The following is a 68,848-nucleotide window of genomic DNA, read 5'->3' as shown; positions in this document are numbered from 1 at the left end:
GTGAGTTGATATATAAAATGTGTACACAGTGCTTGGCAAATAATGAACATTTAATATACAATAGTCATTAATATTGCTATACTATAATTACTATAAGATTTACTCTAAAAATAATTATTATTAAAATGTGGTTGTTATAGTCTGAGGTGCGAAGCTGTCCTCCAGAGGCCAGTGGAGGTGATGAAAAGAAGGGAAACCCTCTATCTCTCTTTGAACACTCCAGATGGGAGATTGCAAAGGTGATGGGGATAGGAGAAGATGAGATGTAGGCTCTGATGGGGTCTTTCTTGGTTCCACAGTTCTTTGGCCTCCTTGAAGAGAATTACCCGGAGACCCTGAAGTTCATGCTCATTGTGAAAGGTGTGGCAAGTGACTTCACTTTTTTGTACCTCTGTTTCCTCATTTGAGCCCTGGGGACAACAAAAGTGCCTTCTTTCCTGGGTAGTAGTGAGGCAGGTTGGTTGCTTGGCTTCATAAAAATCACTTAGAGTGCTTGGAACAAAGTAAGTGCTCCATAAATAGCGATTTCTATGGTTGGCCTTACTGCAAGAAGAGGCAGTTCCAACACTAGCTCTTCTAGGAATCCTCCCTCTTTTCTCCCACCCACATTGATCTCTCCATTCCCAAACTGCTTGTGGTACTGGCATCTGGAACATTCAAGTCTGGCCTCTCCTGTCTGCTGTCTTCTGGAGGCCTCTAGTTGTCTTATGTGTGTTCATCCTGGTTTTTTTCCTGAGTTGTCTGCTCCTTGAAGGCAGGGCCTCTGATTTTCCACTTCTGTTGTATCTTTTGTAGGCCTGGGACCATGTGGATGTTCAATAGGTATTTGTGTTGTTGTTTGAGTGGATTGGTAGATGGAAGAGTGTGTGGATATTTGATGGTTGGCTGGTTAATTGGTTGATTTGTTGATTAGCTGCTTAGTTGATTGTCTAGTTTACTGGCAAGTTGGTTGGCTGTCTAGTTGAATGACTGGTGTTTGGTTGGATAGTTGGTTGGTTGGTTGGTTGGTTGATTGGGTGACTGGTTGGTTTGTTGTATAGTTGTTAGTTTGGTCGACTGAGTGATCAGCTGGCATTTTTGGTTGAGTAGGTAGGTGAGAAGCTAGTTGGCAGATTGGTTGGTTGGCTGACTGGTTTGTTGTTTGGCTAGATCTTCTGCTGGCTGCAGAAGGTAATTGGCTGGGTGGTTAGCTGGTTGCTTAACAGGCTGATGGGTTTTCTGGTTGGCTGATTTGATAATTGGTTGTTTGACTATTTGGTAGGTTGGCTGACTGGTTGGTGGTTGACTGGTGGGCTGAATAGAAGATAAGTTGATTGACCATTCTGTTGGTTTGTTGATAGATTGGATGAATGATTGGGTGGTTGGTTGGTTGCTTGCTTGTTGGCTGGTTGACCAGTTGGTGAATGGTTTGTCAGGTGCAGGGCATTTTCCAATTGACTCCTCCATATGATTGGCTATGAATGTTATGGAGAGAATGACCCAATGGAATTATTTTCTCCTCCATTATCTCTGCTTATATCTCTCCAGCCACCAAACTGTTCCCTGTGGGCTACAACCTCATGAAGCCCTTCCTGAGTGAAGACACTCGCAGAAAAATTATAGTATTGGGAAGTAAGTAATTCCAGTTCTGTCCCCTGAGCTCTGTGCCACTTAGACTCAGAAATGTGTCCTCAAAAGTGAAGCGAAATGTATTTTACACGACAAAGTCTTTCCAGTTACCTCTGCTTCATTCCCTGTCTTTGGTGACTAAGGCCTTCACACCTTCTTCTTTATCAGTTTCAGTTTGGTTGATAGTCAATCAACCAATGAGCCTATGAGCCTCATTTTCCTTTCAACACTCAACACCTCAGTGTTTCTAAAGCCAATTTGGGCTGGGGAGGATGAGGAAGAACAGTAGAAGAGAAGATGTGATTCAGAGAAGGAAAGGTCAATAAATGCCACTTATGTGCTGTATGGTCCCCCACAAGGTCCTTGACCTCATAAGGCTTTAAAGTCTCCTTGAGAAGGGAACCTGGGTGACTCAGTAGGTTAAGCATCCAGCTTTGGCTCAGGTCATGATCTCATGATTCATGGGTTCGAGCCCCACGTCAGGCTCTGTGCTGACAGCTCAGAGCCTGGAGCCTGCTTTGGATTCTGTCTCCCTCCCTCTCTACCCCCCTCTCTACCCCTCCCCCATTCACGTTCTGTCTCTCTCAAAAATAAACATTTTAAAAAAATAAAGTCTTCTTGAGACAATTAGATAATTCTTATCTTCATTACTCATGACTGGAAGACCCTCAAAAATGTGCCAACCCATCACCTAGGAGGAAACATGTTTCCATAGCAACATAATGCTGAAAGACACTTCCTGCAGTCTGAGGCCTGGGAAGCTGAGGAATTGGCCCTGGAAGCCTAATCCTTGTAGGGTTTCTCCCCAAGCTCAGGTCCCCCTGGTGGGAATGAGGGGCTGACAAGTCCCCTCCATGTCTGGTAACAACTCTTCAACCCCTCTGCCCACAGGCAACTGGAAGGACGGTTTGCTGAAACTAATCAGTCCCGAGGAACTGCCTGTTCAGTTTGGGGGGACTCTGACTGACCCAGATGGGAACCCCAAATGTTTAACTAAGGTATAAAGAGCCCCAGACAGGGGAGGGGAAAGGAATAGAGCTGAGTTCCTTTCTCACCCAATCATTCATTCCACAAATGTCTATGGAGAAACCCCTGTGAGCCAGGTATTGAGCTAGACAGTCCCAGCCCTACCATCACCGGGCTCTCAGAAGCTGTATAGGCAAACAAGAAATGAGGAAAATTTGACTCAGAGGGATGAACTGGAAGGGGAAGTTTCCAGAAGAGGCCTTGACCCTGTAGGGTCAGGGAAGGTTCCCCAGGGGGTGGGAGAGGACGGGGTGAGCAGGATACTTCCAGAAGATGTTGAAAGCATCTCAAGCAGATGAAACAGCGCAAACAATGCAATGGCCAAAAGAGAGAAGCAAGCCCATTTTGTCCTGTGTCTGCAGATTAACTATGGTGGGGAGATCCCCAAGTCCATGTATGTGCGGGACCAAGTGAAGACTCAGTATGAGCACTCAGTGCAGATCAACCGTGGCTCCTCACACCAGGTGGAATATGAGATTCTGTTCCCAGGCTGTGTCCTCAGGTAAGCGCCAGGCCACCAACCCATCCCTGGCTGTGTCTTAGACCCTCAAGTTCCCATCAGACTGAGCAGGAACTTGTCCTCCTCCCGCTCATCCAGGTGGCAGTTCTCATCTGATGGTGCAGACATTGGTTTTGGTGTTTTCCTGAAGACCAAGATGGGGGAGCGACAGAGGGCTGGGGAGATGACAGAAGTGCTGCCCAGCCAGCGCTACAATGCCCACATGGTGCCTGAGGATGGGAGCCTCACCTGCTCAGAAGCTGGTGTATGTAAGTCTACACTGGCTGGGCCCCAGCTCTGGAAGGCCACCTGTCTCACAGTTTAGAGGGAGAAAAAGAGGGTCAGTGACCAACCCCTTCCCCAGGAACATACAGCCTAGGTTAGTGCTATTCATTCACACAGTTGTTCATTCAGGCCCCACTGTCAAGCATTTGCCACACACCAAGAGCCAGAGACACATAGGCCTTGCAGGGAATGAGAGCACTCAGGACACAGGCAGAGAATAGGGCAGATGCAACATTTTGCAGGAGGAAACTGGGGCTCTGAGAAGTAAATCAACTTGTCCAGAGCCACAGAGCTGAGTGTGATGCCAGGGTCCCACCTCAGCTTCATGGTAGCTGCATTACACTGGGCAAAATCTTACCAATCCAGACCCTTAGCTTGCTCATCTGTGAAGCAGAGGTTACAAACCCTGCCTTTTGGGGTGGTTGTGAGGAAGTAGAGGGTGTACACAGGCCTTAGCCAGCATCTCACTTTATCCAAGGAGGCTGAGAGGCCTTTGACATTCTCAACTGCCCACCCCACACCTCTATCATGCGATGTCCAGGTGTAGAGACAATAGGATGCAATGGCCATTGTTCTCATTGTCGGTTGGAGCAACTAAAGCCAGCCTGGGCACATGCCAAGAGGAGGTCAGTGTCTGTTTACAGACATGGCTCCCATGGGAAAGGGACAGGAGTAGTGAGAACTTGCTCCAGCTTAGCAAACACAGCAATTAGGAACAGAGCCTGTCATCCCTCTGGTGGCCAGGGCAGAGACATGGGGAGTATGAAGCCAGATCTAACTGCCCATCTGTCCATTTGTTCCCCCAGATGTCCTGCGCTTTGACAACACTTATAGCTTTGTCCACGCCAAGAAGGTCAGCTTCACAGTGGAGGTGCTGCTCCCAGACGAGGGCATGCAGAAGTATGACAAGGAGCTCACCCCTGTCTAGGCAGCCCCCCCACTTCTCAGAGACCCCTGACCCTCTCCTTTGTCTATCTATATACTATCCCTTCAGAAATTGATCATTACTCCTCTTGACACTGAGACTAGTGAGTAGAGAAAAAGCTGCCTTGGGGAAGACTTATATGCTGTGGTTAGATCAGGAAAGGTATGAGAGGCACAGTTTTGGAGGATGCCAAGATTGCATAGGGGAAGAAGCGAGGCAAACGCAAGAGGTGAATGTCACTGAAACCCAAGAAATAGGAAATGAATCCTTAGCTTTTGTCCTCACTTCTTCTAAGGCATTTGTGCGTGTGTTTGAATTTCTTCCCTATCATCTATGAGCCACGTGGGTTACAGGTACATCTAAATTCTTTTTACTTCTACTCCATATACAGTAGATGCTCAGTGTATACTTGTGAAGTTGAATTAAGGTAATGAGCAAGTAATTCATGGGTATGCCTGACAAGAAGGAATCTTACCCGGAGCAGGTTTCAGCACCTCGGACAGAGACAGGGCTGTGGAAGCAGGGGACTCTCCTGCAGGACCCAGGTGATGTAGCCCCCAGGTTTCTGGGAGTGGCTGCCCCCTCAGGTAGGTAGGAGATGCCTGCATAAGGCTTTGTCTGACTCAGCACACAGCTTTCCCAACCCATCACTCTGACCCTTACCCTTTTCCCTTGGAATTCACAGCTTATATTTTAAACAATTAAAGAAATTTTACTGGAAACAAAGGAAGTCCTATCTGGTTCTAGCTGCTGCCTGGCACTAAAAATTTTAAAATCACAGCTATCATCTGGTAAGTGATGTCTTGCATATCACACATGGTGCCAAGTGCTTAATGAATTTAGCCCATTTCACACTCAAACCTTCCCTGGGACCACTTATCATGGCCATCTTATGGATAGAAAACTAAGGCTTAGAGAGGTGAAGTCACTCCCAACGTCATACATCTCTTAAGTGGCAGATTCAAGATCCAGGGTTTTTGTTGTTGTTGTTGTTGTTGTTGTTGTTTATTTATTCCGAAGACATTGCTCTTAATTGTCCCTTAATACCACTTCCTAAGAGCCTACTTACACAAAGAAGGAGAGAAGGAATGATTTGTTTGTCCTAGAGCTTCCATTAGATGTGTCCTTAGTTGACACCCAGGACAAAATATGTGTTATGCCCATTGGGAAGCTGAGGCAATAGAGACCCACCATTACTCAACTGCATAATGTTTGTTCAAGGAAACTCATGGGAAAATGGGCCAGCTTCTAAACTTTATGTTTCTAAACCTTATGCTTCTAAACCTAGCATGCTGTCCACTGTTCACATGACCTCTGAGAAGCATGACCCTCTGACACCCACTATGGCCCTGGGTGACTGAGGGAGAAGTAGGGTCTCCCCGATGTTCCTACTCCAAGTCAGGGACACGGAGACACTGGCTTGAGCCCTACATCCTGACACAACCCTTGCCAGGAGGAAACAAATTACACAGAGAACATGGTTGGGTGGGAACCAAAGGGCTAACTGGTCCTTGGGAATGGGTTGCCCAGGACCAAGGCTGCTGGAGTGAGCCAGAGTGGGAGGCCTGACTCTGAAACCAATCAAGCAAACGTTCAGCAGCAGCTAGCACTTTCCATCGGTGCTTACAGGTACAGGATTTTATCTCCACTTTATAGATGGGAAACTGAGCTCCCAAAAGGCACTGGCCTTGTTTCCTTTGGCCCATGCATAGCAGAAATAGCACTGAAGTTAAGGCTACCCTCCCCACCTGCTCACTCCCACCAAATTCATGTTACTACAGCAACATGCCAGAATAAGACTGCCAACTCTCAGAGGTGGGGAGGGTGAGGGAGGGAGAAAGAGAGGAAAAGGAAGAGAGGGTTGTCAGATTTATGGGGGGAAATGCAATATTTGGGACATACTTAAAATTTATTGTTTATCTGAAATTAAAACTTAATGGGACATCCTGTATTTTATCTGGCCACCCTACAAATGAGGGAGAGGGGAGGGTGAAGCAAGGGAGAAAGGGAAGAGAAGGATGGGCTCACTGTCTTGGAAGACTGTAGTAGCATCAGCAATGTGGGTCAAGGGGTCCTTGGGAGAGGTTGGCTCAGGCATCAGTGGCGCATGGTAGATGGACATGGCACTCTCACCCTTGCCCCCAAGGGAAAGGATCCCACATTGCAGAGGGGTCAGAAAGAGGATAAGGGGGTGGACCTTTGCACCCTCGAAGCTGAGGCAGCCATAAGCACCACTGGATGCCCTCATTTGCCCCACCTCCTCTACTGCTGCTCAGGGATATCACTTTGAGCAGAAGGGTACTTGCTACCAAAAGACAGGGCAGCACAGGGAGCCCAGGCCACGGCTGGAGCTGAGAACCAAAAAGTGTCCCTCAGCATCTGCTGACACCCAGCCATGGCAAATCAGCTCCCACCTCATTTCCACCACCAGTGGAGAAATAGCCCTCCCCAGCTCCCAGCCTCACTCAGGGGCCATTTAGCTCCAGTTCTGAATGTCCAGGAGGTGGTGTAGGGGGAGGGGAAAAGACCCTACTTCGTTACCTTGGCTGACGGACACCCCATTACAGCAGTGGTCGGCAAGCAGTACAGGGGCAGAAAGACTGAGCATGTAGGCATGCTCCCTACAGTGTGTGAAGGTCAATTACCTTTCAGTTCCAAAGGCCCAGAACTGACTGGGAAGGAAAGGCCTCAGCTTCCCTTGGTAGCTACGGGCTGTTTCCCATAAGAGGGATCAAATTTGGCAGTCTGGGACACTTACCATGCAGGCCCAGGCCAGGGCAACCCACAGGCAGAGAACAAGTCAAATGGTGCCAAACAGGCACCTTCCTCAGGAAGCCACCACTGCAGTGGCCTCTCCAGAGAGCCCACTTTCACATCATGCAGTTAAGAGGTCCGATTCGTCCCCCAACACACGGTGCTAACATGCACAAGTGCCAGCCAGAGAGAGTTAACCCAAGACCAGAGCACTAGAGAAATAGAAAATTTTATTGTGTGTCAAGAGTGGTTTAGTTGTCTTCTGAAGGGCCTGCTGCCTCCAAGCTTTCCTTGATGGCAGACTGGGACACCATATCAATCTCTTCCTCAGAAGAGGGTCTCTCCATTGCTTCAGCCAGCCACTGGTTTCAACTCCTGGCATCTTGGGTCGGCCAGCATGCTCCCTAGGCAGCCAAGGGGAGAGTGCAGCGCAAAGGCCTGGACTAACTTCTTCAGGGCCAGTAGGAATAGGATCAGTAGCAGAGTGACACAGCTGAAGGCCAGCACCACTGCCACCAAGTGCTTCAGTGCCTTTCAAGAGGCTGGGAAGGATGGGGCCAGAGAGTGGCTCAGGACTGCCTGGAGGTTAGGGCAGGCCACACAAGACAGCTGGGGCAGACCTTGAGCCCAGAGTTATTCAAAGGAGAAAAAGAAAAACCAGGAACATGTGGGGAAAAACAGGATGTGGCTTGGGATAAGATAGGGCAGGGAGATCAGGACCAAGAGCAAGTGTCCACGAACCTGGATGGTGGAACCAGACCTTTTGGGGCCTAGGCTGCCTCCCAGCCCTGCACCTACTTTTAAACCATGACATCAGCAGCTTCTTGATTGTCAGTGGCCCCACGACTACCATATGGGTGTTCCCTTCGCCTGGAACTCTGTGGAGGGGAAGCTGTTAGCCCTGGCATCTTCCTCCCCTCCCAGCCCTTGGCAGAGACTCGGAGCCAGGTAACTCCTAAGCAGGTGTGTGTTCAACTACTAAATGGGGGCAGGGGGCAAAGGACAGTGAGCTGTCACTTAACAGGGTTTAAGAGAAAATACCTAAAAAGCACAAATATCCATCCACAAGGGACCGAATAAATTCTAATACCTCCATTCCACGGTTCGTACGGTCATAAATGTAAAAGAGATATCTGACCTACAGAGCTGTCTGCAGAGTATCATAGAATACTGGAATACAGAATAAAAACTGGACTATTATATTAATGTGTATATACAACAAAAGCTGTCTGGATATGGTTACACTAAGATGCTAGTTAACAATGGTCTGAGTTGTAGGTTTAGATCTTTTTGAAGTCTCTAAATTGTCTTGGATGGTTACATACTTATTATATTTGTTTGGTAAAGGAGGGCAGGGTAATGTTATTAGTGTACATATCATGAGGTCCTGGCACCAAGCAGGGTTGCCCTCACCAGAGCAAGCTTCCTCCTCAAGGCACCCACATGGGTTACCCAACAGCCCACAGCCCATCCCACCCAAGCTACAATTTCTTCCTGGCCCCTGCCCCCTGACTCACCACCTTGCTACCTTCCCAGCCCAGGGGTTGTGCCCATGGCAGATTCAGTAACATCCATCTGCCCACACAAGCCGAAGGCCCCCAATAGCCCCTCTAACCTGGTCCCGCTCTGCCTTACCACGGCGCCGGCCTATTTTTGGGTGGGAACAGCCAAAGTCACAGCAGTCACACACAGAGCTCTCCCACTTATCTGCCAGTTGTCAGCTGCCAGTGGTCCAGACAGAAAGACACACTCAGTCAGGAGGGTAAGAGGGGGACAATCTACCCCATGTCCGATTCCAGCATGGCAGTATTAGCTGGGTGACAGCAGGCCATCACTTGGCCTCCCTGGGCCTTCCTCTCCGTGGTTTGCCTATACTAGGGAGAGGCCACCTATATTTCCAGGGTAAGGATTTCCACTGGTCCAGATGAAGCATCCCAGTACAGGGCCAGGTGAGGCCTTTCAACCTCTCTCCATTGGCCAGCTTCCAGGACTTAAGGCCCACACATCATGGCAGCAAACATGCTCATTTTAGAAATGGGGGTCCTGGAGACCCAAAATAGTGAAAGGGCTTGTCCAGCGTCCCACAGCTTGAAACAAAGAACACTCACCTGTATGAGGAAGTGTTATAAAAACAGGATTTCCGACCAGACTCAAAGGGTCTTGTCCAACTCCAGGTGCTCAGTCAGCAAGTGATATACACCTGGAAGGATGGATTAAGGAAGAATCTGGGACCCCAACACCCACTTAGAGGCTCCTCCTGGGCACCCATGGCCCCTGACAGCCACCCACGTGTAGAACCATGTTATACCTTATTTATCTCCCTGAGCTGGGCACTGCAGGGAGGAAGTCAGGCCAGTCTGTGGAAGGCACAGCCCTAGTGTATTACAGGTCCTTAGAGGGAAAGAAAATTCTTATTTTCCCTTATCTATGAGTATTTTCTCACTGCAGCCCTGGTTTCGAACAGGGCCCTGGTTAAGCTACCACTTGGTCAGACACTGGGTTCTATGTAGCTGTTAACTTTCATAAGAGAATACAAAAATGTTCTCCTATGCAGAGAAATGTGCTTAATGTTGAGAGTGGGGGCCAGACACAAATTCTGTAATGGCACATAGAATCCTATTTTATAGGGGCTGCTGGATGGCTCAGTTGGTTAAGTGTCCGACTCTTGGTTTCGGCTCAGGTCACGATCTCACAGTTCGTGAGTTTGAGCCCCGTCAGGCTCAGTGTAGACATTGCAGAGCCTGCTTGGGATTCTCTCTCTCTCTCTCTCTCTCTCTCTCTCTCTGCACACCCCCCATTCACATGCACTCTCACATGCTCTCTCAAAATAAATAAACATTAAAAAAAGAATCCTATTTTACAAAACACTAACTTAGCATATATACAAATATTAGTGATTCTCAGGATTTCAGGATTTTCATTTCCTGTTCTATGCATGAGTTAACAAGTAATATCGAGAAAAGAAAGAAAGCGAAGAGTCAAGTGTCAAGTATGGCTCTTTATAAATAGACATACACTTAGGAAATTCCAGTGCCATCTTGGGACAACCATCAAGCAGTGACGGTTGTCTGCTGCACATCTGTACTTCCCATGATGACAGTATCTTAGGAAGATACAAAGGAAGGAAGCTCCAAGTAGCCCCAGACTTTCAGCATCCAGAAGGACAGAAGCCATGGTTACCCAGGTTCTCTCACTCATAATCACATTTATCAAGATCTCTCTGGGGTGAGTGGTAATTCCCAACACCCACGCCCAACATGCAATCCTTGAGCCAGGCCTGATCCCAAACTTGATCCCACACATGGAAATGTGAGACCCTGAGGGACTCACCTTATGGTCAGAGCTGCAGCCAAAACCAGTGCTGTGGGTGCTATCCCAACTCTGGATCCCTATGCCACTGCCATTCTCAGGGGTTAGGGTTGCCAGATAAAATTCAGAGGACCCAGTTAAATCTTTCAAAATTTAGTATAAATCAGTCTCGTGCAATATTTGGGACATATTTATACTAAAAAATTCATTATTTGAAATTCAAGCTTAACTGGATATCCTATATTTTTATTTGTAGACCCTATCAGGGGATCCAGCACTCCCTTTCTGGGCTGACCTCCAGCTCTGCCCAAAATAGCTCTGGGAAAGGAAGCAAAGTAACAGGAAGAGAGTCCCCAACACCTCCAGCTGGGCCTGAGGCATGGTCCTCACCTCATTCTCTTCCACATCATTGTTGAGCATGAAGGTCTCCACGCGGAACTATAGTGTCTCATTAGCCTGCCTGGACCAAGGGCCAGACCTGGGGCCTATTGAGAGGAACCTGGGGGACAGCCAAGGGGACCACAGGGATCTTCAACTCAGAGACTGGCTGGAACAAGTTTCCCGTGAATCCACAGAGAGGCTCATACTATGGGACTTTCTTGCTCCTTAAAGCCTCATTAAAGAATGTCCACCCCATTACCAGAGTTCAAGGACAGTTGTGTTTAGCCTGAGCAAAGGGCAGATGTTACAAAATCAGCTACAAGTGACAAGACCCTAAGGCCTCTATAGTCACTCAACAGCTTGCATCCTGGCTGGCAAGAACAGCCCATCCTTTGCCAAACTCACAGCCCAGGTGGCAGGTTCAGACCCAGACAAGTTCAGATCAGACACAAAAAAAGGCTGGTCACCAATGACCAAGTACAAGATAGACCCCTCTACATTATCACACCAATGGCCCAGCTCAGCAAGACATCAGGGTAGGGATAAACCCCTGCCCTCCCTCTTACTCCCTCTGTAGCCTCTTAGACCCTCAGTTGAAGACAAGGGTGTATATTCTCTGGGAGTGGTTCAGGTAATGGCTCTGAGAGCCCACACACTCATCCACGTAGAATTTCATGGCCTAGTTTGACACAAGCTGGATGTAGGCTTCAAGAGTCAGCCATGAGCCTTCTACATGGGGAGGTGGCAAGGCATCTGGGGGAAGAGAGGGAAGAGGGTTATTCCTGGTAAGTAGTCATGGCCACCTCCTAACAAGTATATACTGCATGCCTGTTAGGTCACAACCATAATTCCATTTATTCCTGAATGGTCCTAGAAGTGTTTGCTAGACCCATTTTACAGGTGGGATGATGGAGGCTCAGAGAGACGGTTGAACCTCAGTTCTCCTCCCCCAGTCTCATCTACCAAATGGGTATGCACCTGTTCCACCAAGGGCAGAAGACTGAGGCCAGGCACAAGATGGTATAGGTAGACCACACTCTGACCTCTCCCTTAGGCAATCCTCGGGGGTCCACACTCCATCCCCTGCCACTCATATACACAACAGCCCGAGACTCACCATGCAGTACCTGGAGAGTCACCTGCTGGGGCTTTGAGATACAGGGGGAAGGCTCCTGGAAGGGGTTCTTCAGAGGGCCATGCCGGGTCAATGACAGGCCACCTGCAACAGAACTGTTCACCTCCTGCCCAAGGAGTGGCTTAGGCGGAGTGGTTGCAGAGAAAGAGGCACCACAAATCAAGGGGGTTTGGTGGGTCCCCACAGCCAGACTGAAGGGCAAGCCCTGGGCAAGTTACCCCAGGGGAGGTAATGGGGGTGGGAAGGCCAAAGAGAAGCTGCTCAAATGAGCTTGACCAGCACTGAGTATCATCATAGCTGCCATTTGGGGCAATTTCACACATACTTGGTGAACTGCACAACCACTTCTATTTTTCAGATGTGGACACTGAGGCAGGAAGTCCTGCTGCCATCTGCCCATGGGTGTTACATGCAGCTTCTCAGCTGCAGAACTCAGATTCAAACTCCCAAGCAAGGTCTCTTCCAGAAATATATTTAATTCAAAAATTTTTTATTTTCTTATAGTTTATTTGCTCTTGATAGAGGGAGAGACACAGAGAAAGAGAGCAGGGGAGGGGCAGAGAGAGAGGGAGACACAGAATCCAAAGCAGGCTCCAGGCTCTGAGCTGTCAGCACAGAGCCCAACATGGGGCTCGAACTCATGAATTGTGAAATCATGACCTGAGCTAAAGTTGGATGTTCAACTGACTGAGCCACCCAGGTGCCCCAGAAATATTTTTTTAAATGTTTATTTACTTTGAGTGAGAGAGAGAGAATGTGTGAGCAGGGGAGAGGCAGAGAGAGAGGGAGAGAGAGAGAGAATTCCAAGCAGGCTCCTAGCTGTCAGCACAGAGCCCAATGTAGGGCTCGAACTCCTAAACTGTGAGATCATGACCTGGTCCAAAATCAAGAGTCAGACACTTAACCAACTGAGCCACCCAGGCGCCCCTCTTCCAGAAATATTTAAAGGTTGGAGTTCTCATATGGCAAGACTCCAAGGATACCAAATGGCATTAAAATAAAACCTGAGTTTGGGAGCCTGGGTGGCTCAGTTGGTTAAGCGTCCGACTTCAGCTCAGGTCATGATCTCATGGTTTGTGGATTTGAGCCCTGTGTCCGGGGTCTGTGATGACAGCTTGGAGCCTAGAGCCTGGAGCCTGCTTCAGATTCTGTGTCTCCTTCTCTCTACCCCTCCCCCACTTGTGCTCTCTCTCTCTCTTTCAAAAATAAAAACTTTTTTTTCAAAAATTAAAAAAAAAAAATGAAAGCTGAGTTTACCTTTCCCTATTTCTTCTCGTCTGTGTGAGCAATGGTGTAAAAGCACACTCATCCCTGCATAACCCCAATTAATTCTTTTTACCATTTGGGCTCCTGACCACCTTGCCACCCTGTCTGAAGAAGGATTATCTCATCCCAGAGGGCAATGGCAGACCAAAGACCAGAAAGGAGTTTTAGGCTTTTTGGGCGTTCATTTGTTTTTTTTAAGATACGAATGTAAGGCATCTGTTTAGCGTTTGCTAGGTGTTTACTGCATGACAAGCTCTGCCTTAGAAGCCAGGGGTGCATAACTGGGGGGGCCTCTGCCCTCCAAGTTTGCCTGGCTGGGGACCCCGAGCCTCAAGAAGCAGGACTGCCTGGACTCCAGAAGGATCCTGCTCAGCATAGGACAAGGCTGAAAGACTCCCAAGAAGCAGGGTGAAGGTCAGGGAAGAAGAATGGGTGACCCAGGGTTCTAGTGTCATTAGCTCTCGGTGGGGGAAGCAGCAAGGAACTCCAGGGGGTGGAGGCGTTAGGAGGTGAGGCCAAGTGTTGAAAGGCAACCAGCACAGCCACTCACAGGCCATCAGGAAAGAAGTCCCCTCCTCCAGGTATCCCCAGGATGCCAAGTCTGCTCCTGCTGCTCCTCAAGTTATCCTCAAGGGGGCTCACCAGGTGCACTGCTGATAGGGGGAGGCTCAGCTCAGGGATGGGGGGGAAGGACCCCCACCCAGCACTCCAGGTCCCAAGGGATCCCCATTGCCCAGAACTTACCCAGCTGCAGCAAGACCAGAGCAACCTGCAGAAGGCCCCTGGGGGTGGTGATAATGAAAAGAAACACTGCTGCCCCCCCTCCACAAGCCCCCTTAAAATGGTCCAGAGGAGGCTGGGGAGGGAACAAGCCTCCTCTGGAGCCCACAGGTGAGCCTAGGGCATGGCTGAGCTGGGCACAGGCCAAATACTTCCACACTCCCCCATCTGCCTGCAGTGCCTCCTGATTTTAGAAAAGATACCAACGTCCTCCTTACTCATGAGGATTTAGTGAGGTCTGTAAGAGTTAATGCTGATGGAAGGCTTACCGCACAGTGGGCTTCATGTTCTCATCTGTAGGATGAGAACCTACTGCACTGGCTCTGGTGGAGGTTGTATAACACTGTGCTTAGTACAGTGCCTGGCACACAGTAAGTGCTCCATCCATGTTTGCTCTCAGTCTTTCATAACTCTTGTCCAAGGGGAGGGAGGGGCATGATGATGGAGGGGGCTGCACAGCAAGATGATGCTGTCTGGAGAAAAAGTCGAGAAGCGTTCATGGGGCAGGTACCATCAGAGCTGGGGCCGGCAACAGAAGAACATGGAAGTGGAGAGGGCACAGCCTGGGTGAAGGCACAGAGGCTAACGCACAGGGCACATCCAGGGAACGGTGAGGAGTCAGCAGAGGCAGGAACGAAGGTGCAGGGGTGAGTCGTGATGAGAGATGAGGCTGTCAAGGCCTCAAGGCTCTGAATGCCACGCTGAGGTGTTTGGACTGGATCGTGGAGGCTGCCTGGAGTCATTCGAGGTATAGAACAGAAGGCCCTTGGGGAGATTCAGTCACCAGCACGATCAGCTCAGAAGAATGTTCCTTTATGCATTGGGCATTTAAGAAGTTCCCAAGATCTTAGTTCGTACAAATAAGACCACAACGATCACCTTCAGCTGCACATCTTTGGACAATCATCCAATTATTTCCTCTGAATAAATTCTTAGGGAGTGGAATCCTTGAAGCATATAACTGGCATAATTTATATCTGGATTAGTCATCAGATGGAATGATTCAATCAATTGCCCTTGAAGTAGAGGTCTCTTGACACACTAATAATGGACAGTGTTTGTGGAGCTCTCTCTGTGAGCCCTGCTCTGGCTGAATGCTTTGTGAGCCATTTCTCCTGTAATCCTGGCAGCAGTTTTAGGAGCTCATTATAGAAGATTGTATGGTGAGGAAACCGAGGCTCAGAGAGGTTAGGTAACTTGCCCATGGTCACACAGCCTGTGAATCAGCTCTGCCCTTGCTGTGTAGAGAACCATGAGTTGGAAGACAATAGGAACAGAATCAGAATTGGGCTGGGGGGAGAGAGGTTAGGGGAGGAGGGAGAGAGGGAAGTTGGAAGAGCTGGAGAGAATGTTGAGTTACGTGGGAGGGCAGGTAAGGGTGGGGGACAGACTGTGTGAGCTTAGGCTAGTGACTCCAACTCCAAGAAACACAGACCTATGATGTGGTTGTAAAGAGTAAATGAGCCACATGGCAGGAAGTGCTTAGCACAGGACTTGGTGCAGGCCCCCAGGGGTTCACTAACATGCTGTTCTCAAAAACCCCGGAGGCAGGGGCGCCTGGGTGGCGCAGTCGGTTAAGCGTCCGACTTCAGCCAGGTCACGATCTCGAGGTCCGTGAGTTCGAGCCCCGCGTCGGGCTCTGGGTTGATGGCTCGGAGCCTGGAGCCTGTTTCCGATTCTGTGTCTCCCTCTCTCTCTGCCCCTCCCCCGTTCATGCTCTGTCTCTCTCTGTCCCAAAAATAAATAAAAAACGTTAAAAAAAAAAAAAAAAAAAACCCGGAGGCAGTTTGAAACAGCCAACAAAGCATGTTTGGTGGTGCTGCCTCTTTGTGGTGATACTGAGCATTGCATGAAGTGGCCACGGGGAGACCCAACTCCCAGAATGCTCTCGGACAAAGGCCTGGGGGGCATTGGGAAAAGACAAGCCTCCCTGCTGGTGAATTCCAAAAGGGGCCTGCCCCTCCTTTCAGGCAATGGAGGAAGTATTGGGCTGGAGGGAGCCCAGAGGAAGCTACCAAGCCAGTACTAGGGGGTCAGAGGGTACTTTAAGGGGGAAGGAATTGAGTAGGCTGTAGTCAGGGGGAGGGAGGGTGGGCCTACAGTGTGAGGTGGGGTAAAGGTTGGAAGGGAGTGTCCAGTAGGAGGGAACACTGTATGAGAAAGCCCAGTCAAGACAAATGTCAGATCTAAGAAACCAAAAAGGACAGAATGGCTGAAATGAAGATTTAGGGGAAGGGGCAAGGGTGGGGTCATCCATACCATTTAGGGATCTAAGTAAGAGTCCCCACAAGGAGACTGGACTCTGTTCTGACCATTTTAAGAATGTTGGCTAGATAGAAAAGCCAGGGGCGGGGGGGTGGGGAGATAAGCCAGAGGCTGCTGCCCTCATCCAAGCCTGGAGGGGACAGATAGGACACGTGGTGGTAGAGGATTGGGGGCAGAAACTATATGAGTGAATGGGAACACCCAGGGAAGAGCGAGAAGGGCCTGAGCCAGAGCATCAGGTGCTGGGGTAGCAGCCGGAGGAAAGCTGGAGTGAAGGCAAGGTTTGCAGGAGGAGCAAGGGTTGCAGCCGAGGCCACCTTCCCTTCTCCCCACCTGGCTTTTTTGGGAGAAGAAGCAGACCAGGGATGAGTCTTACCTATGACCTTACAGGCTGTGAGGCCTCTGCCAGGTCACTTGCCCTCTCTGATCCTAGATGTGGGTCTATACAGGGGGATGATGGTGCTATGACCCACCTCCTGGGTTGGCAGGAGGGCCAGAGCAGTAGTGTGCTGGTAAATGTTTAATTTACTGGCTCCCCAGGCAAGAGGACCCTGATTTGTTGATCTTCGTGGTATAAACAGTGCCATCATGGAGCACCTGGGTGGCTCAGTCAGTTAAGCATCCAACTTCAGCTCAGGTCATGATCTCATGGTTTGTGAGTTTGAGCCCTGCATCAGGCTTTGTGCTGATAGTTCGGAGCCTGAAGACGGCTTCAGATTCTGTGTCTCCTTCCCTGTTCGTGCTCTCTCTCAAAAATAAATAAACATTAAAAAAAAAAAATTTAATAGTCCCATTGTGACCTATTTCAAGCTACCCAAGAGAAGTTACTGAACACAGAGTTGTAGAAGCAACATGCAATAATTCTAATAGAGTATAGCCACCAAACAGATAACAAGAAATATAAATAACCCCAGGGCGTAGATAATAGTAAAGTCTAGTAAAATCACCAAGAGGCAACACATTTTGAGTGTTACTACCTGTTCTTTTTTGGTTGAGTGTGTGTGTGTGTGTGTGTGTGTGTGTGTGTGTGTTTGAGCTATAATTGACATTATATTAGTTTCGGGTGTAGATGATTTGCAATTTAGATATATTGCAAAATGATTACAATCGTCTAGTGAACATCCATTACCACACATAGCTACAAATTTTTCTTCGTGATGATAACTTTTCAGTACTTTGTTTTTAATATAACACATTTTTGTAAAGTTTTACTTATTTAAGTAATCTCTACACCCTACATGGGGCTTGAATTCATGACCCCAAGATCAAGAGCTGCGCTGAGCCAACCAGGTGCCCCAATATATCACATTTATTTATTTATTTATTTATTTGGGGGGAGAAAATCAAGGGCACAAGTAATCAAGGGCAAAGAGAGAGAGAGAGAGAGAGAGAGAGAGAGAGGGAGAGAGAGAGAGAGGGAGAAGCGGGGCTCATGTTCACCTGAACAGGGTTCAAGCTCACCCGATGAGGGGTTTGTGCTCACCTGAAGCAGGGCTTGAACTCATGAACCATGTGATCCTGACCTGAGCCAAAGTTAGATACTTAACCAGCTGAGCCACCCACATGCCCCAATATAATGCATTTAAATCTAAGTTTATATCCTTCTTTCTTTCACCTTATTTAATTTTTTTTTCCACCTCTTCCCTAATTTCTTGGCTTGGGCCTTCCCATTGGAACTGGGCGGGTCCAGAAGCACAGCAGTGGCCTCTTGCCACTCTGCAGTGGCCAGACCCGGGCCAGAGACTCTTCCGGTTATTACAGCAACCAGGCCCTTGACGCTCTGACACACTGCAGGCATCTTGCACCAGCCTCTTCCCCTCATTTAATTTTTAATAATGGCTCTGTTTAAAATGATTCCTAAAAAGGTAACAATATCAGCTCTGGCCCCTATGAACAGCACTAGCACACCACTCACTGGCCCACAGCAAGAGGATGTGCAAAGTAAGCCTCCAGATGGGCCCGGGTCTCAGGCATCCAGGAGAGGCCCAACCTCTGCCTAGGGGGGCTGCTAGGCAAATATTAGAGGAGACAAGGAGAAGCACCCTAGTCCCAGTGTCCCCAGGTAGGCCACAGGTTTGCCCACCACCCCACCACTCCTGCCCAGGTTCACATTTGGCAGGCACAAGACCTGCTTATTCCCAGGGGTATCGCCTCACAGAAGACCCAACACTAGCTCCTGCTTTGGGGGGCCTCATTTCCCCAACCTGCCTCAGGAAAATCATTAAGTGGTAGAGTCATTGGTGAACATCTCTTTATTGGAAAACTTCAGTAGGGGTCGGGGGCTCCTTAGACCCCGCTGCTTAGGTCTGCAGCTGGACGTGTCTGCAAGGCTCTGTGCCCTGAGCCAGCGGCAGAGGGTGAAGATGCAGAAGCCCATGCCTAGGATAGACATCAACACCACCATGAGCAGAGTCCCTGACATCTGCATCAGCATCAGCATCAGCAAGCTGGGGAGACTCCCTGGTGTAAGAGGCAGAGGTTATCAGGGCCTGGAGAGGCAGTAAGCACACCAGCAAGGGCTGGAAAGGAGCTGGGCAACAGCTTCCACCCCCCAGACCGTGTTGTTGACTTGGAGAGAACGCGTGTACTGGGCTAAGTGGTGCCTATGTGACCTCAAGCCTCAGTTTCCTCATCTCTAAAATGGGGCTGGTCATTTATCACGTCTACTGCATAGGATTCTTAGGAGAATCAAATGAGGTCATCACAGAAAAATGGAAGCTGCCAGGCAACAAAGGGTAGCATTTATTAATATATAGTGGGTGGCAGTTACCCTTCTTCAGGGTGAGGAGGCTCAGAGGGGTGAGTGGCTTCCACAGTGATGGGGTGAGCGAGCTTAAAGCTAACTTGTCTGAGATTTTGGGCTTTACTCTGGCAGGCCATGAATGAGGGCCAAGTTGGGGGAAGGGGAAAGGAAGAAGCCAGAACCAGGTTCTACTGGGATTGCCAAGGGTCCCCGAACCTGGGGCCCCAGTGTCTTCCACTGTGAAGGGGACCCTGAAAAGGGCCCAAACTCTGGAAAGGGACTCCCTCACTCACCTCTGGGCTCCCTGGAGTCAGAAGCCTAACTTAACTAAAAGGACCATGTCATCTGGTGGGAAGCCTCCTCAGTGGCCTTGCCAGAGGCTGGAAGATAAAGATATCCCACCAGAAGGCTTTAAGCCATCCACCCACCCAACCTCTACACACCTCTAACCTTCTGACCTAGTATCTGCCCACTGGTGCTGAAAGTTGAGAAAAAATGAAGCTATTTATCTCAAAGCAAGAACAGAACATGTTTACACCATGATGTCAGTGACTAAGAGCCTTCTCTCAGTAAGGCACTTACCAAGATTGTATGAATGGAGTTGAATGAGTCTCTAGGCATCTGTTTAATAAAGATGAGACCAGAAGCTCAAAAGTGGCAGACCAAGCTTAATGCCCTCATTTTATACTTGGGGAAAGTGAGGCTCAGAGAGGGAAGGGATTTGCCCAAGGTCACACATAGAAGGGGGCTCAGGGGGCTCTCCAGAGGCCATATCCCTCTTTGATTCTCCTGATCAACAGATAACTTGAGTGGGTCTCATAGTTTGGAAGGGCCAGGGTCAGCTTCCTCAAAGGTCTTCAGAAGCACGACAGTACCTTCCATAGGCCCATCCCCCCACTGCTATGAGTGCCTCAGAGCCTACCCCTGACCCCTACCTACAAAACCAAGAGACTCCAACCTGCCCAGGCTCTTTGATGGGGTGACCAGGGGCAGGTAACCACACAACAGGTGCACACTCTCAGAAAGAGCTGAGGGGCAACACAGAAGGGGCATCGGGGCTGGTTATGAAGAATGTTCAAGGTTGACTAAGAGGAAAAGTATTTCCAGCTGAGGAAGAGTGTGGGGTGGGATAAGAGAGGCTAGGAGGCAGGTGATAGGGAAGAACACAAGGCTGGGGCAGGTCCAAGAGCTGTGCCCCAAAACACAGAGGCCTGACTCTGGCCAGCAGCTCTCAGTTTTAGGGGGAACTCAGAGGGTGGAAGGTTAGAGACTAACTGAGTAGGGAACTGGTGGTAGAACCCAGATGTCATAGGGATGCAGGTGTGAACCTGGTGGGGGGTACAGGGGGATGCAGGACTGGAGAGGGGCATAGAAGGGGGCAGAGAAAGGGCTGGAGAATTGCGGGGGCTCAGAGCATTTAAGGGAGCCGGAGGGAGCAGCAGGAGACTGAGCAGAGGTCAGGGAGGGCCTGAGAAAGGAACCCAGCTGCTGTGGGATGAGAAGGGCAGCAGAGAAAGGCTCACCGTCAGAGACCCCCAGACATCAGACTCACCCTGCAGCTGCAGACACCCCCAGAGCATGAACCACAACTGGAGCCCCCATCTTGTCTCACTAGCAGTCCTGCCCAGTCCTTTGGCTCCTATAAGTCCCCATCCAGGTGCAGGGGGTCTCTCCGGGGTGGGGTTAGCCCCCCCAGTCTGTACCTGGGCTGCAAGGGGCATGGCCAGGGTCTCAGCTGGAACTGATGTGTGGCCTGGAGCAGTGCTGAGTGACAGAGACCTAGGCCTGTTTCTGCTCCACATCCAAAACCCCATTCCCCACCTCTCTACACCTCCAAGTTGTTAACAGCCAAAAAAGGGGCTGGCCCAAAATCAAGGAGGAATGTCCCCCTTCCTACAGTGCTCCCAGGGACAGCCCCTGCCCCCTACTACCGGGTCACTCTTTTTTCTCCAAGACTCCTGAGTCTTCTGTGATACTCATATGGGGCTGTCTTCACCTCAGGCACCTTCAGGTTCAGGTGGTTCCTGCCCAACAGGCTCCCCTTCCAGAAGTATTGGTGCTTTAGGCTTGCAAAGAGGTCAATGCCCAAAGGAGGCTGACAGCACCAAGGGTGGGATCCCAGGCATCTGCAGGGGAGCACTGGTGGGTGGGGAGGTACAGACAGGCCCAGTGCTGGCTATTGCAAGCAATGCATAGCCAAAGTTGGCCTCCACCTCTGAGGGCCCCCAGGCTTGCTCCCCACCACCACACTCCTGCTCATCCCCAAGAGGAAAGGAGAAGAGAACTCAACTTTTTGAGGATTTATTGGGCCGGGGGCTGTCCTGCCTTCCAGGCAGGTCCGAGCAGCTCCTGCACCAGGGATGGGCTGGCCGGAGAATCAGTCCTGAGGGTGCCCGCCACTGCACTGCTACATTTCTCCATGTGTCTGCTGCTCCTCCGTCCAGCCATACTGCCATGGGGCCAAGCCACTGGGACTCCTGGGTCCCCAGCTTGCCAAATGATCTTGGCTGTATTCCTGGCCCTATCTGGGCCTCAGTCTGCTTATCCTCCATGGGAGGATGTTACTTCCTTGTCAAAAGACAGGTCCACTCCCACTCAGTATCACGGATTCCATGGAAGCAAATAGGGTTCAGGTGTCCCCTTTCTGTGAGTTACTGCAGCTGCTGTTCCTTGAGGCCTTTGTCTCTCACTTTCCATTGGGCTCAAATATACTCAGACGCCAGGGCCTCAGACCCCAGAAAGCCAGGCATCCACATCCCCTAGCAAGAGGAGGAAGTTGGACCAGAGCAGGGAGTAGGCCAACTCACAGACCAGGTACCAGGGCGGGATCAGGAGGAGCTGGGCTTCTCCACTGAAGGGTAGAGCTTGCGCAGGCTGGAGTCCAGGAGGAAGTCCACTGATCTGTGGGACAGTGGACAGTGATGAGCAGGTGACCAGTGGGTGCTAGTGGGGGAATGGGAGGCAGGAGGTCAGGGCCAGCGAAGGGATTCCTAGATGCAGGACACAGTGCCATTTCTCTATTCAGTTGGGGAAACTGAGGCACAGAGAGGTTACAAGGCTCACCCTTGGGCCTTTGGGTCAGCTATGTTCCCTCGGGAAAAGACTGCTCCTCCCACTCTATGTTGATCTAGGTTGGCCCATCTTTGGTTCTATGAGCAGGCACATGACCCACACCTGGCCAATCAGAAAAGGGAAATTGGCTCAGGACTAGGCACTCAGTCCAGAATAGACCAATGACAGCCTTCCTTGGGAATTAATTAATTAATTAATTAATTTATTTATTTATTTATGGTCAACTATAAGAAGCTTCCTATAGGTCTTGCTAAGCTGGTAGGATGGAAGCTGGGAACTGCTGGAAGCCATCTCTGCTCCCCTGTGGAGAATATGAGTGAAGCCAATAGGGGGTGGTGTCAGAAGACAGCAGGATGGGGAGACCAAGACCCCTAATGACATCATTTGGGTGCCTAGATCCAGCCATGCCAATAGGGGGTGGTGTCAGAAGACAGACAGCAGGATGGGGAGACCAAGACCCCTAATGACATCATTTGGGTGCCTAGATCCAGCCATGCCTGAAAGCAGCATAACTCTGGACTTTTCAGTTTCATGAAGCAATTAATTCTTATTTTACTTAGCCCAGTTTCAGGTGGGCTCCTGTCACCAAAATCTCCCCAAACCCATCCCCTCCAATGCGCACCTGTTCCTGCCTGCCTCCGGTTGTTTTGTAACACTAGGTTTTCTTTCTAGAACTTACTGGTCCTGTGTCCCATACCCTCAAGGCATCCTCCTTATGTTTACTGCCAAAGTACCTGCCAGGATCATATGAGGAGAACACAGACTGTCCTTTCTACCTGAGGAGTCCTGAGTGCCAGCCCTGCCTCTGCTGCTACTGTTGTGTGCAAAGTGGGGACACCATGTCTCTCAGAGCTTATCTCCACCTGTAGAGTGGATGATCCCTGAGGCTGGAAGGGGCACTCACCTGTCAATGGGGTGGATGATGACAGGGATGACCAGAAGCCCCAGTGCAGTGGTAGTCCACTTGCGGATGGACAGAGGCCAGCGGGTGGCGGTGCCCAGGATGTAGAGAGAGGCAGCACACACACGGTTGATAGTGAAGCCTGGGATGGCCACAGAAGCCAGAGCCTGCCACACGAAAGTGTCCACCACAGCCACAGTCACCCTGGTGCTGCGACCTGCTTCAGGGCTTCGTACCTGGTAGGGACAAGAGATACTTCATCCAGCAGGGCAGAGGTGGGAAATGCTGTGGACAAGGGGCATGAGGTTGGACCAGGGGAGGGAAGTGGCCGGTTGGGGGTGTCGGGTTCTGGACTGTACCAATTCAGGGCTGGGGGCAGGATGTAGCACCCTACAAACAGGATGGGGGTATGGACTGCACCAGGCAAGGTTGTAGGGGTTGGACTGTCCCACAAGGGATTTTACCACATGCAAGGCTGGGGACTAAATCACAAGGGAGTGGACTAGGGTCGGGGGTTGAGAGGCAGGCTAACACTCACATCTCCTGCCTTCTTGCCCTTGTCAATGGCATCCGCCAGCACGTAGGAGCTGGATACACCATAGCTCAACCACACCACAGCCGCTGGCACCAGGGAGCGGAATGCCTCTCCCACCTCATTGGCATAGCCTGTTGGAGGAGAGACATTTAATTCCAGGGGTAGGAGTGGGTATGGTTTGCTCCACAAGGGGGCACTAGTCCTAATTCCCAGCCTGCTAAGGAGGAGCTGGGTGACCTTAGGTAAGTGATTTTACTTCTCCCAGCTTTCGATTCCCAGTCTATAAAGAGGCGTCCATGAAACCCACCTCCATTCTAGGGCCATTGTGGGAGCGCTGAGTACAGTCACCATTATCATCACTCACTTGCCTTCCCAGTCTGGGTTCTAGAAGCATGAGCACTAATGGAGAGACTAAGAGCAAGTTCCCTGATGAGGTACTCACCATGTGCCAGGCCTTTCCTGTGCCTTATCTCTTTCTACCCTTACAACTACCACCCCATGAGAGAGACGCTGCGTTCATTCCTTTACGCTGAGAAAACCGAGAGTCAAACTGAATCCGTATGAGGACCCATAATCTGACTCTACAGCCAGTACCACCCCCCCCCCCCCCGTTCCTCCTAGCCCGTTTGGAGCTTACACCTGGGAGACTGATCTGTACAGACAGACCCCGAGGGCAGGGGTGGGCCGACCTGAGCTGTGTGACTCTGGGCAAGTCCCTAGCCCTCTCTGAGCCCAGTCTCTGACCCGGGCAGAATGAGAACTAAGATCCTTCCACCTTCTCCAGGCCCCTGACCAGCGTCTGGCGACCCCTACCTCTCCAGCCACATGGTGAGGGGTCGCCGAGCCCCTCGCGCACCCCCGGCCCCCTCTCACCTAGGTACCGCACCCACGTGTCTCGGAAAATGTCGCGCTCAGCACCCCGCGGGGGCGGCTCGGACATGGCGCTTCCACCTCCGCACCAGCCACTGCAGCCGGTCCTGCGCCGATACCACTTCAGCTTCCACTACCGCTCCAATCTGCCGCGGCAGGACCGGCTGAAGGTCCGGGACTGAAGGACAGGTCGCGCTGTCCCCGCCAGCAGGGAGCGTCTGCAAATTACCCCGCGCACTGAAGCCCCTCTCCCAGGCTTGGGCTTTGGGTTTTACAGATTAATTTTCTTCACGTTTTTTCTGGGTTTGAGCGGTTGGCGCAGTCCTTTCCCACGACTGACTGACTGTAGTTTTGGAGCCTAAGAGACGGGGGTTCAAATGCGGGAAGCTACACTTCCTAATTACACTTCATAGCTGTGTGACCTCAGGCAATAGGCTGTACTTCGCTAAGCCTCATTTTATTAATGTATTAATGTATTAAATGCGGAACACAATGTTCACTCCTCGGACAGTTGCAAGGATTATTTTTAGGTAACCATTTGTTAAGTTTACTGGTCAGACCATTGACTAAAGACTCTAGACAGATTACTTTCTTAAAGCCCTCCCACCAACCTGGGACCCCCATTTTACAGATGAGGAAATAGAAGCACAAAAAAGATGGGTCACTTTCCAGGTCATACAGCTAAGTGGTGAAGCTGGCATTTGAATCCAGGCCGTGTGGCTCCAGATTCCACGCTCTTAAGGGGAGTTGAGTTAATGAGTCTGGGGAGTGAATGGTGAGCGCCCTGGAGAGGTGGGTATTTGGACTCGAGTGCCTTCCTGGCAGGTGCCATGTTCATTTATCAAGCTCTGGGTTCTAACTGGATCAATATAACCCTCAGACCAAGCTTCCTGGGGGCAGGACCTTGAATGAATGAATGAATGAACGAATGAATGAGTCAAGGGAAACAAGACTTCAGGGAAATGAGCAGAACAGAATGTGTGGTCTTGGGGGGGTAGTGGTTACTAAGAAACTCTTCCCCAGCTGGACCTCGGTTTACTCATGTGGGCAATGAGTGCACTTCACTAAAGCTCTGAATCCTTTGGATTTTGCCAGCGAAGATGCAGCCATTAAAGGCAGGTAGTCCTGGGTTCAATCCCAGTTGTGCCACCTATTAGCCACGTCAGTAAAATTTATGAGTAGTCAGTATTTACTGAGCACTCACTTGTTAAGGCTCTCTTCTAAGCGCTTTGCACGTAATTTCCTTGAATTTCTGCAACAACCCAGGGCCCTAACGAAGCACAGGGTTGTTGCATGGTACCCAGTATGCGCTCATTAAAGAATTAGCTTTTATTGTCATCAAATAAAGACAGAGAAAATGAAGACCACTGATTCAATATTAAGGGCCCCATTTTCAGCCCTGGCCGTATCTGTCATCGTTCGGTCGTGTAGGTCAGCCGGTTGGCGGCGACCTCGTAGGAAGCTGGGCTTGGGCCCAAAGGGATCTCTAGCCCCGGAAACATCGGTAATGCTGACGCGGAATTAGGAGACGGTCCCTAGCACCACGTGAGCGTCGTTCGTCCGCTCCCCCCCCCCCCCCCCCCCCGGGCCCACCGCAGGCGCTGCACGTACTCCCCAGACCCGCACTTAACAGCGCGCCAGAACCTTCCGGCGCGTAACGAGGGACCGAGTGGGGCGGGGCCTCCGCCCTGACCTTGAAGGCGGCCAGTAGCGCGCCCTGGTGCCCTTAACAAAGATGGCGGAAGACAGCAACGGGCTGGGCCAGCCTGGAGGCAAGCTGGCTGTTGGGCCCCAAGGGAAAGCGCGCGCCAGAGGGAAGTAACGGGTGACTTCTGCGCATGCGCCCCACCTATTGCCGGCTAGGTGCTGCTGAGGCGTAAATTTGCCGTTCTGAGGGAGGGGCAGAGAGGAGCGAGGCGGCGGGCATTGATTTCCACTTCCTGTGCACTGAATGTTGCTTTATTCATTGGTTAATTTTCCTAACAGAGCTTTGTAAACCGAGGTCTGGGTGACCCCTGCTAAGCGGTCTGGCTGCTGTCCACGCAGCCCAGCCCCTACTCAGTTTCACCAGACCATCTCCCCACTCTGGGCCGGGGCCTGGGTCTCGGAGGGAAAGCAGTCCCTGCGAGGGCCCAGGCGGGTTCGTTTTCCAGTGTTCGCTTGCAGGGCGTGGTGTTAAGTGCTGTGGTTGCCCCCAGGGTCCGTGCCCTCCAGTCGCCAAGCGCCCCCTGTTCGTCACTGTGGATGGAGGGGCTGGGGACCTGTGAGGCCGTTTGTGGCTGCCCCCAGATGCTGGCCCGGGCTTTGGCCCCCTGCCCGGGCAGCCTCCCCGCCAGACACCAGGAACCCAAAGGCCCCCTGCCCGGGCAGCCTCCCCGCCAGACACCAGGAACCCGATGCACCAGCCGAATGCCTCCCACAGAGATGGGACTGCCAAAGCATTGCTGAGGTCAGTCAGGAAGCGGCCTGGCCGGCACCGTGGGAGACTCAGACTGGGAAATGCACTCACTGAGATCTACTGTTTTGAGCCCACTTGTCATTTTTGTGTGGGGTGCTCAAATGGAGAGTTAACTTGATGAGAGGCGGGCAGCACTGAAAAGGGGGGGTGGAAGCCTCAGGACTCACCCCCACCCCTAACCTCCCTGGCCCATCATGGAGCTGGGATCCCTGGAGGTAATTTCCCTGTGCTTTGTTTACGTTGGAGGACAGTGGCTGGGCACCAAATCTCACTGTCCTGAGAAGCTGAGTCACTGACAATCAGTAATTAAAGAGACAGCCAGTGGGTCCCAAGAATTGCAAAAATCTCAAGGTGGCCTTCCTGTCTACCCCTGAGTGGGAAGATCTACACTGACTCAGACCATCTTCTGAGACCTGGTAGGCAAAGCCAAAAGATCCCAGCCTTGGTGATAGAAAGTTTAGAAGAGTTTGTGACCCCCACCATAACTCTAGCAACCTGCTACCTTGCTATACTCCTCATTATGATCTAGACTTAACATTTTCATTTGGGAACAAGTTCCTCCCCTACAGCTGGCTTCCCTGAAGTGTTAGGTCTCAATCTCTCCCCCCTTTTCTAATTTCTTCCCTGCTGCCACCCCCATCTCCCCCCCTTTCACTTCCTGTCTCAGCTGTCACTGGACAGGTCAAGTTGGCACAGCTTATAGGATGGTAGACCCTGGGACTTCTTAGCAATTTGAGAGGCAAGGGGACCCTCTCCTGCTACTCTCCCTCTTCCTAATTCCGAAATGAAAGTTTCCCAAATCCAGCCCAAGGTCTTTCTTGTAGCCCAATTTTTTGGGAGGCATCTGGATACTGGGCAAATGACTGCTACAAGGGACAGAAACTGACAGGGAGACACTGAGGGAGCCAGGCCTTCTGTGGGAGGAGGCATTACTTTGGGGTGACTGCCCCCAGCTGTTTCATCTTCTCTTCTGAGGCTTTGTCTGGAAGCAGGACCTCCACAGTGAAACTGACCTTCTTGGCATGAATGAAGCTGTAGGTATTGTCAAACCGCAGGACATCTGAGGGGAGGCAGAAAACCAGACATTCAGGCAATTCTAACAAAGGGCAGCGAGTTTTGTTGACTGAACAAGGCAGTGTGGTCCATAATGAGGATGAAGGTGGCATAAGCAATGGTCCTTCACCTTCTGAAACTTAAATCAAGCTGGGTCGACAAGATATTCACAGAGAGAAAAAAATATATGAGACGGAACATGCCGAGTGCCAGATGAGTGAGAGAGACAACCATATCTGTTAACAGCTTGGAAGGAGAGGGCCCTATTGACTGAAATCATGTAAAAAGGCTTTTCAGAGGTGTTAGAACTTGAACTGGGCCTGGAAATGGCATAGCAGAATTAGTAGCAGCAGTAGTTGTCAAAATAATAGTTATGGGAAAATGCCTACTTATGTGTCTCAGCCCTGGCTCGGTAATCTATATATACTACTAGACTATTGCTCCAAGTAACTATGAATTCAGTATTAATCCTGCTTTATAGGGTATAAAAAGGAGGTCACTGTGTCACATGGTGAGGTGATAGAGCTGCAATTTCCCTCTGGTCTGCATTGTTGCCTGCCTTGGGCCCTGGAAAAAGACGAGCCCTGTTCAGTTTCTGGCCAAGGCAAAAAATACACAGAATTTTTGAACCAGGAATTCATCCCAATGAATTTGTCCCAAATAAATGGACAAAGATGCTCATTTCGCCCCTGTTTGTAATCATAAATGATTAGGAAAACTCAAAGTGGGCATGCAGTTGGCAGAGAAGGCTTTGAAGCCTTGGCCGAGGAACAGACTGCTTTTAATCTAACCCTTTTTTTTTTTTTTTAGAAGTTGTTCCATTTCAGTCAAGTACCCCTTCAAGAGAACAGGGTGTGAGAACAAAAACACTCACTCTGCCGTTTCCCTATCCAGGACTTCTCTCGCTTTTCCCAGCAAAAATAAAAACTTAGAACAAGCCCCCCCCCCCCAAAAAAAGTATATTTAATCCTCAGAATTAACCTCTCCTCTTTCCTGCCCCTAAATAAAATACATAGTTTAGACCTTGAGTAGACACTCCACCCACACTTTTTTCACGGTATGAAGGAAGTATTACTCATTGATTTTCTCTCTGCACAGAGGTTTTTCAGAACCAGTAGTCCCTCCGGAAAGAGAGACACTGCCTCACTGTCCTGGACAACAGAGCCCTAGCAACTAGAATCAGTCATGCTAGAGGAAAGGTCTGAGCTCCTTGGACCAAGCACCAGGATCAAGATGGCTCTGCCTTGTATGATATTTTGCTCTCAGAAACAAGGAAGAGGCTGTTCTAAGGCCCAGGCCCAAGGGAAGTGGAGTTCATGAACTACGTGGTTCATTTTGACACTAATCATGTACTCACAGGCCTGTAGGGCCCTCAGAGATCCTTCCAGGCTAAGGCTCCTCAACCTTTGTTGGGGAACTGGCCCCTTGAGAATCTGATGAAATCATACAACTTCAGATCCCCTGGACCCCATCATGGACCCTTGGGGGCAGGGGGTCCCAATGGGAAAGGTACCATTCTGAAGAGTCTCAGCACATGGGTGTAATCATGCCCTCTCGTTTATGTATGGAAACAAATATATATTCTAAATTAACTTCCTTTTATTTCTCCCAGTGGGAGATTATATTGCTTTTTAAATCATGTGTTTAGATGGGTTATATTATCCATGAATTTCATTTGAGAATAGAAAAGGGGATGTTAGACACTCTATGTTATAAAAGGGAGGTGGTTTGGTCTTTTAAGATTCACAGTCACATCTATGGGGAGTCCACAAACCCCAGATTAAGACCTCCTGCTCTATGGGAGCCTGGCTGGCTCAGTTGGTAGAGCATGTGACTCTTAATCTCAGGGATGTGAGTTCAAGCCCCACGTTGGGCATGGAAACTACTTAAAAAATAAAATTAAAAAAAAAAAAAAGACCTCCTGCTCTAGCCCACTCCCCTCATTTTAAGAAGGAAAGCAAAAGCTGGGGTGCCTGGGTGGCTTAGTTAAGCAGCCAACTCTTGACTTTGGCACAGGTCATGATCTCACAGTTCGTGGGATCGAGCCCCACATGGGGCTCTGTGCTGACACTGCAGAGCCTGCTTGGGATTCTCTCTCTCCCTCTCTCTGCTCCACCCCTGCTCATCCTCTCAAAATAAACAAATAAACTTAGAAGGAGGGGGAGGGGGAGGGGGAGGAAAGCAAAAACTACTTAGAGACACCTGCCCAAAACACTTGGAGAGTTGGTGGCACAGGGGGGACTCAGAAACCAAGCCTCCTGGAGCCTGGCTAGACTCTTTTCTCCCCAAGACTCTCTTCTCCCCAACACTGCCTGGAAGTACTGTTGAACCTTCATCTAGTCTTTTAGGTCTTCTAGACCATGTTAAGTACTCCTGGCAGACAAAGTCCATATCTTTTCTTCTGAATCTTCTTTCCAAGTATTCTACACTCAGGCCCTCAGGAAATTTTAGTTGAGAAAAAAAAATAAGTGAAATCAATTCAGACTTTGTTTCTCCTTCTCAGCCATTAAGTACACTTGGGCAAGGACCCGTGTGGCCTGGGGAGAATTAATGTGTTCTTACCACTGGAGGCTGGCACAGAGTTTTAATTTCTCCACTGAGCGATTATGTTCCACTTTGCAGGGGGTCACCTGGCTCTCCAAGGGCACTGCCCTCCCACAGGTAAGTTTGTAACCTAATACTGCATTCTCTCTGGGCTCAGGTCTAACCTGAGCCATGGCTCCAGACAACAGCTGATCCCACCTCATTGTCTTTACACCTGGGAGGTGGATGCTGTGACCTGCCTCTAATCCTCCTTGGAATGGACAAGAAGCGGCAGTCAAGGCCCCACAGGCCGATAAACGTTCCATCTGGGAATGTATCCAAGAAGAGCTAAAATATATTTGGGATTTGCAAACCTAAGCCTGGTTATGTTATAAGGTTCCTGGTGCTCTCTCAGGCTGTGTCCTTCTGGTACTATAATTGGTAATGAGCACTGCTGGAAAATGGGTGGGGCACTACTGTTGGCTGCATGAATTTGGGTAAATTACTTCCCTGGTCTGGGACTCCACTCTCTGTTCTGTAACATCAGGGCAGACCTGATCATCTCTAGGATAGGCTATGGCCTAGAGATCTGGACCAGGACTCTAGGATTGCCTCATGTCCTCTGTCTTTCGGTGTTCATACAAGCTACTTTGTGGGAGAGGTGACATCCCTTCTCTATACCTCAGCTTCCCTGTCATTAAAAAAAATTCAAGTTGGGGCACCAGGGTGGCTCAGTTGGTTAAGCGTCCAACTCTTGGTTTTGGCTCAGGGCATGATCTCATGGTTTGTAAGATCGAGCTCTGCATCAGGCTCTGCACTGACAGCATGGAGTCCACTTAGGATTCTCCTCTCTCTCTCTCTCTCTCTCTCTCTCTCTGCCCCTCCCTGGCTTGCTCGCTCTTTCTTTCTCTCTCTCAAAATAAATAAAGTTAAAAAAATATTTTAAAAAATTCAAGCTTGGGGCGCCTGGGTGGCTCAGTCGGTTAAGCGTCTGACTTCGGCTCAGGTCATGATCTCATGGTTCCTGAGTTTGAGCCCCACATCGGGCTCTGTACTGACAGCTCAGAGCCTGGAGCCTGCTTTGTATTCTGTGTCTCCCTCTTTCTCTGCCCCTCCCCCACTTGTTTTCTCTCTCTCCCTCTCTCTCTCAAAAATAAATTAAACATTTTTACAAACTTTTTTTAAAAAATTGAAGCTTATATACAAAATACTTTATGCTCTGTGGATAATAGTATCTGGGCTGGTGTGCTAGGACTTGTTCTTACTGAAGCATGTAGTAATATGCCTTCTCCTCCAAGGACCTGCCTGCTTGCTCACTAACAAGAATACTCCTCCTCCGTGGGGAGCCATACCACAGAACATCTGAAGAAGGGGCTGTAGAGACTGAACATTGCCTGGCATGTGGGGAAGTACATGGAATCTGAGATCGGGATGATGTTGTGAGGCATCTGGGGGCTAGCTCAGATCTCCTAGTGATGCTACCCTAGAAATGGGGCACAGGGCTTCTCCCATCTCCAACACCATCTCCAGGATGGCCCTTCTCCCTGCCAGGTCTTGCCCTAATAATAATAATGGTGACTACAGTGTGTTAAGTGCTTGCTGTATGCCAGGCATTATGCTAAGTGCTGCACAGACCTATCCCCATGAGGTAGAGAGTTTGATCCCCAGTTAGCAATCAGGAAACCGAAGCCTGGGGAGGCTGTCACTTGCCTAAGGACTAGTCTATAGTCATATCCAAGTGGCTTAATGATAAAGCCCTTGCTCTCATTGACTTTCCATGCCTGGCCCATTGGCTCTAATAGAAAGGAAACTGGAGACTGGAAGGGAAGTGTGTGTGTGTCTGTGTGTGTGTGTGTGTGTGTGTGTGTGTGTGTAGTTTTTCTACTTATAAATGTAGTACGTGGTCATTGTAAAATAACTATTTGCAGAACTCATGTAAAAAAATTAAAGCCCTCTATAAGCTTCTTACCATCTCAGAGATAACCACTATTCCCCAGAATTATTTTTAATATACATGTTTTAAAAAAAAGCAGAGTGTATACCATATGCTATGCTTCCTCTTTGTTTTTTTAAAACATGTACCAGACATCTTATGTGTCAATTCATTCCCTCTAATGTGTATATTGTGTTCCATATACATGTATGCATGGACCATAATTCATTTAACGAGATCTTATTAAGGCCATTTAGTTTATTGCCAGTTTCCCAGACTGCTAGGAACATCCCTGTACCTATATCCTTGTGTCTTTGTATAAACATTCCTGTAGACTAAATTTCCAGAATTAGAATTGCTAAAAGGGAATTTTAATAGATACTACAAAGTTGAGTGAGGTCAAACACTTTTTCAAATGCCTGTTTGCCATTCTTATTCCTCTTGCCCAAACTTCCTATTCATGGTCTGTGCCCATTTTTTTGATCAAGGTGGAGATAAATGAAGCTCAGAGGGATCAAGACTGGGCTTTTCAGCATTGCTCACCCGGGGATCCCTGCACCCACCCAGGCAAGTTCTGCTTCTCTGATGTCTGGGGAGAGGAACATTCCCAAGAAATGTCTGATGACAGCCATAGATCCAGTTAGTCTTAAACCAGATAGCAAGTATTCTGAACCCTTGTGATCACCTCGCACCATGACTCATCTCTACCTGGGAGTATTTGGTCAGAGTCCCACCCTGCTACTAACCAGCAGGGTCACCTGGTCATTGTACCTGTCCAAGCCTAGGTTTCCTTATCTATGTCAGGAGAGGGTTGATCTGATGGAGCCCTATGTCTAGTTCTAACAGTCTGAGAGCACAAACCCATGGAGAAAGAGGGACCTCACAGGCAGACAGCTAGGGCAGGGGCTCTAAGCCAAGACTTACAGATGCCAGGATCGCTGCAGGTGAGGGTCCCATCCTCAGGGACCAGGTGGGCATTGTACCTCTGGTTGGAAAGCACCTCCGTCATCTCCCCTGCCCGCTGCCGCTCCCCCATTTTGGTCTTCAGGAAAATCCCAAAACCGATATCTGAACCATCTGACATGAACTGCCACCTGCAGGAGACATCCACCCATTGAGACGTGATTCCGTCCACGTGTGCACTCTCTGGGGTCCTGCCCCCAGGGCTTCTACCAGCCCGGCCCACCCACTGGCTCAAAGGCACAGGCTGCCTCCTAGGGTCCAGAGCACTACCTGAGGACACAGCCGGGGAAGAGGATCTCATACTCCACTTGGTGGGAGGAGCCACGAGAAATCTGCACACTGTGCTCATACTGCTGTTTCACTTGATCTCGCACATAATACTTCTTCGGAATGTCACCCCCGTAGTTGATCTAGAAGCAGAATACAGAATGAACTGGAATGGGCATTTGAGCCAGGCTTCCCGGGCGATCCCCTAGCCCTATGGGCTACGCGGCGGGGGGCATGCAGTCCCCTACCTTGGATTTGCACTTGGGGTCTCCATCAGAATCAGTCATGGTACCCCCATACTCCATAGGCAGCTGGTCAGGGCTGATATATTTCAGTAAAACCTCCTTCCAGTTTGCTGGGCAGTAGAGGGAAGGAAGGAGAAAAAAAGGGTCACCACTAGGCAAGATTTCCTCACGGCCCTGGTGGTCAACACAAAAGAGGCAGGAAAAACCCTGTCTGCCCCAGGACGCAAAACACAGGCATTAGGAGTACACAGTATACACACAGATCTGCAGGGGATTCAGGAGGAACCATCACCCAGAGGATTGCCCTGCCCTGAACTAAGAATCAGAACACCTTGAGTCGTGTCTCCCCTGCCTCTGGCCAGTTGAACAACCTTGGGCATTGCTTCACTCTGAGCCTGATTCCTCCCACCTTTCAAGGCTTCAGTGGGGGGTGAAGTGAACTAAGTACTTGAGAAGATGCCATAAACTGTTAAGTGCCCTACGCACATCAGAATATATTATCACTCCTTGGAAGGTGATACAAATACCTGCAGTGCAGGCAGAGGGAACAAAGAAAGGGAAGGGCATCCCACGTAGAGGGAACAGCATATGCATCAAGCAGGAGGGCCTGAATCAACATAATCTGTCCTGGGTAGACTGAATTCCAGGAGGGCACAACCCTGTGTCTCATCCCCTACTTTCATCTATACGAATCATGCTCAGTTGTGAGTTACTGAATGCACCACTGTAGAGTGGCCCTTGAAATGGGTTCCCTTGGCTTTACCCCAGCCACGACTTTACTTCTGCTGTTTTTCAGGCTGTCTAAGCTGCCAGTGACTCGCCCCCCCCCCTTTTTTTTTGTAAATAACCAAGCCCTTTCCTGACTTGGAGAGTTTGATTCTAGTGCAACCAATGCTGAGAACCAAATTCCTAACCTATTATCAGCCAAGTACAATATTTTGATGCTGGAAACCTTTCCATGCTGACTATATAGACCATAAATAGGCAGCAGCTCCAAGTCATGGGGTACAACCCAGTATCCTCTGTTGTTGGTACTGGCTGGAAGCCCACAGAGACTGTCCAGAGTCTCCCAACCCTCTGATTTCTAGGGTCCTGGGACCATGCAACTCCTATGACACAGCGTCTGTGGTTTGGGGAGTGATTTAATCTGTGCTTCTAAGCCTCACTGACCAACCCAAAATGAATGTCTTCCCTCCTCTGCTGAAGATCCTGTATCTTCCGAGACTGAGATGGGTTTGGTTGAAAGGGTTTCAGGTGTGGGTGGGAGAACAGACGGCACCTTCTCTACAGCTCTGCTGCCAGGAAACCCAACCACCGCATGCTCATGGTGGGTGGTAGCAGCAGAAAAGCCAAGAATCATCAGAGCCTTTTGCTCAGATTTTGTATGTCTTCCCCCAGCTCAGCTGGAGAGTTGGAATAAGGCCAAAAACAACTTCCCATCTTACAGAGAGAGTAACTGAGGCAACAAGAAGCAGAACTTGTTGCTGGCAGAGTCAGGACCAAATCCCAGAAGTCCTGTACTTTCTAGAATGCTCCACACTGCTCCCGGGGCTCATTAATACACATTGGGAAGATTTCCACTTTCAATGTGTTGCCTAATGGTGAACATTCAGAAACGTTCAGAATCTGTATTACCTACCCCTAAGTTCAATTCCACGGGTGGCATCGAGTCTGCCAGGAGCCAGTCCCAATCTACCTCTGTGGTCTTTTCTTCCCACCAACTTCACCTAATGTTCCGGTAAAACTCCGCTCCTCTCTGTCCCTGGCTGGCTTGATTCCTGTGTGTCTCTTGCTCCAGCTTCCCTCTTGTGCCCTGATGTTCTCCCAGCTCCCCAGCACATCCAATCCCTGCCGGGTATGGTCCTGCCAACCTCATCAATCACTCTTCATTCTCTCTGGTGGGCTCCTCTGGCTCTGCCTGCCCTTGAGCTTGGACAGTCCCCAGGGCTGAGCCTCCACTCTTCTGTGGGCATCCTTTATCTACTCACAAGGTTTTAGTTGCTGCCTGTATTCGATAACTCCCGAATTTCCAAACTGGAGTTCTCTCCTCAGCTTCAGGCTCAAGTAACCCCAACATTTGTGTATCTCAGAGATTCCCCAAACTCAACATCAAGCTTATTCTTCCAGTTGTGTTCTCTAGCTGAACGAATTGTACCAGAATGATTGTGATATTCAGTCATTCATGCCAGACACCAGAAAGTCACTTCTAGATTTCTCTTCCTTCCTCTATCCAGTCGACTGAGTTCTGCTGTTTCACTTCCTAAGTAAGTCTCTAGTCCATCCTCTTCTCTCCATCCCTACTGCCACCTCCCCAGCTCAGGTTTGCAACACCTCTTGCATGGACTGTGGCCACACTGCAAATTGGTACCTGTGCTTTGCAAGCTTGCCAGTAAAATGTGTCTCCATTTGAAATCTGATCCTGGTTGGGGTGCCTGGTGGTGCAGTTGGTTAAGCATCTGACTCTTGATCTCAGCTCCAGTCACGATTTCACATTATGTGAGTTTGAGCCCTACGTCGGTCTCTGCGCTGATAGCATGGAACCTGCTTGGGATTCTGTCTCTCCTTCTCTCTGCCCCTCCCCAGCTTGTGCTCTCTCTCACTCTCTATCAAAATAAATAAACTTAAAAAATTAAAATATAAAGTAAAAATCTGATCCTGGTTAAGAAGGTGGGGTACACATATACAATTCTACTTTGAATACTACTACATTGAATACTACTCAATGATGAAAAAGAATGAAATCTTGCCATTTGCAACAACGTGGATGGAACTGGAGGCTATTATGCTAAGCGAAATAAGTCAGAGAAAGAAATATATTATTTGACTCATATGTGGAATTTGAGAAACTTAACAGATGATCATAGGGGAAGGGTATGAAAAATAAGATAAAAACAGAGAGGGAGGCAAACCATAAGAGACTCTTAAATACAGAGAACAAACTAAGGGTTGATGGGGGTGGAGGGGTGGGGGAAAATGGGTGAGGGGCATTAAGGAGGGCACTTGTTGGGATGAGCACTGGGTGTTATGTGTAAGTGATGAATCACTGGAATCTACTCCTGAAGCCAAGACCACTGTATGTTAGCTAACTTGAGCATAAATTTTAAAAAATAATAAGGGGCAGCACCTGGGTGGCTCAGTCGATTAGGCGTCCAACTTCAGCCCAGGTCACGATCTCACGGCTCGTGAATTCGGGCCCCACATCGGGCTCTGTGCTGACAGAGCCTGGAGCCTGCCTCAGATTCTGTGTCTCCATCTCTCTCTCTGCCCCTCCCTCACTCACTCTGTGTCTCTCTCAAAAATAAATAAAAACATTAAAAACATTTTTTTTTAAATAATAAAATAGGGGCGCCTGGGTGGCTCAGTCGGTTAAGCGTCCGACTTCAGCTCAGGTCATGATCTCACGGTTTGTGGGTTTGAGCCCTGTGTCGGGCTCTGTGAGCCTGGAGCCTGCTTCAGATTCTGTATCTCCCTCTCTCTCTGCCCCTTCCCTGCTTGCACTCTGTCGATGTGTCTCTCAAAAATAAATAAACATTAAAAATAATAATAAAATGGCTAGAAAGTTAATTAATTAATTAATTTAAGAATCTGATACCAGTACCTTCCCTGCTCAGAATCTTCCGTGGTTCCCAGTGGCCTGTAGAGTCATGTCCAGGCTTCTCAGCATGGTGCCCTGGATTCTCTGTGCCCTGGCTCTCGGCCCCTCTCCAGTGTGGCCCCTCTCTTGTCACACCCTGCCGTGCTCTCTACAATTGCCTAAACCACGGTGTGTAAGGTCTTTCCTCAGTGCTGTTCTTTCTGCCCAACAGGTTCCTGCCTGGCATCATCTTGCTGCCTCTTAACTCATTCTGTAGCACTCAGGTGAGGTAGGCATCTGCTCCTTCCTGGGTCAGAAGAAGGTGAGTGTCCCTGCTCAGTGTCCCCACCCACTTGCTTTCTCTCTTTTACATGTAATGTGTTGTCTGCATCTCCCTTCCCCAAGAGGGCCTGGAGCTCTTCAAGGGATTCTATCTTACTCATCTTTGTCACCTAATCCAGGGGGCCTGGCACATAGTAGGTGCTCATCAAAGGAAGCAACTCCTAGTTGCCCCTAACTGAAAGCAACCTCTGCTCCTGTTTCCTCCATGCACCTTCTCTCTGCTGTTTCTAGTACCTTTTCTAGCTTGTATCATCGCTTTCTCTCTAAAGGTCTTCTCTCTCCTATTACCCTGTAAGCTCCTTAAGGGCAAGACTGGTATTTTGTTCATCTTTGCATCTACAGTGCTGAGCTCAGTACTTTCTTCTAGAGTGTCTGAGAGAAAGCATTCTTATTAAAACAGAAAGGTAGACCCTAGCCCGGCCCCTACTTGCTCCTGGGTCTCACTGCTACCAAACCAGCAGAGGAAGCCTTCACCTTAGATACATCTAAAGCTGTCCCCAATTTGGCCCACAGAGCATCCAGTGGCATTGAGAAGAGTCTGGGCTACTCACCTCCCAGGACCATGATCTTCTTGCGAGTGTCCTCACTCAGGAAGGGCTTGATGAGGTTATAGGCCACAGGAAACAGCTTGGGGGCTGGAACAGAGACCAGGCAATGTGAGACCGGGAGCAAGGCTCACTTTGTCCCTAACAGTGTCCTCCACAGTCCCTTGTGTCAGGCCACAGGCTCCCCAGTGCTGTGGAGCCCACACAGCCCAGGGTGTGAGGCTTGGCACAGGCACCTCTTTGACATCCAGCTTCCCTGTCTAGAAAGTGGGTATTGCCTTCCTATCTCACCCGTCTGGCTGGCTCCAAGGAGGTAATAAATCCTAAAAGCTTTGTGAATTGTAACCCAGTCTGCATATGTCAGGGGTCCCCAGATCCCCTCCTCTGGCTCACCCCATTCTACTCCCCTGGACCTGTCCCAGTAACATTTTGGGCCCCTCTTTCCCATTTGACTTCATCACAGATAGTTCCCAACTTACCTTTATTTTTTTTTTTTAATTGTTTTTTCAACATTTATTTATTTTTGAGAGACAGAGAAAGACAAAGCATGAGGAGGGGAGGGGCAGAGAGACAGGGAGACTCAGAATCTGAAGCAGGCTCCAGGCTCTGAGCTGTCAGCACAGAGACTGACACAGGGCTTGAACCCACAAACCATGAGATCATGACCCAGGCTGAAGTCAGACACTTAACTGACTGAGCCACCCAGGTGCCCCTCAACTTACCTTTAACAACAAAAAGACGCTTCAGTGTCTCCGGATAGTTTTCCTCAAACATGCAGAGAAACTGTGGAAACAAATCACGGAGTCTAGAGGGCCCAGACCTCTGTACCAGGGAGGCGGGCCCCGCCTCCTTCAGGCTAGACTCCGCCCCCATCACCTCACCCACAGAGCATCCTAGCAGAGGGGCTCACTCCTACTTTTTCTCCTCCTCACAGCCCCCTCCCAGCCCTGCTCCTCACCTCTCCATAGGCCTCCACCGCAGGCTTCCAGAGATGCTTGAGGCCAAGACCCTCGCAGTCATAAATCAGGGTGACTGTCTCCACCTTCTTCCCCATCTGCAGAGGACAGAGGAGCAGAGACACATCAGGCTTCTGCAATGCAGAAGCCCACGCCAGTTCAGGGCATTTGCTGATTTGTTCATGGGCCCAGATCTGGACAGGGCCATACCAAGGGCCTTCCATGTTGAAATAATCACCCCCAGGCCAGAATTGTGGCCTAGGCTAGTCACTCTTCCTGCCTCGGTGTCCCTGTTCTTGTCCAGTAAACAACTGGGTGGATCTAGAGTCTCTCTGAGGTCCCTTCTGTTCTGCAGTTTGACCTGGTGCCCCCCCTTCCTCTGTGTGCAGCACCCGGTAGTGTTCAGTCCGTGGGGCCTCGTTGGGCAACTTTTCTGGTGAGCAGGCACGGAGACTCTCCATCCAACCTAAGCCCTTAAGGGTACATGCCCACCTAATGATTCTCTGTGTCCCCAACCTGCAGGATCTCTGCACACACTGGGCTCTCAGTGCATGTTTGTGAATGACGGTGTTGGAGTGTTCCCAAATTTATCACATCATTTCACTGGATCCTTATGATAGCTGAAGAGGAAGGCAGAAGAGATGGTCAGTGTGGCTCCAGCTCTCCCTTCAGTCTTTTTCTTAGAGAGGGAATCACCTGTCCTCACCTTTTTGTTTTGAATACAGACTCTGAGCTCATCTCACCAGCGGTACCCAAACACTTGTCCGAGGACAGGCTGGTCCATGACAAAGATTTTACTGGTGCCCAGATGAATGAGAAAAACAATGATAATGTAATAAATTTCTTCAATTTAAAGGACTGCTCTTTATTCTGAGATTATGCCATTCCTATAGTTTTGGCGGCTGATTATGGCAATAGTAGCTGGTACACTTTCTTTTTAAGTCCTTACTTGGAAAAATAAAAATTTGGCAACGTATGTCAGTCCCCAAAACTTTGTAATTTCACTCGTCTGTGAAATCCAAACGTCTGGGCCCCAGTCCTGAAGCTGTGCTTAAATCCCTGTGTGATATGCCTGTTTCTGCTTGAACACCTCTACTGTGATGAACTCATTTTCAACCGTGCTAAGCCCACTTGCCTTTTCGGTCTGGCGGACACACTCCTGAAGAAGCCGCTCACAGTCCCGCATCTTGGTCTTGAGCAAGTCCTGCTTGGAGGCTGAGAGGAGCAGACCCTTGGCATCCAGAGGTCCAATGACATCGTACCAGACGGGGCAGCCATCCAGGTCATAGCCACACATGCCCCCTGACAGATACTGTTGGACCACCTGGGCAAAAACATAGAGGAGGCACCTGGTCAGCAGGCCCAGGGCAGTCGTGCCTTCCTTGTATCCCAGGGCCTTCCCAGGGGTTCATCAAGCTCTCCCTCCACAGCCTTCTCCTGGGTGCCAATAGATAACCCACCCTGGGAACCACTGGGGCTCACTTAGAATTGTCAGACCTTTCCTCTGAAGGTCCCAGTCCACCAGATTCGGGCACAGATTGCGGGTCTAACAGACCCAATGTAGGGATGGGGCAAGATCATTTGTCCTCACCTCTGGAGGCTGCCAGCTCATGATGTTGTCAATGTCCTTTTGCTTTCGGAACTCCACGTGCTGCAAACACACAGTCAGGGCTTTAAAAGAGCAGGAGTGGGGGGAACTCTTAAGGGGTATCTAGCAATAGATGACAGTATGAAGAGGCCACCATCACATCTCAGGTACGTCATGAGAAGGCAACTGGCAGGAATGGAAAAGAAGGCACTGCATGGTTTAGAGGTCTGGGAAGAAGGGATTATAATTCTTGGCTGGCCCAGAACTATTAAAGTTCTGTGTTTCCAAGAAAGGGAATGCACTTTGTCACAGAGGTATAAGGTAACAATGGTCAGCTAATACTCAGATATGTCACACAAGCCAAAAGCTGTGATTGGATGGGCAGGGTGGACAAAAGAAGCACAGTGTGATTCTGACAGGCAGGAATGGAGGCAACAGTGGGATATGAAGCCAAATGGATCTCACCTTCCGGAGCATGGCTTCGGACTTCTGCAGGTCAAAGTTTCTAGCTGTAACAGGGAAACGTGATTAGGGTTAGACCAGCAGGCTGGGCATCCAAGGACAGGGAGATTTCCCTATTCCCACGCAGGGGCTGACTCCCAGATCACCCCACAAGCAGAAGGTAACATGAAGACCTTCACTGGGTGCTTCTGGAACACCACAGTCCCTGAAGGTCAAGGATCAGGGCAGGTGGCTACAGCCTTGCAACTTCAGGATTAAAAGAATTTTACCCTAGTGGATGCAATAGGTGAAAGATCTTATCTTCTCTCATGGAAAGTAAACCCTGGACCCCTTTATCATTCTGCCTCTCCAGTTACACAAAGTTAATCTTCATGGTCTAACATCCAGTTCTGAGAACTTGATCCACAGTTCAAAGATGAGCATAGTTGCCCCACAGTCTGGGGTGGATCTGGCAGAACATCCCAGTAGGATAGAGTTGATGAGCCTCGAGTCAACCTGCCTCGAGTCAACCTTGCCCTATCTTCAAAGGATCCATGCATACCCTAATGAGACACAGAGGGCCCTCCTCCCACGGTTCCTGGAAAGCTTCAGAATTCAAGTTCACCTGGGCCAAGTCTTCATTTCATGTTCCAACCCCAAGTCGTTCTGCTCAAACTTGAACACAAAGACCTCACTACCCCAAATGCCACCTCCTTCCAGGTAATCTGCACTGCTATTTGCACTCAGCCCTCATTGTTACACCGAGGTCCACAGCCGGGACACTCAGAAAATAGGGTCACTTCCTCAGTCATGTGACAGCCTCTTCAATACTAGTGAACTCTGTGCTGCCACCTGAGTCCTCTCGGCTATCATGTTGCCCATCCATGGATCCTTTCTCTAACCATTTCTCACAGCCCAGTTTCAAGTCCATCTACAGAACTTCCCTTTAGATGTTTCCCAGTTTGCCAGTGCCCTTCTTAAAGTGTGCTGTCCAGGCACACCTGGGTGGCTAAGTTGGTTGAGCATCTAACTTCGGCTCAGGTCATGATCTAGTGGGTTGTGGGTTCGAGTCCTGCGTCAGGCTCTGTGCTGACAGCTCAGAGCCTGGAGTCTGTGTCTCCCTCTCTCTCTGCCCCTCCTCCGCTCATGCTCTGTCTCTGTCTCTGTCTCTGCCTCTCAAAGATAAATAAACATTAAAAAAAATTTTTTTTAAATGATAAAGTAAAGTGTGCTGTCCATAACTGAGCACAGCACCAGGTGTTGTCTACCCTTCTCCAACAAAGCCTAAGAAATTTCTCGGCAACAGTCCCACCCTTAACTCAGATGGAGCTTACAGTCAACGGAAACCCCCAAATCCTTTTCAGCTGTGCTGTTGGGAAGCCTCCATCCCATATGTTGTGAGGTGGTTTTCTGGACCCATCCCTATCAGATTTTCTCTTGTTACAATCAGCTTCACTTGATCCTTTAAAGAGTTTTTGAGATCCAGACTCTTACCAATTTTGCCAACTGACCTATGAACTCTGCCTCCCAGCTGCATGTCCTCTGTGGATCTGATTGGTATCTAGAACTGCTGACAGCCCTGGAAGCTGGGCCAGACAGGCTGCCCTCTGGACTGTCACCTTAATCACTGATCTCTGGGAGTGGCCGAGCACATTCCCTGACTCTGCTATCATGAAATCCAGTCCACGCTCCTGCACCCAAAGGGTATATCAAGAGATTTGACCAATGCCACCCCTCTCGTTGGTGCTGGACACACACTGGTGAACAGCCTTTGCTCTTAGGAAGTTTCTTCTGATGGCCACCCTTTACGTGCCATCATGGCAGCAAGGGGCGGCTTTTAGAGGAATATAATCTGGGTTTGCCTCTCTGCCCCTCCACTTTCTCGCAGTTTGACCTTGCACAAGATACTGCACATCTCTGACTGAATCATCTAATGATCTGGAAACACATGAAAGATGCAAAGCAACATGCTATCATGATGGGGGAACCCAGCTGGTCTGTGAAGGAGTGGTAGTGAACTGTGAGCCCCCTTATCTCCAGGTGGCTCTCCAGTTAACCGGTATCTGCAAGAATCCAACATCTAGCGTCTTCTTTGAGGGCGCTCCCTAATATCTGCCAGAGTCCAACATCCAGCGTCTCCTTTGAGGGCCCTCCCCAAGTTGCCACTTGGCCCTGACTGCCTCCCCATGCCTGCTGAGTCGGGCCTCTCCAGAGCTCCTGCTGCCCTAGTCAGGGGCAGCTCAAAGCATGGCTTAGGGCACTGTCAGAGAAGCTGGTCCAGGAGCAGCTGTCCTGGGTTCTTATCTGATCACTTCCTAGTCCTAGTGAAGAAGACTCAGACATCCTTTGCCCCCACCCCGCACACGCGCGCGCACGCGCGTGCGCGCGCACACACACACACACACACACACACACACACAATATTTCTACCACCTCCTCGTTTTCATCTGGCCACCTGACCCTGTACTGAAGCAGTACAGATTCGTGTGCCTGCTCTCAGGGTTTGGGGCCAGCAGAAAACTCAACCCATGTGAGGGGAAGGGGCCAAGAGTAGAAGCCCGAGTTCACACCTAGGTTAGAGAAAGACATTCTTCTGGCATGCGCCTTGAAAATGTTTCCTTTAGAATCAAAGGTAAGAGGGAAAATGTTTCCTTAAAAAAAAAAAAAAAAAAAAAAAAGGCAACAAAAACCGTAATTGAAATTCATAGCAGAGTCTGACCCAGCCTGAGCTCCTGCCCAGGAAATGTGAGGCACAAAGGGCAGAGGAGACACTTCCTCTGTCTGAAGAGGCAGAGCCTGTCTTCAGAGGGCAGCTGCGGCTTCCTAGAGAGACTGCTGGCCTGGGAGTCTGGGGCCCTAGGTTTCTGCCCTGATTCTGCTTCTCATTAGCTGTGTGCCTTCAGGTAAGTGCCTTCCCTGCTCTGAGCCTCAGTTGTCTTAACTGGCAAATGAGGATGACTATACTCTTCTGTATGCCTGCAAAGAGAGGGGTTATCCAAGGACTAGGGAGTTGGGAATGCCTGGGAAACCAAGTGCCAGGAGCCCAGGTGGCCTTCTCTTAGATAAAAGAGCTGTGTTATTTTGTTCATCTCTCTGAAACCACACGTCTCTACCTAACAGCAGCTCGGTGGGGTGTTTGATCGTCTTACAGCTGGCTCTTTAAGGCAGCACATTCTTCCCACACTGCCTACCCGCCCACTTCTAGCTAAGCCCCTTCAGCAAAACATCCTCCACCCCTGGACTGAGGCCATTGAGCCCCCATGCCGCCCCTTCACCCAATCCAAGTGGGCTGATGGTGGTGCTGGTGGGGTGGTCACAGCTCTTCTTGGGGGAAAGGGCAAGTGGCACTTCCAGAGGCACACAGGGCCCTGTGTGGCTTCCCTGGCTGCACCTACCATGGGATACATACTAGTACCTTTTCTGGACAGAAAAGGAAAATACATCTTTTCACCTGTCCCAAGACCCGTAAGGTATGTACATGTGTGTCTGTATCTATAAATAAATAATCAGGCATGATTTGTACTTTAATATTTGGGGCTATGATTCTACATCATAATTGAATCTCTGCCAGTCTAACACAGTGGAATTTTCTCTATTATTTCAGTGTCTGCTAAGAGAATTTCTATAAAGAAAAAAAAAGTGTGTCACAGGAACCAGAGAGGGTAGCACATGCCTTGAACCACAGCAGGAAAAAAAGGGAAAAAAGAAAGGAGAGATTTCAGGAGTTGGGGCATGGAGCTGAACTGGACTCTGAAGCTAGTAGAAACATGTACATTTCATCACCACACACAGAGTTCTGTCATGTTACATCCTGTAATAGGCAAGGCACCCTGTCTGGTCCTGTTCTAGCAGAGAGGAGCCTAAAGCAGATGTGTGCCCCTGGCCCACACGCCACAGCCAGACCAGGGCAGAGTTAGAGCTAGAACTTGAGGCTCTGGAGCCTAGTAGTGGCCTGAGGGCAGTCTTGTCAACCTAGGTTTGGCTGAGTGCTCCCACGTTCCCCGTGCACTCTGCCCCTCCTTCAAGCTGCCTAAACTGCTGGCAGCAGGTGGCTTGCCATCCCAAGAGGTCACAGAGGGGGCCGGCCTCTCCCAGGGGCCTGCACTCTGGTTCTAAACTTGGCTCTGCCTCTGACTTCTCACATGGCTTGGTCTTCCTAGGCTTTTCTTCAACCCATTTCCCCAAGTCCATCGGGAGAGTGCATTTATCAAATGGATGGAAAGGGCACTGGGCTGGGAGTCAGCCCGCCAGTTCTAGTCTTCTCTCTGCCTGTAATTCAAGCACTGTGTGACTTGGAGCAAGTTACTTCACCTCTCTGAGCCTCAGGGTTGTTATCTACCCAATAGGAGGATCAAGGTTATACAATTGCCAAGAGCCCTTTGGGTTCTAAAGGTTGAATTCTCCGGATTCTCAGATTGCCAGGGGCAGGGTTTCCAGAGTGCACCATTCTGTTACCCAGGACAAGCCCCTGCCCCAGCCTCCCACAGCCCCGATTTCCTCACCTCGGAGCCAGCGCAGGAGAAAATAGTCATCTGGATTTGGCAGAGTGGGCAGCACATCCTGGACATTCTCCCGAAACTGTAGGGAGAGGCAGTAGGGTGAGCGGCAGGTCCCACCCCAACCACCCTCTGCTGGGGGCTCTCCGCAGGGACTTTGCTAGACCTCTCTTCAATACGGGTCAACTTGTAGACACTGGCTGAGCACATGGGCTGCATAGTACACTCTGCTGCCTCAGTGGATAGCAAGGAGGAGGCAGGAAGGAAGTAAGACACTACCTCTGCCTGGCTGTGTGCACTTCCACTCCAGTGTGGCAGGTGGGCATATGTGTTCCCAGCTGTGATAATAGACACTCTGGCACATGCCACAGTAAAAGCTATCAGTTTGCCAAGCGTTCCCTGTGTGCCCAGCACTGAACTTGGCATTTATCTTATTCATGCCTCACTCAGAGTCCCTGGAGGTTTCACTGTCCCTATTTTACAGATGAAGAAATTAGAGCTCAGAGAGGCTAAGTAACATTCCCAAGGCTGAACAGCTAGTAATCAGCAGAGCTGGGATGCAAACCCAGGTCTGTCCGAGGCCAGACAGCACACTCTTGCCACTGTAGTCTTCTGCCCTTTAGTAATGGACTGGTGAGCAATGTGCTGGGGGAGCAGAGGAAGAGAAAAGTTTGATTATGACCGGCCCAGGAAGACAGTGGTCTCATATCACTTCAAAAAAATGGCAATTTGCATTGGGCTAGAAGGACTTCAAAGGCAGCAGGAGGAGGGAGGAGGGCAATCCAGGTGGAGGGAACAGTTCCAACAGGAAGCCATGAAGGGGGAAAGTGCAGGGAGTGCCAAACAAGGGATGTGGACATCCACCTCCAAGTAGGTGAGCACACCCCCACGTGCTCTCCCCATGCCTCCTGCTCCTGGCCACTCACCTTTCCCTACTCACTGACCTTACAGGACAGCCCAGAGGGGACCAATGAGGACCTGCCACCTCCACCCCTTGCCTAGGTCAGCCAGGGACTTGAACCATCCCATCCCATCCCATCTCCCAGACTCCCAGACTCCCAGGGGAACTGCTCATCCAGGGCCCAGGCACGAAGCCACCCCTCACCAAGGACCCTACCCAGCCCCTGGTTTCCAGTTTAATCACCACCTAATCCCTTCTCTGCCTGACTTCCCCTGCAGGTCAGCAGTAAAACCTGAAACCTCCCTATCCAGCCTCCCTGGGATGGGGGAGGCCCAGCCTGGGGCAGAGCCTTCATGGGGTTGATGCCTCAGCCCACTGCCATGGCAGGAGACATCTGGCCCCCCACCCCCTGTCCAGCGATGGAAAACTGCTCAGCTGTGAAGATTCCAAACCTTCGGACCGGACCCAATGGGTTCTGGCTCCCAGAGCAGCCAACCTCCCCTCTCCTCAAGGGCAACAAAAAGTAGATTCAGTTGGTAGAGAGGGGGTCCAGCTTTCAAACTGCTGCCCCCTCCTCTGCCCAGGCGCCAAGGCAAAGCCAGGCTTACCTTCTAGCCTTCTGAAGAACATCTGCCCCAGTCCCAGGGAGGGGCCTGGATTGCAGGACAAGGGAGGTCTGGTCTGAGCTCAAACTAACCTCAACCCAGTGAGTCGCTGATAGGATTCCAGCCTTCACATGAGGGTGCTCCCTTCAACATCATCGGGTCCAACCCCTCACTTCGTTTCATCAAGGAGCACACAGAGAAGGACGGGTTTTGTCCAAGGTCGGCAGAGAGACTTGGTGCCCCAGAAAGGGCTCTCCAAGTATCCTCAAGAGCTGTCAGGGCCCTGTTCAGGGTGCCGCTGCCCCGTAAGAGGAAAACCTCCCGGAAATGGAAGGAAACCTGGGGCCCTGCCCCAGCCCCCAGGGCCCAGCTGCCAGTCTTGTGAATGAATATTGCCTTTGTGCCCTTAGCTACCTCCGAGGGCTTCCAAGCAACCACTTCTTCCCAGGTGGCACCGCCAAGGTCTCGTTCGGGGCTGAGGCTGGGGTGGCCAAACTTCCCTGGAGCCTCCTCGGCGGGCGGGGGGAGGGAGGGGCAGGCCTCGGGGAGAGGGGCGCGAGGCGCCAGGTGCTGCCGGCCGCAGCTCCGCCAGCCTCCCGCCGGTCCCGCACCGTCGCTCGCCCCCCGCCCAGTTCCTTCCCAGCTCTCAGCTGCCGGAAGGTGAGGCCCCGGGCCGGGGGGCGGGGGCCGGGCCAGGATGAGGACTCACCTTGGCCAGCGCCTCCTTCTGCTTGGGGCTCAGATCGCCGACTCTGCCGCTCATCGTGGCTCGGGCGCGGGCGCGGCGGTTGCGGCAGCTGATGGAGCACGGGTCGCTCTCTGCCGCCGGAGTAAAGTCCCAGCCTTTTGCCCGGGCCTCGGGGCTGGCCGCCAAGCCCCGCCTCTTAAAGGATCCCGAGGGGTGGAGTAGGGAGGGATGCGCTGGGCGCGGGAGCCTCTGGCGCGTTGGCCTCTATCCTCCTGAAGTCGGAGACCCTGGCAGGAGGCGACCAGGAGTGCCCCACCCGGGCCGAGGTCAGTGGACATTAGAGGGTCAGGAAATCTGGGTTCTGGTCTCAAATTTATCCTTAGCTCCCCTGTGACCTTGGACGAGACACCTGACTCTCTGGGCCTCAGTTTCCCCATCTAGGTGCTACCTAATGACCTCTCCTGCAATCAGACCCCATAGGGCAGAACCTCACTGCCCCAGATGGTGGAGAGCTTGCCTGGTGCCGCTGTGGAGGGCCAAGTCCTGAAACCTAGACATGGCCCTGTGATGAACCATGGTATTGGCCATTTCTCTCTGGAGCCCCTGCCCTCTTTCTCTTTGCCATTGGTTTTGGACCACTGCTGCCAACCAGCTTGGGGCCTCTCAGTGTTGACAGACTTTTCCCTCCACCTGTGAGGCAGGCAGGCCTAGGGAACAAGGAACCACAGACCAGGTCTCCCAACCCAGGGCCCTGACCTCTGCTTCTGACCTTCCCAGCTCTCCAAGAGCTGCTCCTCAGCAGGCAGAGAGGAGTGCTTCCTCTCTGGGAATCAGAAGTCCTGGGTTTGAATCCTAAATCCTCCACTTCTGTCTGTCAGACTTCAGCAAGCGACTTCACCTCTGTGCACCCAAGCTTCTTCATTCATGACATGGAGGTGATGATCTGGATTTCAAGTCAGCTTGAGAGCATCGAGGGAGCTAACGTATATAAGTCACTCTGTGCCTTATGCACTCAAGTGCCTAACAAAGGGGTTGCCTCTGTGACCACTCCCTAGTCTGCCCTGCACACCTCCCTTTGTCGCCTGCCTGGCCAGGCTTTGGCCTCTGGGTGGGGATGTAGGGTGGACATGGAGGAAGCCACAGTAAAGTCACCGCTCAATGAAAGCAGGCCTGCTATCAGCTTATCTGCTTCCCCTGCTTCTGCCCAAGGGCCAGAGCTCTGGGTTCCTATAATTGCGAGTCTGACTTGTGTGATGGATGCTTCAGTGCCATCTGACTGTCTTGCCATGTCTGACAGCCTCTTCCTCATACAATGAAGCCCTTTCCTCCTTTCTGTGCTCAACAGCCTCCTCCCTCTGTCTGCCCCCTCCTGCCCCCCCCCCCCCCCCCATAACACACACACTATATACTCTCTTCCTACCTCTGTGGTAGCAGCTGCTCACATACCCTGGACCATTCTTTCCTCCTACTGTGTGCCAGGCCCTAGGCACTATTCTGAAATGAATCAGACACCATCTTGCCTCCCAAAGATAAGATATAGGCATCATCACCTAGAATATAGGAGTGAGATAAATGTTCCAAACAGAACAAGTGCCTGGGAGGTTAAGGAGGAGAATTTGCTTTGGGTTGTAAGAATCCTAGAAGGCTTTGTGGAGGGAGAGACATTGGAGCTGCACCCTAAAATATGGGGTAGGGAGGAAATGGAAAGGAAATCCATTCATTCCATGCTGGCACAATGGCGTAAGCAAAGTTCGGGTGGTTGATGGGAAGCATGGCTCCTGCCAGAGAGGAGGGGAGAGGAAGAATAGGCAGGAGGGACTGGCAGCACCACAGTGTGGCCCTGCTTAGTAGCATCCGCCCTGCTACACCGTGAGGTCCTTGGGCACACCGTCCTGGCTTACTTATCTCTGAACCCCCACAAGCCCCCTACCTTCAGCACAGCATCCTATACACAGGGGCTGTTCAATAAATGTATGCTGAATGAATGAATGTGAGAAATGCTCCAATAGGCGTGGAGCCCGGTGCTGAGGGAGCCCAGGGAAGAAGACCTAAGCACAGATCATTCAGGGATCAGGCAGCTCACCTCACTTGACAGCTGTGGAAACTGAAGCCCAGAGAGAGCACGACCCCAAATCGTTAGCGGCGTGACAGATGTGGAGAACTCTGCCCGGTGCCTGGCACATGGAAAACCACCACTTAGTGACTGCAGAGCTAGGCCCAGGAGCTTGTGGGCATCCCACGTCTCAGAGTTGGTTCCCGCCAACTCTACGCTCCGGTCTCCAGGAGAGTAGAAAGCAGGAGGATCCCAGTTAGAAGGCAGAGGCCGGCTGCAGCAGGCCTGTTAAAGACACCTGGGAGGACTCTGCTCTGCACCTGACAAGGCCCCCTACCATGAGGGTCTGCTACAGGGTACAGAGCTGAGGGTCTCAGATTCAGCTCTGTGACTGAGAAGCCCCCAACTCCCACCTCTGGGAGGAGTTTTCAGGTTGTCCCAGCTGTTCTGCCCTAGTTAAAGGAAGAACCATTGCCTTCTGGCTTAGGGCAGGACAAGGCTGCCTTCCTTGTTGGACATGTGGCTCAAATCCTTATATAAGACCCTCCCAGGGACAAGATGTAGGGCCCATTCAAAGGAAAATAGTACAATAGCCCCTTTACAGCACTTTACAGTTTAGAAGGCACTTTCAGATCTAGCTTTTCATTTAAGCCTATGGTGACCCTCTGAGTCAGGTGATTTTTTGAGGAACCTAGGGAGAGAAGTGATCCTGTAAGAATATGTGCAAATTTAGGACTTGCACCCAAGTCTCTGGCTTCTGGGCCCTATGCTTTCAGGCACCCATAGGCTGGGGTGTGGACTAGCCTTGGAGTTACCTACATAGGCTACCCAGGAAAATGTTTACACAGCAGGAAATCACACTCAGCCCCCAACAACCCCCCAGGAATCTGCAGTTACCCATGATAAAGGCCTAAGTGAAGTACCCTTCTTCCACTCTGCTTTTTCCAAGTCCTGTGGCTACCTGTTTCTCCTTCCTCCACTGAAACTTACCTATCTCTGGCCCACTATGGAAGGGCTAGTTAATCTGATAATATAAATCCTAGAATAATAATCTGGTAAATTCTTCTGAGCTGGTTACTAAGAGAGAACCCCTCCTCCACATCCCTACCTTTTCTCTATTCCCCTACCCCTGTCCAGCAATTCTCTCTCCCTGCTAGGTATGTTGTTCCCCTGTTCAAGAATCTGCAGTGGCTCCCTAGTTCCTTCAGGCATCAGCTCAATCTCACTGACTTGCATTCAAGGCCAAGGCCTATCTTGTTCCAGCATCCTTTGGGGCCTTCACTGCCGCTCCTCCCCTCCACACACTTTCATGTTAGTCAAAGAAGCTCTGTGCTGTTCCTCAGACATACCTTGGCCCTCCTGCCTCTATCAAAATTGCTTCTCTCTCCTGTTTCTTCCTGCCAGATCCTCCTGCCAGATCCTCCCAGGCCATCAGAACCCTGTTCCTGCTATTTCCAGGAACCTCTCCCTGATTTAACCAATCCAACATGAGCCCTGCCAAACAGTAGCCCCTCTCTCTTGAACTTGACACTGACTACTCTGTATTGCAGTGGTGACTATCAGGCAATGGCCTGGCCCAATAGGAAGAGCCCAGCATCCTTAATCAGGCAGGTCCCAGGTGAGATCCAGGCCCCACTGCTTGCCAGCTGTGTGACGAGGGTGCTGTGCTGAGTACACCTTGCCAGGCAAGGTGATGTTACCAGCTGAAAGAAGGCTGCTGGGCCTAGGAGGTCTAGAAGGAACATGGGGTCACTGATGGTTCTAGTCTTGGGAGTTAGTGCCCTGGGGCTAAATTCCTCTGTTACATGGCTACAGACGTGGCCAGGAGCACTGGACTGGGGTCTCTCTCTCTCTCTCTCTTTTTTTTAAGTTTATTTATTTATTTTCTAGAGAAAGAGTGAGCAGAAGAGGGGCACTGGACTGGGGTGTCTCTCTCTCTCTCTCTTTAAGTTTATTTATTTATTTTCTAGAGAAAGAGTGAGCGGAAGAGGGCAGAGAGAGGGAGAGAGAGAGAATCCCAAGCAGTCTCCATGCTGTCAGTGCAGAGCCCCATGCAGGGCTCGATCTCACGAACTGTGAGATCATGATCTGAGCCGAAATCAAGAGTTGGATGCTTAACTGACTGAGCCACCCAGACTCCCCAGAGCTAGGGCTTTTGACTGTGTTCTTGAGTGAATGTGCTACAGTGACTATTTAGCAATGAATACTGGGGAGAGGGGGTGTGCACCTCGGGGCTATCTGCCTTGACCTCTGGGCCTTGGTTGACTCTTCTCTAAAACAAGGGCACTGACCTCCAGATCAGAGGCCCCTAGGTGCGTTGTCCTCTGATTCTCTGGTGCCAGCGGGAAAAGGGTGGTGCTGAGATTGGCACAGTGGTCTGAGACCTGAACAGTCTCTTAAACCCTTCAACAAATATTTGTGGAAAACTCTACTTCCATAGGGCCAGACAGGAGAACTTTCTAGAAAGCCCTTGTGACCATGCAGAAGGGCCCTGACTCCAGCCTCCATGCTTCCTGTCCTTATCCCAAGCCTGCCATGCAGAGTTTCAGCTGCCTTAAGTTTTTTTCCAACAAAGTGGGGGAAGGAATGAAGAAATCTACCCTACCTGGGATGACACGGCCCTGACAGTGGAGGTGACAGCAGCAGAATGAGGAGGCAACAGTGATAGACTGACTCCTGTTCCTGCCTGCACTGTCCTCCAGGTGGTCAAGGCTTCAGCTCCTAACTGGAGCTGGGAGCCAGAGCACCTTTTGTGCCTTGGCTCCATGAGTATTTAGGCAACAGGCATGTCACCAGGCATGGGGACATCTCAGAGAATGAGGCCAACCAGGTCCTGCCCTCAAGGAGTTCCTGGTCCACAGGGAGAATGGCTAAGGCAACAGGTCATTCCAGTATAGTGCAGCCAGCACCACCACAGTGGTGCAGTCAGGAAGTTCTACACCCAGTCAAGAGACCTAATGACTGAGCAGGAGTCTGCCATATTGGAGGAGGCAGGAGTCCTGGAAACCATTCACTCCCCCCCTTCCTTCTTTCCTCCCTCTCTTCCTCCCTTCCTTCCTTCCTTCCCTCCTTCCTTCCTTCCTCCCTCCTTCCCTCCTTCCTTCTTCCTTCCTTCCTTCCTTCCTTCCTTCCTTCCTTCCTTCCCATAGTTCACTGAGCACTGTGGTAATCCTGGAGTAAAAAAACTGCCCTCATGGAACTTGGGGTTGGGGCCATGCCCAGACTGAGCTTGGGCTGTGGAGAAGTGAGAGGGGCTAGTAGGGGCTCAGATAAAGAATCAGGGCTTGGGGGTACATGCATGTAGGAGAGGCAGGGGTCAGGAAGGACCTTTGAGCGGTGGTGAGGGGTTATTCTAAGACCCTTGAGCTGGGGATGCTCTGTGTGGATGGCGGGGGTGGGGAGGTCTTCTCCCTTTTGGGGCCTCAACATCCTTGGTGTTGAATAATACTGGGACGTCTGCTAGGGTAAATTCAGACTGCAGGCAGAAAGTACCTTTGAAGACTGAAGGGCCACAAATGGATCTCCCTTGGGGAGGGCAGTGTATGTGTAGGAGAAGGGGTGGGGTAAAGAGCCCCCTTGCCAGACCCCTCAGGTCCCAGCCCAGCCCTGCCCAATTGCCCACAATACAGATTGGCAGCCTCTCTATTCCCTTACTCTTTCCTCTCCTCCCCAGCTCCCAGTGAGGAGGGCAGGAGTCTTCAAGGACTTCAGGATAGCAGGTGGCAGCCGGGGTTCCTCCCCTGAGGCAGCTCCTTGGCCCCTGCTGTTGCCTCTCCCCCTGAAGTAATGCAGTGAGAGCAAGGAAGCCTGGAGCCAAATCCCACCTTTTCAGAGGGCAAAGTCACCTGCCTTCTCCAGGTGCCTGTTTCCTGGGGAGAAAAATAATCCTTGCCTCTTTCCCAGGGCTGCTGTGAGAATTCCAAGTGAAATAATGGCTGAAAAAGTGATGGGTGCACAAATGTGGGGGATTATTAGTACTATTATGTGTTAATTCTGAAGGCACAACAGACTGGAGAAACTGAGCCTGCCCAGCTCCTCCCAAGGAGCCCACTTCCTCTTCACTTCCGCAGTCCATCCTGGCTTTGTGAAGACGCAAATCCCCTCCCCGCCCCACTTCCCACAACCGAACCCCCCTAATTAAGTCCCTTACCTTCCCAGCTATCATTATCTAATCCCTAAGCCTTTTCTCACCCGTCTCCAGTTGTCCCAGGGATTCAAATCCCTTTAGAATGAGGTGGCCCAGTTAGCTGTGAACCCAGAAGCTGGGGGCAGGGAGCAGGGACTTCAGGACTCCCCCCGAGTGGAGGGGACAGTGGAGGAGGGTAGGAAGGGTACTGGAGACCCTGCCCTGGCTCCGGACTAGCTGGCATGAGCCTGGAGACTTCCCTTGGGCAGAGTGGGTTTTCATTTCTACACCTGTACCCTGCATCCAAGATAGAATCCAGATTCTACAGTCAGATTTGCTCAAGGCAGGTCAGTGCCTTTGAGAAACAGAATGGCATGGGATAAGCCCCCCCTGACTCTGGAGTCAGACTACCTGGGTTCAGGTTCTGGTTCCATCACCTACCAAGGTTACTTGACCTCCATGCCTCAATTTCCCTTCCATTAGATGGCAATGATAATCTACTACCTCATATGCCTTTGGTGAGATTAAATGAGCTAATTCATGCAAAGGGATCTTGAACAGTGCCTGGAACATATTAAATGTACTGGCTGTTTTTATTTGTACTTCTTATTTCTTCCCCCCATGATATTCTTGCCATTCAGATCTTAACACACACACCACCTCTCAGAGAGGCCTTTCCTCCCTTGGTACTGAAACTGAAGTAGCCCCCAGCAACCCACCCCCCATGCTATTTTATCTCCTTCATATGGCACTAACCGTGGCCTGAAATTACCCTGCTTGTATATGTGGTGATGGTTTCCTATCTATTCGGAAGGGCAGGAGCCATTGCTGGTCCTGGTCACTGTTCCATGTCCAGTGCCTAGAACCCAGCAGGCGCTCCATATCCATTTGTGGGCAAGACCCAGCACTCACTCTGTCCCCCAAGGGCTGGGCCCAGGGAAGGAGCAGGCCCCTGGCCACCCCTCCTTTGGTAGCCCTTCCTCCCCCTGACACCACAGTTAAGATGCTGCTACTCTGTACCTCTGACCCTGCCCTGTGTGATCTTTGGAAAGTCACCACCCCTTTCTGGGCATCCGGGGGAGGGGAGGGAGAGGGCAATGTAACTAGACAAATTTTTTAAAATCTGCTTTTTTTTTAATGTTAATTTATTTTAGAGAGAGAGAGAGAGAGAGAGAGAGCACGAGTGGGGGAGAGGCAGAGAGAGAAGGCACCAGAGGATCTGAAGAGGGCTCTGTGCTGACAGCCCGACGCAGGGCTTGAACCCATGACCCGTGAGATCATGACCTGAGCCGAAGTCGGATGTTGAACCTACTGAGCCGCCCAGATGCCCCGACAGTCTAAGAATTTTCTAAGAAAATTTGTGACATATCCCAGAGCTCATGCCTATTAAGTGAAAGGACCTCAAGGATCTCTGAGGTCTGAAAATGCAGCCCCCCCAGCCTAGCCCTCTCTTGTTGCCACTGGTCCTGAAACCTCCCATGGGGGTAGGGGCGGGGCGCACTCCCCTCAGCTAGGCATTGCCTTCCCGAAGGCCCTTTTTGAAAACAGCAGAGTGCAGCACAGGGCCCCAGCATGGTCCCCGGGGACTAGCCTGCCTCCTGGTGGCAGCTTGATTACATTGGCCCTCTTCCATCCCGGGAGGGTACTCCTGGGTGGCAGACACACATTCTGGATATGGACTTGCCTTCCCTGCCCTTCATCCTACTTCCAGCATCGCTCACGGAATGCTTTGTCCATTTTTATGCACAGCCTGGCATCACATTGAAGAATTCATTTCACAGCAAAGGAAGAGCAGCCATGGGCTTGTGCCCGTGGAATTCACCGGCCTTACCACATATTCTATTACTGGTGTCGATTCTAAAACATTTCACTGGCCCAACCCTGTTCCACTTGGGAGAACACATGCCATGCCTCACACTTTTGTTAACAGCTTCATTTCTTCCTAGGTCCCTGCAACTTAAGGGGGTGAAGGAGATAGGGTGCATTGGGGCCTCCTCCACACAGTTCACAGCCCAGCCCAGGGCTAGGAAACCTTGTAACCCAAGACACAAGCCATTTGGAATGACAGCATGTCTGGCGAAAGCCTCCCCCAGCTCCAAAGTGTTTGGTCCAACTCCCATTTTACTTTACAGTTGGAGACACAAGCCAAGAAAAGGGAAGTGGCTTGCTCAGAAGAACATGGCAGAAAGAGTGACAGCCCTGCCCCTGCCAGCTCCCCACCCAGCCCCAGAAGTGAAGCAAGCTAGGATCTGAGGAACTTGGCTGCTCTGGAGCGGCCCACAGGGCTGAGCATCCTGTTTGTCCCTCCCTGAGAGCAGGGAAGCCCGAGGTACGGCACCAGGTCTAGCTGCCTGCCTCTTCTCCCAGCTGGGATCCCTTCCTTCCCTGTTGGGTCCTCTAGTCTCCTCCTCCTCAGATGTTGTGATCCCAAGCAGGACCTCTCCTGGCATTCATTCCCTGCAGTCAGTCTCCTGACCTTTGCTGCCTTGTCCCTGGGCTGATACTCCCTCCAGCAGTAGCTCCCATCTTCACTGCCCCTCTACCTGCCCCCCACCCCAACCCACCACACACAACAGCAGAAGGGCCCTAGTTGGGCTGGGCCTGCCACGTTTACAAGCACTTGTCTCTTCGAGGGTAACTAAGGGTTACCCAGCGGGAGGACAGACCACAGAGGAACTCTGATTACTCACCAAGTTTACAGGGGCACTCAGGCTCCCACTGAGGGAAAGCCAGGATATGTATATTCGTGGGGAAGCAGAAACTTGTTCCAGGCTGGTGACAGACACAGGCAAGGCTCTGTGCCTGGTTTGTGTATGTGTATTAAGGGAGCAGTGAGGACCCCTTGCCTGGGTGGGCAGGATGGGGGTTAGGGAGCAAGTAGTGGGAATGGGGATAGGCAGACAGTGGAGCCAGCAGCCTGGCTGATTACAGGGTGTGTCCTTGCAACCCTGTCATTGGGGCTGACAGATGGGCTGGGACATCCACAGAATTGGAGAAACAGGACTGTCAGTGGACACCAAGGAGACTTCACAGTGCATTTTGCAAATTATGGAGAATGCTTTTTTTAAAAAATATTTATTTACTTTTGAGAGAGCGAGCGATAGAGAGAGCATGCACACAAGTGGGGGAGGGGCAGAGAGAGAGAATCCCAAGGAGTCTCTGCACTGTCGGCACAGAGCCCCATGTGGGGCTCGAACTCACACACTGTGAGATCATGACCAGAGTTGAAATTAAGAGTTGGGCACTCAACCGACTGAGCCACCCAGGCCCCCCAAGAATGATTTCTTTGACATATGAAAGAATGTTAGTAACCTACGCAAAGAAATAAAGAATGATATAATGAACACTGATGTGATTTAAAAAGCAGAATACTCCTGGGTGCCCTTCCCCAATTATATCCCACAGATGAACTGAAGTTTGTTTCTCATTCCCTTGATTTTCTCTATAGTTATGTTGCAGATGAATTTATCTCTTAACAATATAGTCAGTCTCGCGTGTTTCTTCTTTAATTGAGGTGAAATTCACATAACATAAAATTAACAATTTTAGAGTTAAAAAAAGTCTAGTGGTACTTCGTACATTCACAATGTGGTGCAGCCAGCACCTCTATCTAGTTCCAAAACATTTTCATCACCCCGGAAAGAAACCTTATACCCGTTAAGCAGTTACTTACCATTTCCTCTACCTGCCCCCTGACCCAGTCACCAATCAGCTTTCTGTCTCTACAAATTTATCTATTCTGGATATATCATACAATATCTAGGCCTTTTGTGTGGGGGTTATTTCACTTAGCATAACGTTTTCAAGCTTCAACCATATGGTAGCATGGGTCAGTACTTCATTCCTATTTATGGCTAAATAATATTCTATTATATGGACATATCAAAATTTATCCATCAGTCAATGGACATTTCAGTTGTTTCCACCTTTCAATCATTGTGAATAACACTGCTATGAACATTGGTGGACAAATCTCTGTTCGAGTCCTTGCCTTCATTTATTTTGGATATATACCCACAAGTAGAATTGCTGGATAATATAGTAATTTTACGTTTAATTTTTTAAGGATTTTCCATAGCAGCTGCACCATTTTACATTCCCATTCTTGATCCATTTTGAGTTAATTTTTGTATATAGCGTGAGGTAGGAGTCCAATTTCATTCTTTTGCATGTAGCTGTCCAGTTGTCCCAGCACCATTTGTTAAAGAGAATATTCTTTCCCTTATTGAATAGTCTTGGCACCCTTATTGAAAATCAGTTGGCCATAGATGTCTGGGTATATTTCTGGACTGGCAATTGTATTCCATTGATCTATGGATCGCTTTATGCCAGTACCACACTGTTTTGATTACTGTACTTTGTAGTATATTTTTAAATTGGGAAGTGTGAGTCCTCTAAATTTGTTCTCTTCTTTTTCTTTTTTTTTTTTTTTATTTTTTTTAACGTTTATTTATTTTTGAGACAGAGAGAGACAGAGCATGAACGGGGGAGGGTCAGAGAGAGGGAGACACAGAATCTGAAACAGGCTCCAGGCTCCGAGCTGTCAGCACAGAGCCCGACACGGGGCTCAAACTCACAGACCACGAGATCATGACCTGAGCCGAAGTCGGCCGCCCAACCTACTGAGCCACCCAGGCGCCCCAACTTCTTTTTATTTTTAATGTTTATTTACTTATTTGGGATGTGGGGAGAGAGAGAGAGAGAGAGAGAGAGAGAGAATGAATATCCCAAGCAGGCTCCATGCTGTAAGTGCAGTCTGTCATGGGGCTTAAACTCACAAACCGTGAGATCATGACCTAAGCCCAAATCAAGAGTCAGATGCCCAACCCCCAAGCCATCCAGATGTCCCTGTTCCTTTTTTTCAATATGGGGTATTCAGGGCTCCTTGCAATTCCATACGAATTTTAGGATGAGTTTTCCATGTCTTCAAAAAAGGTCATTAGGATTTCAGTAGGGATTGCATTGAATCTGCACATTAATTTGGGTAGTATGGCCATCTTAACAATATTAAGTCTGCCAACCCATTAACATGGATGTCTCTCCATTTATTTAGGTCTTCTTTAATTTATTTCAGGAATGTTTTGTAGTTTTCAATGCACGTTTTTCAGCTCCTTGCCTAAGCTTATTCCCAGGTAATTTAATTTTTTATGGAAACTATCATAAATAGAATCGTTACCTTAATGTTCTTTTAAAATCATTCATTGCTGGTGTGGAGATACACAACTGATTTTTGTGTGTTGATCTTTTACATTCTGACTTTTCTTAAAAGTTTATTTTGAGAGAGAGAGCATGTGCAAGCAGGGGAGGGGCAGAGAGAGAGAGGGAGAGGGAGAATCCCAAGCAGGCTCCATGCTGTCAGCCTGGAGTCCAGTGAGGGGCTCCATCTCACAAATCGGGAGATCACGACCTGAGCCGAAATCAAGAGTCGGGTGCTTAACCCACTGAGCCACCCAGGCGCCCTTAAATCCTGATGTTTTGGGGCTTAAATGATATTATTATTTGAAGACTTGCTTTTTGTGGCAAGCATTCTATTAGAATTGTCCATGATGATACGCACAACTAATACATTTGTTTTTCTCTGTTGCGTGGTATTTTACATAAGAAGATACTACAGTTTATCTCTTCTCCTAGTGATGACGAGTCAGGCTATTTTAGTCTTTTACTATTCAAGCAGGGCTGCTCTGCATATACCCAGGGAATGGTTCTCACCTGGGACTGCACATTAGAGTCATCTGGAGTACAAGTCTTTTGTCATTACCAGCAACAAGGCCCTACCTCCCAAGATTCTGTTGATTTGGAGTAGGGTTTGGGCAGCATTTTTTTTTTTTAATTTTTTTTTTCAACGTTTTCTTTTTATTTATTTTTGGGACAGAGAGAGACAGAGCATGAATGGGGGAGGGGCAGAGAGAGAGGGAGACACAGAATCGGAAACAGGCTCCAGGCTCCGAGCCATCAGCCCAGAACCCGACGCGGGGCTTGAACTCACGGACCGCGAGATCGTGACCTGGCTGAAGTCGGACGCTTAACCGACTGCGCCACCCAGGCGCCCCTGGGCAGCATTTTTAAGAAGATCCTTAGATGATTCTAATGTTCAGTCTGTGTTGAGAACCACTACTCTAGAGTGTATACCTAGGAGTGGGATTCCTGGGAGTGTACGTTTTCAGTTTGATTTGATGTAAAATCGTTGCCAACTGTATGGTACAACCAAGCCATACCACCCTCAATAGTACAGATTCCATTATTCCACATCCCTACCAACCCATGACATGTCAGATTTAAAATTTTTGCCAGTTGATCTCTTGTGTGATCTTAACTTGTATTTTCCTGATTACTGATGACGTTGAGCACCTTGTTATATCTATTGACCATTCTTGTTGTTCTTTTGTCAATTGCCTATGCGTACCCCAGGCCCTTAACTATCTATCCATTTGTACATTCTGCAGAGGAATCCTTTCGTTGCAAACACCTTCTCCCAGTTTGTGGCTTCCCCTGCCATTCTATTACAAGGTTCTGATTAACAGAAGTTTGTCATTTTAAGGGTGCCTGGGTGGCTCAGTTGGTTAAGCGTCAGACTTTGGCTCAGGCCATGATCTCACGGTTTGTGAGTTCGAGCCTCGGGTCGGGCTCTGGGCTGACAGCTCAGAGCCTGGAGCCTGCTTCATATTCTGTGTCTCCCCCTCTCTCTGCCCCCTCCCCTGCTCACACTCTGTGTCTCTCTGTCTCTCCATAATAAATAAATGTTTAAAAATAAATAAACATTAAAATAAAATTTAGAAGTTTGTCATTTTATTGTAGATGCATTTTTTCAATCTTTTCCTTTATAATCTGTTTTTACATTGTAAAAAATCTCTCCTGACCTTGAAGGAAATACGATAGCCTTTTATATTTCTTTCTAAAAATGTTTGAAGTATTACTTTTCATATTTAGATCTTTAATTCACACTGAATTGATTTTTTTTGTGTATGATGCGCAGAAGAGGTCCAATTTCATTTCTTTTCCTATGGTAAACTCATTTTCTTAGCACGATTTGCCAAACAGTGCATCATACTGGCCCTCCCCACTCCCCAACTGCAGCGCTTCCTCTGACATAGCCACATTTTAGGTATGGAGGCCAGTTTCTGGCTTCTCTGTTGGATGTCTGTTTGTCTGTCTTTGGACTTACATAGGACTGTCTTATTCTCTCCATCTTATTCTTCAGGGGCATCTTGACAGTTCATCATCGGTGGTTTTATGGGTGTTCACTATAAAATTCTTTCAAATTTTCTGTATATTTGAAAATGTTCAAAATAAAATACTGGGGAAAGAGTGTTGTGGCTTATCTGGCCTTTGCCCTTTTATCAAGATACAGTTTTTATTTTTAAAAAATTATTTATATTTGAGAGAGAGAGGGAGGAGACAGAGAATGCCAAGCAGGCTCTGTGCTGCCAGCGCAGAGCCATACATGGGGCTGGAACTCACAAACCATGAGATCACACTGAGCCAAAATCAAGAGTAGGAAGCTCAACAGACTGAGCCACCCAGGCGCCCCAGGATACAATTTTTAAAAGGTTCAGATTTCTGACGAGGTAGTTCCCAGCAGCCACAACCTTTGGGAGAAAAGGATGAGTTTTAGGACGTGTGGACCTCTCACATTCCTTTAGGCATCAGAAATTGTTAGAGATGAGGCAGTGCTGCTCTAATATTACGCTCATTTTACTACCCAGGAAAGTGACCTGCCTGAAGACCCAGCCTGTGGGAGCCACTGAGGAGTTGTGTCTGCCCTGCTTTGTCTAGGCAAGCACCCCGAGCCCCTTTCTCAGCCCTTTCAGGACCCTTCCCCCATCTTCTTTCCACGCCAATGTCTAGTTCTCTGTCTCCTGGAGCTTGGTCTGGAGGAGAGATAGAAACCCAGGAAGGAGGGGGTTGTGACTTGACCAAGGCCACACCGTATGACCGTGTAACCGTTAAGGCTGGCGCACAGCAAGGGCTGTCCCTTGTTCCTGCCCTTCTGGAGCCCTGATCGTGCCTCCGCCTCCCCTTGCGGTCAACCTTTTCCCTCGGTCTCCCCTGCTCTGGTCTCGGCAGGTCTGACAACGGCCACAGGCGGTGACCGCTAACTCTCTTACTTCCCACCTCTGCACAGACCTCTACCCGGGCTCCGCCCCATTCCGGCCTCCGCGGCCGCCGGCGCCTGAATTCTCCGCCGCCACCAGGGGGTGCGCGCGGCCCAGTCTGAGCGCTGGAGTCGCAAAGAACCACCCCCATCCTGGCGCCCCGCCCCGCCCCGTCCGGCCCCGCCCCCGCCCCTCCCGGCGCCCCGCCCCGTCCGGCCGCGGCCTCGTTCCTTACGTTCCCCACCCCCTCGCCCCCCAGCGCCCCGGACCCCCGGCTCCCGTCTCGTCTGCTCTCAGGGTCCGGCCATGGGCCCCGCCGCTCGCCCCGTTCTGAGGTCGCCCCCGCCGCCTCCTCCGCCGCCGCCGTCGCCACTGCTACTGCTGCTGCCCCTGCTGCCGCTCTGGCTGGGCCTGGCGGGACCCGGCGCCGCGGCGGACGGCAGCGAGCCTGCGGCCAGGGCGGGGCGGGGCGGGGCCCGCGCCGTGAGGGTGGACGTGAGGCTGCCGCGGCAGGACGCTCTGATCCTGGAGGGCGTCAGGATTGGCCCCGAAGCCGACCCAGCACCCACGCTGGGCGGTCGCCTGCTGCTGGTGAGCGCAGCCGAGCCATCTGGCTCCGCACCCAGATCTGGCCTTCATCCTGGACCAAGCCCTAGCAGTCCAGCGCCCCCTCCCCAGGCTGCCCAGGCCCCAGATTCCGGCTTCCAAAACCCGAGATCCAGATGCTCTCCCCTTCAAACTCGCTTCCAAACCCTGGCCTTGAATCCTCCGTGTGTCCCCTCTTCTTCCCCCTCCTCCCTCTGCCGATGGTCCTTTGCCCCACAGATGGACATCGTGGATGCTGAGCAGGAGGTGCCGGTAGAAGGCTGGATTGCAGTGGCATACGTGGGCAAGGAGCAGGCGGCCCACTTCCACCAGGAGAGTCAGGGCAGCGGCCCGCAGGCCTATCCTAAGGCCCTGGTTCAGCAGGTGCAGAGGGTGTAGGTGGCAAAGGGGGCTGGAGGAAGGGGTTTCAAGGCATCTGCTAGAGCCAGACTACCATGTGGGCCCCTAAGGAGCTTCCAGAGAAACCCTGGGCCTGGGTGAGGCAAGGGCCCCCAGTTTGTAGAACTGAGTCAGTGGAAGCAGGGGGGTGGGAGGAGGCCAGAGAGTCAGGAAACTTCATCAGGCTCTGAGAGTATCAGATGGGGAGTTCCTGCCCAGGGTCTAGGGGCAGGCCCTTCCTGCTAGGACCAGGGAAGGCACAGAATCATTGGAGTCCCACAGAGCATCTGGGGGAATGGCAGGAGGAATAAGAGTTTCTGCCCTTGACCTCAAAGAGTGTACAGCCAGTCTGTCCAGAGGAAACACTTGCTGCAGAGCCAGCAACTAAGAACCCTGTCGTGGGTGGTGAAGCAGGTGTGTGGGCAGGGTGCCTGCTAGCTTCTGCCTTTGTCCCCTTGCAGATGCGGAGGGCGCTCTTCCTGGGAGCCTCTGCCCTGCTCCTCCTCATCTTGAACCACAACGTGGTCCGAGAGGTAAACGTGTTCAGGCAGTGGGGGTGTGCAGGCCAGGGAAGAGGGGACCAAGGCCAGCTGACCTTCTTGTCCATTAACAGCTAGACATATCGCAGCTTCTGCTCAGACCAGTGATTGTCCTCCATTATTCCTCCAATGTCACCAAGCTACTGGAGGCACTGCTGCAGTGAGTTGGGGTTTGGGTTCCAAAGGACTGGGCCTGGGAGCCTGGGTACTGAGGGGTCCCTGAATCTGCCATGGTTCAGAGGTCTCAGGACCAGGGATTTTCTTGTTAACCTTAAAGCTATAGTCTCTTAGTCTGAAAAATGAGTGAGGGGACTGAAAGAAGATACCAAGGCCTGGAGCAAAGAGACAGCTCTAGGGACAGAGGGGAATTGGCTCTAGCAAGGAGGAAGCTGGATTCCTGATTGACGGGTTCTTTCTGGGACTTGCAGGCCTCCCTGGCCTGGCTGATACAAGAACTGGAAAAACCAATAGCCAGGAAGGACCTAGAAGCCAAAGCAGAAGGGCTGTGGGAGGATACTTGGGGGTATCCTTTTTTTTCTACAAGGCTGGGGTGGATGGGTCTGGGCCTCTTCTCCCAAGAGTCCTTCCGTCTGGCCCCTCTGTGGCTTTCCCTTCCAGGAGGACCCAGGCCACAGCTGAGATCACCAGCGGAGAGTCCCTGTCAGCCAATATCGAGTGGAAGCTGACCCTGTGGACCACCTGTGGCCTCTCCAAGGATGGCTACGGAGGATGGCAGGACTTGGTGTGCCTGGGAGGCAGTCGGGCCCAGGAGCAGGTGGGTGCCTGGGGGGAGGAGACTCAGGTGGGGCCGCACACATGCCTTGTCTCAGATCCTGTGGCCTCTCCTCGCCTTGGTGACCAGGAGCACTTCTTCCACCTCCCAGGGCTGAAATGAGTGTTCATTGACATGGTGGGTGCTCCGTGCAGTGCCTGACCGGGGTCATGCACAGTGTCAACTACTATTGTCATGTTATTCTCCCGCTCAGAAGCCCTCTTTGGCTGCCCATTGCCTACAGAATAAAGCTCAGACTTCTTAGTCTGGCTTTCACAGTGCTCCTAATTACTCACCTATCCTTTCTTTTCTAGCTTTCTCCTTATATTCTGCATCCTGTGCCATTTACTGGCCTTCACACATACCCTGGTTTCCTGCCGCTAGGCCTTGCCCATGCCTGCTCTTTTTCTCTGGTTCCATATGTCTCTGTCTGCCTGCTTTCTTCGGAAAGTTTCCCTCACAACCTCCGCTCACCGTTCCTCTCTCCTTCTTCTAAATCACAGCAGTGCCTTGTCAAGCCCTTCACAGGGTTCTTAGGACAGGCCATCCCGTATATGTGTTGGGGAATGGGTGTCTCCTGAAGGCTGGGGCTATGTCTTACTTATCTCTGGATTTCTCAATGCTGGGCATCGAGAGGGTTCAAAGGTATTCCATCCATAAGCATTTCTCGAGTCCCTACTCTTTGCAGGGCAGGCATGTCCTGGTCTCCTGGTGGGCAGCCTCCAGTAGATGTTGGTGGATGTGGACCATGCGGGGCAGCTTCAAGTCAGGCAGACTTGCAATTTTAGCTGAGTGATCTCAGGCTGTGTGTTTAACTTCTCTGGTCTCATATCCCTCGCTTGTGAACCAAGGCCAGCACACAGCCACAGGGTTGTCAGGGAGTCGTGTACCTAAAGCTCGCGGTGGGCATGGAGCAGATGGGCAGGTGCTGCTACCCTGAATATCTTCACTATTAGAAGTTCCTGAATGAGTTAGCAGTCATCAGATAACTTTTGAGATCTTAGGACACTTAGGGATCCATGAGAAGGGCTGTGGAGGGTCCAAAAGACCTGAGACACCTGGGCTCGGTCCTGAAGGGCTCAAAGATGAGCAGGGCTCTCTCACACAAAAAGGCCTCTGCAGTTCAGCCCAGCTTGTGGTATTTACTGTTTGAGCAGCAGGAACTGAACCACAGTTCTGTGAAGGGAAGGAGCAGCCACTAGGACTGGTAGAATGGAAGGGCTTTCTGGAAGAAAAGGGAGCCCCACCGTATTTCCCCCTGGAGGGCAGCCCACTCAGACCTGTGGGTGGGGCAGACATTTGATGAAGGGCTGTCAGATGAGAGGAAGTGCCTGTAGAAAGACTGGAGATAGGGAAGGGGCAGGCTGGGCAAGGGGCCTGGAGCTGGGAATGTATGCAGTCTTCAGGTCAGTCTGGCTGGTACAGAGGGCAAAGCTGAACAGCCATGCTGCTGGCCACAGTGGACCCATACAATTGTTGGCTAACCATGATAGCTGAGGAATCTTAAGGGTGGCTGAAGCCAGCTCTCAGCCCCAACCCCAGGGCCTAGTCACCATCCTTCCAGCTTCAAAATCCAGAGCTGCAGCACCCGTGTATCAGAAAGGTCAGATGAACCACTCCCTTACTGCTTGGATGGACAGACCCTGCCCTCCCTCCTCACCTGGGGGTCCCTAAGATGGGCTGAGCCTGGGGAGGCTGGTCTCCAGCCTGCAGCAGCGCTCCAAGGTGGCCATGCCCTCCACCCACCCAGTGCCCACAGGCTGCTCCAAAGCCTGGAAGTCCAGGTTCCACCCTGGAGAGCTTACATTGCAATGGCCATGGAGTCCTGCCACGTGTCAGTCTGGCTCAGCAGGGTAGCTCCAGCCCTGGGCTCCAGCCCTGGGCCCCATTTGGGGAGGAGATAGGCCATGGCTGTCCCTCTGCTGGGTTGAGCATGGGGCTGGTGGTGGGCATCGGCCCTTGGGATACAGCAAATGCATCTGAGCTCAGCCTAAGGCGCTGTGGAAAGCTTCCTGGAGCAGGTGCACAAGGGAGACAGGGACACAGAGACCACAAGGGAGAGGATGAGGAGTGGGAAGCTGGGCTCACTGACATCTCTTGATAATGGTCTCTCGGGTGCCACCGCTGAGCAAGATTAACATCTTGTGACACTAGTGACACCCAGCCTTATCCAGAGTGGTGTTCTCTTTTGGTAGCAAATAATTTCTCGGCCTCTCTCCCCCAACATGATGATAGTTGAACTTCATTATTGGCTGAGGAAGAACATGATGGCAGAAAGCTACTAGGAATGCAGAAAGCTTTTAAATGAATACATTCATTCCTCCTAACATATCCAAAGACCCTGTGAAAAGGTGAGCCTGTGTGGGTGAGCTGGCTGGAGTTTGCTTACTCTGCTGCATCATTCCCTGAGCCAGCTGTTTTGTAGTCAAAGTCCAGCTGCCACATTGCTGTGGGGGGAGTTCAGTCAAAGTCACTATGTGCCCCAGAACTCTGAGGCCCTCAGGGGACTCTCAGAGGCTGAGGCAGGTCAGATGTGGTTCCCTCCCACCAGCGGGACCACCAAGGGCGGCGGCAGGGAAGTACACACTAAAGAGTGTGAGGAGGGCTTGGCTGGGCAGGGGGAGGCGAGTGGGAGCATTTGCTTAGCCCTGGTGGTCAGGGAGAGCTCGGGAGCAAGGGACTTCCAAAGGCATTAGCCAAGGGAAGGGGTGAGGAAGAACAGGGAACATGAGAAGAAGCAAGGAACAGAGTGGGTGGAAGATCTAGGGCCTTGTCAGAGGGCTGCTAGAGGAGTTTGGGTTTTCTCCTGAGGGTGGGGGCATTGCAGGGAAGAGTGTCCAGCAGGGGTCCTCCATGATCAGTTTGCAGGTGAGATCCTTGTGGCTGTGGGAAATGGGCTAATGAGGCTTGAGCAGGTCACCCAAGGAGTGGAGGGGTGGGACGGAGGGAAGGGATGCATGAGACTCCTAAGCGTGAAGCCACAGGGGACCATGTGAATGTTCTGCCCACACAGAAGTGGGTAAGTGATGGCGCTCAAGAAAGTAGACCAGGAGAAGTGTGGGTTAGGGATTGGGATGGGAAGGTGAGCTGGGGAGGGGCTGGGGAGTCTGTAAGGCTGCCAGAGAGAAGCTTCCAAGTATGCAAAACATACTGAGTTTGTTGCCCAAGAGAGACCTGGGCTGGGGACACATGTGGGTCCCCTCAGCTGCTGGACGAGGAGTTGTGTAGACAGCCGGGGCAGACCCTGGGAGCACACAGATGGGAGGAACAGAGGCTTCAGAAGAGGAAGCCAGGAGCCTGCAGGGACACAGTGCCAACAGACCTTACCTGCCTGGTCCTTTGAGGGGATTTACTGTGGGAAGAGTGTGGAGTGGCCCCAGGACCCCTGACACTCTACTCCCCTCTCCAGAAGCCCCTACAGCAGCTGTGGAACGCCATCCTGCTGGTGGCCATGCTCCTGTGCACAGGCCTTGTGGTTCAGGCCCAGCGGCAGGCGTCAAGGCAGAGCCAGCGGGAGCCCAGAGGCCAGGTGAGAGCCAGCTCCTGGGAGCCCCGGTGCCCCCAGACCTCCAACCTACCCTTTAACTGTGTCTGCCCTCCCCCAACAGGTAGATCTGTTCAAGCGCCGTGTGGTGCGGAGACTGGCATCCCTCAAGACCCGGCGCTGCCGTCTGGGTAGGGCAGCACAGGGGCCCCCAGAGCCTGGTGCTGAGACTTGCGCCGTGTGTTTGGACTACTTCTGCAACAAGCAGGTTAGTGCCCTGGGCAGAGGCCAGCCATCAGCTGACCCATGATGTCTCTCACTCCACTCCTGAGAGACCCCAGAACCATTCCGACCGGGCCCTTATGCTCCCAGCCCCCGCTATAATTAGGAAAGCAGAATGGTGGGTGGGGGATAGGCCACAGGATTTTCATCATTTCCCCAGCTCAGGTGGGGGCCAGGCATCCCCACTTGGAGGCTTGACTCTGGGGCCTGAACTCTTGCCTCACCCCCTGCAGTGGCTCCGGGTGCTGCCCTGTAAGCATGAGTTTCACCGAGACTGCGTGGACCCCTGGCTGATGCTCCAGCAGACCTGCCCTCTGTGCAAATTCAATGTGCTGGGTAAGCACCAAGGATGGGGACCCTTGGCTGGCTATATACCTGCTTCCCACCTGACCCTTCCTTCCTGTTTTTTCCTCCTTTTCTGCAGGGAACCGCTACTCAGATGATTAGCTGCCGCAGCTGCATCTCTGCATGTGGGCAAGGGACCCTCCCGCCTGCACCCTGGCCCTAGGCCTGGGCTCGTGGAACACAACAGCAGATGGACGGGAAGCTCTGCTGGTGGGAGGAAGGATAGGGACCTCCCCTC

The 68,848-nt window shown here is 50.8% G+C and overlaps 4 protein-coding genes and 1 non-coding gene across 6 annotated transcripts in view; 3 read left to right on the top strand and 2 right to left on the bottom strand.

The window, feature by feature from the left end:
* The window catches only part of SEC14L3 (SEC14 like lipid binding 3), an 8,921-nt gene extending 4,317 nt beyond the window's left edge, over positions 1-4,604 (top strand). The window contains exons 7-12 of the mRNA XM_049618995.1: positions 300-360; positions 1,528-1,611; positions 2,500-2,606; positions 2,997-3,136; positions 3,233-3,402; positions 4,225-4,604. Coding sequence (XP_049474952.1) covers positions 300-360; positions 1,528-1,611; positions 2,500-2,606; positions 2,997-3,136; positions 3,233-3,402; positions 4,225-4,346 — 684 coding nt within the window. The 3' untranslated portion in view covers positions 4,347-4,604. The remainder of the gene's footprint in view (positions 1-299; positions 361-1,527; positions 1,612-2,499; positions 2,607-2,996; positions 3,137-3,232; positions 3,403-4,224) is intronic.
* Positions 4,605-21,704: 17,100 nt separating this feature from the next.
* Positions 21,705-24,688, bottom strand: MTFP1 (mitochondrial fission process 1). The gene is made up of 4 exons (XM_049618994.1): positions 24,358-24,688; positions 23,488-23,615; positions 22,953-23,185; positions 21,705-21,877 (listed from the first exon to the last, which is right to left on the bottom strand). The coding sequence occupies exons 1-4, from the start codon at positions 24,422-24,424 to the stop codon at positions 21,805-21,807; spliced, it is 501 nt and encodes a 166-aa protein (XP_049474951.1). The 5' UTR covers positions 24,425-24,688; the 3' UTR covers positions 21,705-21,804.
* Positions 24,689-27,612: 2,924 nt separating this feature from the next.
* On the bottom strand, positions 27,613-48,239 carry SEC14L2 (SEC14 like lipid binding 2). Its single transcript, XM_049618992.1, has 12 exons — positions 47,954-48,239; positions 45,745-45,820; positions 41,267-41,310; positions 40,805-40,864; positions 40,349-40,537; positions 39,216-39,311; positions 38,980-39,040; positions 38,264-38,347; positions 33,800-33,906; positions 33,555-33,694; positions 33,246-33,415; positions 27,613-27,872 (listed from the first exon to the last, which is right to left on the bottom strand). The coding sequence occupies exons 1-12, from the start codon at positions 48,005-48,007 to the stop codon at positions 27,742-27,744; spliced, it is 1,212 nt and encodes a 403-aa protein (XP_049474949.1). The 5' UTR covers positions 48,008-48,239; the 3' UTR covers positions 27,613-27,741.
* TRNAK-CUU (transfer RNA lysine (anticodon CUU)) lies at positions 29,669-29,741 on the top strand. Its single transcript has one exon. It is a non-coding gene; the product is annotated as a tRNA-Lys (tRNA).
* A 14,251-nt stretch (positions 48,240-62,490) lies between the features above and the next one.
* RNF215 (ring finger protein 215) overlaps positions 62,491-68,848 on the top strand; it is a 7,020-nt gene continuing 662 nt past the window's right edge. The window contains exons 1-9 of one of the 2 annotated variants that reach the window (XM_049619849.1): positions 62,491-62,795; positions 63,030-63,173; positions 63,650-63,721; positions 63,802-63,887; positions 64,346-64,502; positions 67,909-68,028; positions 68,108-68,251; positions 68,499-68,601; positions 68,690-68,848. The exon at positions 68,690-68,848 is cut by the window's right edge and continues 662 nt beyond it. In XM_049619849.1, the coding sequence (XP_049475806.1) occupies positions 62,511-62,795; positions 63,030-63,173; positions 63,650-63,721; positions 63,802-63,887; positions 64,346-64,502; positions 67,909-68,028; positions 68,108-68,251; positions 68,499-68,601; positions 68,690-68,712 (1,134 nt within the window). In that variant the 5' untranslated portion in view covers positions 62,491-62,510 and the 3' untranslated portion in view covers positions 68,713-68,848. Of the gene's footprint in view, positions 63,174-63,649; positions 63,722-63,801; positions 63,888-64,345; positions 64,503-67,908; positions 68,029-68,107; positions 68,252-68,498; positions 68,602-68,689 lie in introns of both variants that reach the window. The other variant, XM_049619848.1, reaches the window with a different exon arrangement.

This window comes from Panthera uncia (assembly GCF_023721935.1).
Source record: "Panthera uncia isolate 11264 chromosome D3 unlocalized genomic scaffold, Puncia_PCG_1.0 HiC_scaffold_8, whole genome shotgun sequence".
NCBI lineage: Eukaryota > Metazoa > Chordata > Mammalia > Carnivora > Felidae > Panthera > Panthera uncia.
This window is presented reverse-complemented; position numbering and strand designations above follow the sequence as displayed.

Coding starts and splice junctions, on each gene's coding strand:
- SEC14L2 (XM_049618992.1), bottom strand. CDS start 48,007: ATGAGCGGCAGAGTCGGCGATCTGAGCCCCAAGCAGAAGGAGGCGCTG. Junction 41,311..45,744: donor TCTCCTGCGCTGGCTCCGAG/GTGAGGAAATCG, acceptor TCCCTGTTACAG/CTAGAAACTTTGACCTGCAG. Junction 40,865..41,266: donor CCGAAGCCATGCTCCGGAAG/GTGAGATCCATT, acceptor GTGTGTTTGCAG/CACGTGGAGTTCCGAAAGCA.
- MTFP1 (XM_049618994.1), bottom strand. CDS start 24,424: ATGTCCGAGCCGCCCCCGCGGGGTGCTGAGCGCGACATTTTCCGAGAC. Junction 23,616..24,357: donor CACGTGGGTGCGGTACCTAG/GTGAGAGGGGGC, acceptor CTCCTCCAACAG/GCTATGCCAATGAGGTGGGA. Junction 23,186..23,487: donor AGGGCAAGAAGGCAGGAGAT/GTGAGTGTTAGC, acceptor TGTCCCTACCAG/GTACGAAGCCCTGAAGCAGG.